Here is a 55,747-nt window from a genome sequence, read left to right as displayed (position 1 = left end):
CATGTTATTCGAAACAGTCAGAAAACTAGCCCCATATTGGCAGATCCCAGACCTCAGACTATATACTTCGGAAGTTTATAAGCCACTCCAGTGTCAGGAATAGATAGTATGAATTTGAATTTACCAAATGGCTGCAATGAAACAAAGAGTGAAAAATTTAAAGGGGTCTGAATACTTTCCATACCCGCTGTATCAGTAAAAATAACTCATCTTTATTAGGTTAAGTATAAAAGAATTGCACCATTTTCCGATACCCGTCGCATCTCCATTTTTCATGATCTTGGGTTGGGTGAAGGCTTATTTTTTGTGTGCCGAGCTGACGTTATTAATGGATACCTTTTTGGTGCTGATATGATCTTTTGGTCGTCCTTTATTGCATTTCAATGCAATGTTGTGGCGACCAAATAAAAGTAATTCTGGCATTTTTTACGTTTTATCTCATTACGCCATTTAGCGATAGGGTTAATTCTTTTTTATATTGATAGATCGGACGATTCTGAACGCCGCTACAACAACTATGTGTATGTTTGATTTTTTTTATTTTATTTTGAAAGGGGGGTAATTTGAACGTTTTTATTTTTTTTAATATTTTTAAAAACATTTCTTTTTTTACTTTTGGCATTATAAAGACATACAGCATTGTATCTTAATTAACCAGATGACTATTTTTTAGCAAACGAAGAATAATAGAATGTTAAATGTATGTTGGCTTTAAATTTAAGTGTTGATTTCTGGTTGGTCAGGAAAGCAAACTTTTGTTTGTGTAAGCCGGTAATATTGACTTTTATTGTGCGCTTATCCTTGATCACTGGTGATATTTGCTGATATGCTAATTATGCATTGTGTTAAGGGCATGTCACACTAAGAGATATCGCTAGTAATGAAATGAAACCCAAAGTTACAAAAAAAAGGTGACATCAAAGTGGCAGAACTAGCTCTATTATTTAAAGCAAATTCGGCCAAGGGCAAAAATGAAACCCAATCATCCTGATCAGCGGAAATAAAACATCTCAAATACGACTCCAAGGTCTGGTTTGTTCTCTCTGTCTGCCCATTGGTCTGAGGGTGAAAAGCAGAGGAGAAGGACAACTGAATTCCCAGCTTGGAACAGAAGGTCCTCCAAAATCTAGACACAAACTGAACTCCTCTGTCAGATACAATGTTCTCAGGAATCCCGTGTAAGCGAACCACCTGTTGCAAAAACAGGGGCACCAACTCAGAGGAAGATGGCAACTTAGGGAGTGGTACAAGATTAACCATCTTAGAGAACCTATCACAAATCACCCAAATAGCAGTCATTCTTTGAGACACCGGCATATCAGAGATGAAATCCATTGAAATATGGGTCCATGGCCTCCTGGGGACCGGCAAAGGCATCAACAACCCACTAGAGCGAGAACAAGATTTAGACCGGGAGCAAGTCCCACATGACTGCATAAAATTCCTGACATCATGAGACAAGGTGGGCCACCAAAAAGAGCGACTCACCATATCTCTAGTACCAAAAATACCTGGATGACCAGCCAATGCAGAGCAATGAACTTCAGACATCACTCTCTTCTTCCACTGGTCAGGAACATACAACTTTCCACTGGGACAGCGCTCAGGTTTGTCCTCCTGGAACTCTTGCAGAGCAAGTCTCAAATCGGGCGAGATGGCAGAAAGAACTACCCCTTCGCCTAAGATGGTAGCAGGCTTGGTCACCACAGGAGAATCAGCAAAGAAACTCCTAGAGAGGACGTCTGCCTTGACATTCTTAGTTCCAGGAAGAAAAGAGACCACAAAATCAAAACGTGTAAAAAACAAGGCCCACCTAGCCTGTCTAGGGTTCAAGCGTTTGGCCGACTCTAGGTAAATCAAATTCTTGTGGTCAGTGAGGACCACAACTTGATGTTTAGCTCCCTCCAACCAATGTCTCCACTCCTCAAATGCCCATTTCATGGCCAACAGTTCCCGATTCCCCACATCATAGTTACGTTCAGATGGAGAGAACTTTTGGGAAAAGAAAGCACAGGGATTCATTTTAGATGTTACATGATCCTTTTGGGACAAAACAGCTCCTGCACCAATCTCAGAAGCATCCACCTCTACCTGGAACGGGAGTGAGACATCAGGTTGCCACAAAACCGGGGTGGAGGTAAATCTTCGCTTCAGCTCCTGAAAGGAAGCAACAGCCTCCGGAGACCAATTCAACACATCAGCACCCTTCTTAGTCAGATCAGTCAATGGCTTGGCAATACTAGAAAATTTTGCTATAAATTTCCTATAAAAATTAGCAAAACCCAAAAACTTCTGGAGGGCCTTCAAAGAAGTGGGCTGAACCCAATCATAAATGGCCTGTACCTTGGCCGGGTCCATTTCAATAGTTGACGGAGACAAAATGAATCCCAAAAATGAAATCCTCTGTACTCCAAAAAGGCATTTCGATCCTTTGACATACAGGGAATTCTCCCTCAAGATCCGGAACACAGTCCGAATATGTTCCACATGAGAATCCCAATCCTTGGAGAAGATCAAAATATCATCCAGATAGATAATCAAAAATTTATCGACAAAGTCTCGGAAAATATCGTTCATGAAGCACTGGAAGACAGAAGGGGCATTAGTGAGCCCAAAAGGCATCACCAGGTACTCAAAGTGTCCCTCCGGAGTATTAAACGCCGTCTTCCATTCATCCCCCTGCTTAATGCAGATAAGATTATACGCCCCCCTGAGGTCAAGCTTGGTAAACCAGCAAGCACCTCTAACTCTAGAGAATAGATCCGAAATCAGGGGTAACGGATACTGATATTTAATAGTAATTTTATTGAGGGCACGATAATCAATACAAGGCCTTAAAGAACCATCCTTTTTGGCCACAAAAAAAAAGCGGCACCTAAGGGTGAAGAGGATGGTCTAATATGACCCTTCTCCAACGCCTCCTTAATATAGGACCGCATAGCCTCGTGCTCGGGTACAGATAAATTGAAGAGCCGACTCTTGGGAAATTTACACCCCGGGCTTAGTTCAATTGCACAGTCATAACTCCTGTGAGGAGGCAAGGACGCAGACTCATTCTCACTAAATACATCATAAAAGTCCGCCAAATAGTCAGGAACATCATGCGACTGAGGAGGTGGAAAAAAATGGAGCCTCACTAAAGGCACACCGACAACCCCAACTCACCACAGACACTAATTTCCAATCCAAAACTGGATTATGAATTTGCAACCAGGGAAACCCCAGAACAACGGCATCATGCAGACCATGCAACACCAAAAATCTGCAATTTTCTTGATGGTCTGGGGCGACCCGCATGACCACCTGGGTCCAAAACTGAGGTTTATTTTTAGCCAAAGGAGTAGCATCGATCCCCCTCAAAGGGATAGGCGTCTGCAGAGGTGTCATCGGAAATCCACAACGTTTAGCAAAATCCAAGTCCATTAGGTTTAGCGCTGCTCCCGAATCCACAATAGCCTTGGCGGAAAATGTGGACAGGGAGCAGATCAAAGTAATTGCCAGAAGAAACTTAGATTGAACACCACCAACAGAAAACGTGTTTGCAAAGCGTTTCTCTCGTTTAGGACAAACAGAAATAATATGCGAGGCATCTCCACAGAAAAAACACAGCTTATTACGCCTTCTGAACTCCAGACATTGCGCCTTAGACAAAACTCTATCACATTGCATAGGTTCAGACGTCTGTTCAACCGTGGCAACACCTCTCGTGCAATCCTGCGTTCACGTAAACGCTGATCAACCTGAATGGCTAATGACATAGAATTGTCCAGACCAGAGGGAACAGGAAATCCCACCATAGTATCTTTTACGGCTTCTGACAAACCCTTCCGAAAGAAAGCAGCCAAGGCATTATCATTCCAGGTAGTAAGGACCGCCCACTTTCGGAACTTTTGACAGTACAACTCTGCAGAATCTCAACCCTGGTTCAATGCCAACAGGGTCTTTTCAGCCTGATCAATAGCATTAGGTTCGTCATACAACAACCCCAAAGCTTGAAAGAATGCGTTCACATTAGTCAGAATAGGATCATCTGGTTTCAAAGAAAACGCCCAATCCTGGGGATCGCCACGCAGCAAAAAGATGACAATTTTAACCTGCTGCGCAGAGCTCCCTGACGAATTAGGCTTCAAGGCAAAAAATAATTTACAATTATTTTTGAAACTCAAAAATTTAGATCGATCCCCAAAAAATACATCAGGTGTAGGGATCTTTGGTTCAACAGCATGCGAACGTGCAAGGTAGGCGGAAATTCCCCGCACTTCTGCAGCGAGCTGCTCCACACGATCAGACAATTGCTTTATCTCCATTGAGAGAAAAAAAAATTCCCCCTACGGCCTCAGAGATATAGAGGAAAGAATATACACACTTTTTTTTTTTAATCACAATTCTTTCCTGCTATTGAGTACCCTAGGATCTGCGGTATGGCGGGTGATTCTGTTATGATTGAGTCACCGTAGGAGGCAAAAACAGAAATGCTAGCTAAGTCCAGAAAACCAGAGAGGTTGGCAGCTATCGGATTGCAGACCCCTGATCCTATCCACACAACTAACAGTAGCCGTGGGGGGTTCCTACGATGCCCTAGACCCCTCGATCACAGCCGGAGAATTAAATAGGCCTAAAGAAAGAAAGGGGAAATCTAAACTGCCCCAGAGCAGACCCCAAAGCAATAGGCAGCCCCCAACATATAATGACGGTGAAGCAAGATGAAAACACTAACACAGACAGAAAGATAGACTGAGCAAAGACGGGGCCCAAGCTAACTAGATAGGAAAGTACAGGAAGGCTGCTGTCTGCAATCCGTGAAAAACCCTATGAAAATAAGAGCCAACAGACTGACAGTGAAAAAGGCCCTGAAGACGCTAGGCTTCAAAAAAGCTATGTCAGTACTCAGGAATATTCTGAAGACAGAGCAACAGGCAAAAGGAGGTTCAGCTCACCCCAGCAGGGAATGGCAGAATCCAGAAAAGCAAGGAAAACAAAAACAAAACACAAATGCTGACAGGCAAAGCAGAAAACTTAGCTTTAGAGGAGCAGGAATCAGACTGGTGTCCTAGAAGTCCACAGAGAAATCACCCGCAGGGCAGAAGGGCGTCGGCAGCCTTATATCCAGTCCGTGACTCCACTCAGCCAGTCATCCTCATTAGGCTCAGGTGCCTGATAATCAGGCTCATTACCTTCCCTTACCAGAATAGGGAGTTCACCAGACCTCAGTGACGAAGGGGAAAATGAACTCACAACAGGGTGCGTTGTAGGAGTTCCTAACAGATTTCTTTACCGCACTAGTCCCTGAGGCGGAGCAGCGAGACCTCATAATAGAGCGCACAGGATCCCCAAACCCAAAAGTGCCCCCGCCTCTGTGCTCAGGGATGTAATTGCAGGCTCTATTTTTATCATTTTAAATAAGCCATTAGCAAAGCTGCAGCGAGTGGACCGGAGCTCCCAGAGGTTCTAGAGCATCATGGTGTTCACCGACCTATCCGCCATGACCCTGAACAGAAGGCGGGAGATTTCCACAGCCACCAAGATCCTACAGGACAACGGGATCACGTACAAGTGGGGCTACACGGTGATCGTCACCAAGAATGGAGCCACGCAGCTCCTGACTTCCCCCCGAGAGGCCATGCCTCTTCTGCAGAAGTGGTCGCTGGCGATGGTGGACGAGGATACCAGCTCCCCGCTGAAGAAGAAGATGCCGCCCACCCTGATGAAGGAGTGGACATGAACAAGAGAAGAGAATACAAGACTATTTTTCACCGTGGTCTGCGGAGGCACGAGAGGAGAGTTTTTTCTTTCTCTTCACCCCCTCACTATATACTGGATAGAGGAGCATATCAGCCCCCAATGCCCCCACTATATACTGGATAGAGGAGCATATCAGCCCCCAATACCCCCCACTATATACTGGATAGAGGAGCATATCAGCCCCAATGCCCCCACTATATACTGGATAGAGGAGCATAGCAGCCCCCAATACCCCCTCTATATACTGGATAGAGGAGCATATCAGCTCCCAATACCCTCCACTATATACTGGATAGAGGAGCATATCAGCCCCCAATGGCCCCCACTATATACTGGACAGAGTAGCATATCAGCCCCCAATGCCCCCACTATATACTGGATAGAGGAGCATAGCAGCCCCCAATACCCCCTCTATATACTGGATAGAGGAGCATATCCAGGAGGTTCACTTAGAACCAAACTCTATTTTTGAAGCTACAGTTTTTTCACAAAATTAAAGTTTGTTTTTTGTTATTCCCCCATTTTTTCTAACTGTGTAGTGGTGATACATAGATTTTATCTGTAATCTGTACATGGTTCTTCACATTTCTAGCATTTATGTAGAGGGACTGAATAGTCCATTGAGAAGATCCCTTCTATGGAAAGAGGCCAAATCCCTAAAATCAGATGTATTGTGTGTTCAGGAAACCCACCTAAATAGCACTGACGCCCCCAGACTGCAGAATAGAAATTTCCCAAATGTCTTTCATTCCCATGCAATTGATAAAAAAAGAGGAGTAGTAATCATGATAAAGAACACCGTCGCCTTCCAGCTAATCACCAGCGTAGTGGACGACGAGGGCAAATACGTCATCCTAGTCTGCACCATAAATAACGAGACCTACACAATTGTCTGTAGTTATGCCCCTAACGCCAAGCAGATTTAATTTCTTAAAGGTACCCTGGTGGTAGTAGCAAAGGTTAAAAAAGGCGCTCTGTTAGTCTGCGGGGACTTTACCATCACCCCTGTCCTAACATTGATAAATCAGTATCCCCTCAAAAGAAAGAAAATCCCCGGTCACTCTCAGACCCTTCTAGCGGAAGAACTCTATGATGTCAGGCGGGTTCTACACGCCTCTGAGCGGGATTACATCTTCTATTCACACTCCCATAGAGGTGACTTACAGGTTATTACAGGACATCCAAAAGGCCACGATAGGGAACATCACCTGGTCGGACCATGCCCCGTTCTCCTGTCAAATTACAGAGGGACACAACTATCCGACATATTCCCCATGGAGAGTAAATAACTACTGAATCACATCCCATAAAATTAGGCCCCAATTGCAGGAATCATTATCAGAATAGTTCACAATTAATAACACACCCGATGTGTCCGTATCTACAGTATGGTGCGCCCACAAGGCCAACATCCAGGGTAAAATAGCGTCCCAGAATAAAAAAAACACTACACCAAATAGAGGAAATTAATCAAAACATAGAGCACTAGAAGAGGCACACAAACGTAGCCCCTCAAACAATCCTCCAAACATTACAGAAACTAAGGTATGAACTATACCAACTGCTCCAACCCAAATATGAGCACAATCTACGGAAAAGTAAAGCCAAATATTACTGTCAAGGAAACAAAGTGGTAAAAATTTTAGCATAAGTGAAGAGTCTACGCGAGCTCAACGATCACTGGATTTTGGCCGTTGCAGCTGAAAAAAGGAAATCAGTAAATTTTGGCTCATTTTTCATCGCTTTGAAATCTCTTTAACAATAACAATATGGAAGAGGCCAGGAGCCATTTGGTGAGCTGCATTTCTTGCTACATGTTCACAGACTTACCAGTGGAAAAACCAAACTTCACATGCCACAAATGCAAGCTTGTGTCTCTGTTGGAGGAAATGTTGCAAAATCTCAAGGAGAGGTTAGCTACATTAAAGATCATTAAGGAAGGTGAAGAGTTCTTAGACAGAGCAGAATTATCTCTTCATGTTACAAAAAGAGAAGAAATTCGAAGTGCACCTGAAGAAACCGAGGAATAGAAACATGTGACCCAGAGAAGCAGGAGGATCAGGAGGCAGTCAGCCCCCATACTGCTCAGGAGCCAGTACCAGGCTCTTACGCAGGAGAATGATGAAGAAATACATCAGGATAAGACTTTGTCCACAAACAGCAACCTTGTACGCCTTCAGAATCCTCCTGGATGGAGAAAGAAAAATGTGAAGAAGAAACGGAGAGTGGTGGTCATGGGGGATTACCTGTTGAGAGTAAGAATACAAGGACTTACTTACTGTTTGGGTAAGAATACAAGGACAGAACAATGGAAAGGGCACCATTGCAGGCATTTACTACAGGCCGCCTGTGCAAGTTGAAGATATGGATGAACTCTTTATGCATCAAATGGCCAAGTTCTCCAAAAATATGACATAGTTTTCATGGGAGATTTCAACTATCCAGACATTTGTTGGCAATCTCTCTCAGGCAAAACTAACAGGTCAAGGAAATTCTTATCCTCTCTTGCTGACAACTTTATCTTCCAAAAGGTAGGGGAGAAAACAAAGGGATCTGCTACCTTGGATCTAATCCTTATAAACAGGGAGGAAATGGTTGAGGAGGTAAAAGTGGCTGGGACCCTAGAAGGTAGCGACCATGCTATTTTAGAATTTTGGATCACTAGAGGAGGAAGACCTGTGAAGACTCAGACGTCAAGGTTAGATTTCAGAAATGCAGATTTTAAGGGATTCAGAAAGAGAATTGGAGGGATCCAATGGCTGGATATACTTAAGGACAAAAATGTCCAGGAAGGATGGGGAATCTTGAAAAATGACATTCTCAAAGCACAATTGTTAACAATTCCAAAAAGAGAGAAGAATAGGAAGCATTTCAGGAAACCAGGATGGATGAACACAGAACTTAAGCACATGCTAAAAAGGAAGAAAAAAATGTTTATAAAATGGAAAGAGGGAGGCATATCTAAAGAATATAATGCTGTCTGCAGAACTTGCAGGGCACAAATCAGATTACTAAAGCTGACAATGAATTGAGGCTTGCAAGAGACGTCAAAAGCAAAAATAAAGGATTTTGGGGATATGTCAAAAGTAAAAGAAAAGTCAAAGATGCTATAGGATTTTTACCGGATGAAAATGATGAAATGGTAAGAAAGGATGTTGAGAAGGCCGAACTTTTAAATTCCTATTTTGCATCTGTTTTCTCTCAGAAAGGAAATGTAACATCAACTGTTCTTCACTGTCCTATTAAGGGAATAGAGGAATCCAGGATATCTATAAACAGAAAGATAGTGAGGAAACACTTAGCTAACCTAAATGAATTCAAGTCTCCAGGTCCAGATGAACTACACCCAAGAGTACTGAAGGAGATAGCAGAAGAAATTTTTGAACCCCTCTCCATAATATTTGAAAATTCTTGGAGTACAGGAGAAGTCCCAGAAGACTGGAGAAGAGCAAATGTTCCTATCTTCAAAAAGGGGAAGAAGGTGGACCCAGGCAACTATAGGCCGGTGAGTCTGACTTCTATACCAGGAAAGATCTTTGAACAAATTATTAAACAACATGTATGTCAGTACCTGGATAAGAATGAAATGATTAAACAGAGTCAGCAAGGGTTTGTTACTAATAAGTCATGTCAGACTAACTTAATTTCCTTCTATGACAGAATCACTGATTGGGTGGATCAGGGAAATGCTGTAGATATAGTATATCTTGACTTCAGCAAAGCATTTGACAAAGTATCTCACACAATCCTTATTGAAAAAATGAATTGGTATGGAATGGACACGGCAACTGTTAGGTGGATTCATAACTGGCTTAGTGATCGGACCCAAAGAGTGGTCATAAATGGCTGCACATCCAGTTGGAAGAATGTTTCAAGTGGAGTACCACAGGGCTCTGTCCTGGGCCCTGTATTGTTCAACATCTTTTTCAACGATTTAGATGAAGGAATTGAGGGTAAACTGATTAAATTTGCTGATGACACAAAGCTAGGAGGGATAGCTAATACTAGAGAAGAGAGAGAGAGGATTCAAAAAGATATAAATAAACTGGCGCAGTGGGCAGCAACTAATGGAATGGTTTTTAACAGGGAAAAATGCCAAGTACTACATAGAAGAGGTCTGGGGACACGAGATGAAAACACAATTCTCCCTCTGTACAAATCACTCATCAGAACACACTTGGAGTATTGTGTGCAATTTTAGACGCCGGTGCTCAAGAAGTTCTGGTGCTAGAACTCTGTGTGGCATTGACCTGGTATCTGCAGAGTTCTGCTGCTAGAACTCTGTGTGGCATTGACCTGGTATCTAATCTGAGCTGCTGTTAACCTGCGATTTCTGAGGCTGGTGACTCGGATGAACTTATCCTCCACAGCAGAGGTGACTCTTGGTCTTCCTTTCCTGGGGCGGTCCTCATGTGAGCCAGTTTCTTTGTAGCGCTTGATGGTTTTTGCCACTGCACTTGGGGACACTTTCAAAGTTTTCCCAATTTTTCAGACTGACTGACCTTCATTTCTTAAAGTAATGATGGTCACACGTTTTTCTTTACTTAGCTGCTTTTTTCTTGCCATAATACAAATTCTAACAGTCTATTCAGTAGGACTATCAGCTGTGTATCCACCAGACTTCTGCACAACACAACTGATGGTCCCAACCCCAATTATAAGGCAAGAAATCCCACTTATTAAACCTGACAGGGCACACCTGTGAAGTGAAGACCATTTCCGGTGACTGCCTCTTGGGGATCATCGGGAGAGTGCCGAGAGTGTGCAGGGCGGTGGTCGGGGCGAGACGTGGCTGCTTTGGAGAACCTAGAATATAGGACACACAGTATTTTCAGTTGTTTCACACTTTTTTGTTGATTGTGTAGTTCCACGTGTGTTGATTCGTAGTTTTGGTGCCTTCGGAGTGAATCTGCGATGTTCATAGTCATGAAGGTGAAGAAAGCTCTTTGAATGAGAAGGTGTGTCCAAACTTTTGGTCTGTACTGTGTATATATATATAGTGCATAATAGAAATGTAATTAAGACATTACTGAACTTGAAAGGGTTCAAAGGCGGGCTACTAAAATGATAAATGGAGTTGGTTCACTACAATACCCAGAAAGGTTATCAAAATTAGGTCTATTTACTCTAGAAAAGAAAAGAGAAAAGAGAAACTTAATATATATGTACAAGCATATCAGAGGGCAATACAGAGATCTCTCCAATGAACTGTTTGTACCAAGGATTGTGACAAGAACAAGGGGGCATTATCTTCGTTTGGAGGAAAGAATTTCTGCACCAGCATAGAAGAGGGTTCTTCACGGTAAGAGCAGTGAGGCTCTGGAATTCTCTTCCTGAGGAAGTGGTGATGGCCAACTCACTGAATGAATGTAGGAAAGGAATGGATGCTTTTCTTGTGAGTAACAGTAGTATAGAAGGTTACGAATAATATAATATTATAGGTAGATGGTTGACCCAGGTTAGGGGAAGGAATTTTTTTCCCTATGGAGAAAATTGGCTTCTACTCTGTGGGTTTTTTGCCTTCCCCAGGATCAACAATGCAGAACAGCTGCACTAAAAATAGGCTGAACTAGATGGACATAAGGTCTTCCTTCAGCCTTCAAAACTATGAAACTATGTTACTTTGTTACATCTGGGCAATAAAAATGAAAAAAGCATATACAGAATGGGAGGAATAGGGTTAAGCAACAGCACATGTGAAACAGACTTGGGTATACTAATAGATCACAGACTGAATATGAGTCAACAGTGTGATGCAGCAGCAAAAAAGGCAAACGCAATTCTGGATGTATTAACAGAAGCATACAGTCTAGATCACATGAAGTCATTGTAAAATAATGCATATCCTGTAAAATACTCAGGACTAGTTACCAGATAAAAATATAGTGGTTTATTTGGATTCTTCCATCAAAGAAAGGTTATTACAGAAAAACAGGTGAATAAAAATAAGTGAAAGAGATATTGTCCATTGTTCATAGCAAAGCAGCATGTATTCTTCTTTCTCTCCGGGATCTCACATGGCAAATGGCGTCTGTCTCTCAGTTCGGCTTCTTCGTACTAAAGTAACATACCAGCTGTTATGTCATGTCATGGCCCAGCACAGAAGACATCTTCGTGTCTGTCTCTCATGATGGTGAGGGAAGAAGAGCGACCTCTACAGTTAGCCATGAATTATATACGTCTCCTAAAGCACGTGGTCTCTACATATATGGAGCTGTCTTTCTACCATGAGCCAAGCTTAAAAATAGCCTATGTCGTGTAAGCTAAAGCAATGTACAGAACTGAGTCTTATAAGAAATTAACGGATTATTAATATTTAACAATTCCCCCTTTTGAGGGAGACAGACATTAATTGGAACCCTCAAAATATAACAAGATCTTCTTTCTTCTTTTCTTCTTCTTTGACAAAATAATTTAATATCAATCATAATAATAATATCAGATTACCGTTATAAGTACTCAATGACACAATTGATGTGAATTCATGTTATGGTAAGCCGTGAACAATATTCATATAAAATATGTATAATTATACTTCCCTAAGTCTAAATTGAAGCATCTCAGGTTCAGTCATCATCATCTGATGTCATCTGGTCTTCATTTTGATGTCTTCTATCTTCTTCTTGGTTCTTTTAAAAACACAGTTTTTCTATAGCATATAGATGTTGTAGAAATCGTGTTGTGTAAAAATTAAAGTCCATAAATTCAAATGTTGATAAGAAACAAAGTCTATAGATGAAATGCAGCTTTAATATCTGTGCAGTGTCACCTTTAAAAACCTGGGCTTACATTGGCTCACCTTGGATATTCTGGAATCCTCCATCGGCACTGGTCTTTGAACAGGTGTGACGTCTTTGGTCAGCAAAGCAAGGGTTAAAATGACTCTTCCTTGCTAAACATAGCACCATAACCAGTCCTTGTCCTAATGCACAGGACATATGTCAGGGTTGTAGCTTCCTGACAATTACCTTATTGTTCACCAGCTTTACATCGAAGCTTTACAGGTGATTGAAAACTTCTGGAACTTGATAAGAACGTGATAACACAGTTCACATCAGCATCGTAGGATCATCGTCCTCTGGTTGTCAGGTTAGACACTTTAATTGTGACTGTCAGTGGTGGATACTGCACTTGTAATTAACACAGTCTTACTGAGAAGTCATAGCTTTGTTACCTTCTGGGACTTCTGGATCGCGGCATTCTTCTTCTTGCAACTGATAAGAATCAATTTTAATATGAAAAGTCTTTATTAACGTAATTTCAGTATCTTGCTTGAAGTCTTCATTCCCTAGTCTATACCAAATCCGGTAATTTTCCTATCCTATAATATCACAGCGTACCATAGCAATCAGTAATATCCATATAATTATTATCAGAATTTGTACTGTATATGGATTTCAATGTTTGAAATAATAAACCAATAATAAGTGATAATACATTATTATCCATATTTTTTCATGTGATAGAACATTTTTATGTCATAGGTGTAATTACCTTTTTCAACCCATAGGTGTCACTGTGTTTTATGTAACCAATGTTTTCATCTTTATTAATACGGAATATATTTATTATACTAATAATATGTAGGAATGTATAGCCATGAACCAAAATAAGAATATATGAGTGAGCGAATGAATGAATAAAAGAATTGTTGCATATAACTCAGAAGTGAAACATTTTCCTTAGTAAAAGAACCATATAATTGCTATATTTAATGAAGCAATATTCTCAATAGATATTACTTTACTAAATATTGGTGAAAGAATTAAAAATAATGAAAAATAAGAATAAAAATAAGAATAAGGCCTTTATGTTGATGCAGAGTAGTTATGTCTTCAGTAACATACACCCTTAATATTTCCATGATCTGGATTATTTCATAATTGTCATAAACTTGTGTTACCAAAATATTCAAATTATGCAACTTTGCATGTAATTCCTCTTAGTGTAAAGAAATGACTCTTTATAATACTTGTTATTATACCCAATACTTATACCATTGTACCTTATTAATATTTTTTCCTATTAAAATGTGTGAAGAAGAGGTATTAATCAAATGTGATGATGTAGTCAGGATAAAAAACATATTTTCCCCCTTAATACCAAAAAATATTGTTTCATGAAATAATTCATTTATCAAAACCAAAATTAAAAATAATTAATTTATAAATTGTGTAAATATTATACTTGCTTATACCATTATTTGTCTGAAGATGTGTAACCATTAAAATTAATTTGAATATCATAAAATTATCCTTTGGAAAAATTAATTTGCATAAACCATTTTGATGTGCGATTGCACTTTGCACTTATCCACTATTAACTAAATCAAGAAATAATAATTACTATAGAAATATATGTTGTATAGATAATATTTCATTATGTATCTTAATATTCTAATAATTTATCTGATCTGCATATTTCTCCTAAAGATAAAAGCTTTTGGGGTTTTTTTCTTTCTCTCATGCATTCAGAATCCTGAGGCCTCTTACAAACGTATCACATCACTCGCTCAGCAGCTGCTCATACACTCAGTCACTGTCACTCAGACTGTGTCACATATTAAGTTTAAACCAAATACCTCACATATGAAGGTGTGATGAATACACATATTTTAACCCAAATTATCCTAATTATCAATGCATTGTAAACTATTTCAATTTAGTCTCTTAATATTTCTTTGAATATTCCCCAAATACTCGTGACATAAATATATTGTATAGCTATACTTGACATTTAGGCCTGGAAAAAAAATTCCATTGCTTTGCAAAAGTTGAGACCCCCTTTAAAATTCTTTTCCTAAGGAACAGGGACATAGTATACTGGTCTGGTATACTTATTATTAGCCTAAGGTACAAATTTCATATGCTGTGGTAGTCATCCGAACCATGCAGTGAAGGCACACATACAGAACATTTTTTTAAAATGCAATTAGTTATTTCCTTTTAAGGGTTAGATATATATATCATGCAATTATTGCAACTTCCTGTGTAAATAAAGGCATAAATCCTTGGAAGAGAATTTTTCCCGATTAAGTCCTGCTTTGAAATGAAAATTCTAAGGAAACATAAAAGATAAGGTTAATATCATATTCATAATTTTAAATATTATTACTGATGTAGATTTTAATTTTCATTAAAAAATACAGTTCTACTATTTCTACTTCTACAAACACTCTATATATACTGTATGACTATGTATATATCCACAAACCATAAAACTACAGGATTATACTCTATAAAATAATTACATATAACTCACTAATTGTATAACACTGTTACACAATATATATTACTTTTTTCCTAGCCAATTCCTACACCCATACTTATTTCTCTGCAAAAAATATCCTGAAAGGTTCTTGCCATTTTAAAGCTGATAGATTCTTGGAGCAGAGTATTCAGTTTACAGGCCATGATGTCACTCACCACCTGTTTCTGTCTGTCAAATTCGGCCATCTTTGTTACAGGAAGAAGATCAAAACTCATCATTTTTCTTAATTCAATTTGTGTCTTTTCGGTGTTCCTTTGCATCATTCCATATGGCTTATAACAAACATGTGATCTCCTTTGTTCTTCATATATTTGGTTTTGGGGAAAACTCATTTTAGAAGGTTTTGCTAATGCAGGCTTCTGATAAGATTTTACTCTGACTGTCTTCACAAAATTAGCACGATTTACTGTCCTTTCACGATTCTCGTGTTTTCTGGCAAAATCAAGGGATTGCGCACATTCAAACAAAGAATCTTTTTGTGACGCAATAACACGAGATGCAGGATTTAAAAACCAAAATTTGCTTACAAAACTCCTTATGAGGGACGGTGTTTTGACATTCTCCATGACCGTTCTATACAAGCGTTCATATATGGACATAAAAGTAAAAATACATTCCTTCCGACCAATCCTTAATTTTTGAAGAATATCAATATCTGGATGATTTTCATTTGATGAACAAAAAATGAGAATTTTTAATCTGTCCTCATCAGTTAAATTCTCATGTGTTTCACCAGATAACTTTAAAGATAACCTCCTGGAAAAGGTTACAGGGATCCACATTTTGAACAACTGATTCTTCTCCTCGTTAGATAAATCAAATTTATCAACACAACTTTCAAAAACCTCAGAGTTTCTACAAACATCTATTTTGTTTTCATAAGCAGGAATTATTTCGCATATTTTTATCAAATTCTTCCTTACGTTACTTCGGATTTGGGCCTGTGAGTCGTCTATTTTTAGTGGTACGTCTTTCCCTTGTACGTCCTCTACGTCAGTTCTGAAGTCTCCTCCTACTTCTCCATCTTGTTCCACGTCTGCAAGGTCACCTTCAATGGCCGCTACAGACACTTGATTACAGCCAATCTCGAGAACATCACAACAATCATTTTTGGATTTCTCTGACACAGATCTATGAAATATATCTACCATCTGTAGAATATTTTTTAATCTCTCTCTTTCTCTATTGAAAAACTTAGAATCTAACCTCTGATTCTCGAGTTCACACTCGGCATATAAACTTAACCATAAAACTTCTGAATTAGAATTGTCTACAGACTTAAATTTCAATTTACTCTGCTTAGCAAGACAATTAATGACATCCATTTTATCTTACCTTGAAATGTCTCAGCTTGTTCCTTTGATGGACAACGCTGGGTTCCTGTCTTTACACGTCTGGCTTACGTCTGGTACTTTTGGCACTTGTAGTACTTCTCAATCTATCTGGTACTTCTTACTTCTAGGTTCTATGTGATTCTTGTAAGTAGTGGAATTCCCGATAACTTGCACATATGATTTGACGTTAGCAAAGTCCAATCCCCCGTGTGGGCAAGTTGAGGGAAATCCGCAAAAAAGTACAAAAATTCAGATCTGGCTGGCTCTCCAATGTAAAATAATGCATATCCTGTAAAATATTCAGGACTAGTTACCAGATAGAAATATAGTGGTTTATTTGGATTCTTCCATCAAAGAAAGGTTATTACAGAAAAACAGGTGAATAAAAATAAGTGAAAGAGATATTGCCCATTGTTCATGCTCTGAGATCCCACATGGCAAATGGCGTCTGTCTCTCAGTTCGGCTTCTTCGTAGTCAAGTAACATACCAGCTGTTGAGTTATGTCATCTTGCGTCTGTGTCTCATGATGGTGAGGGAAGAAGAAGAGCGACCTCTACAGTTAGCCATGAATTATATACGTCTCCTAAAGCACGTGGTCTCTACATATATGGAGCTGTCTTTCTACCATGAGCCAAGCTTAAAAATAGCCTATGTCATGTAAGCTAAAGCATTCTACAGAACTGAGTCTTATAAGAAATTAACGGATTATTAATATTTAACAGACTGGTACTGGGGATGCCTTTGCTTCAACGCCATAATCCTACCATTGATTGGGTAATGGGGGAGCTCACTCAATGGGGATGCAAGGATAAATGTTGTAACCTGAGACCTCTTGTTAACTCTGTTAAATCCGTATCTGTGTCATCTGTCGGTCTGGAAGGTATTATGGAATACCTGAAGGATTTCGAAGATGTGTTTTCCGAAAGCAAGGCTGAGGTGCTGTCACCACATAGACCATACGATTGTGCCATTGATTTACTACCTGGAGCCAAGTTACCTAAGGCTCAGTTGTTCAATTTGTCTGGGCCAGAGTGCCAAGCCGTGAAGGAGTACATAGCTGAGAGTCTCCGCAAAGGGCATATCAGGCCTTCTGTTTCACCCGTGGCAGCAGGGTTCTTCTTCTTTGAAGAAGAAAGATGGTGGTTTGCGGCCGTGCCTTGACTTTCGGGAACTTAACAAGATAACGGTTCGGAACACTTACCCGCTTCCCCTCATCCCTGACTTAAGGCCCCGTCACACACAGCGATCTTGCTAGCGAGATCGCTGATTTTGTGACACATCAGCGATCTCTCCAGCAAGATCGCTGTGTGTGACGGGGATCAGCGACCGACCCCCCTGCTGGTTATCGCTGATCGTCGTTGAATGTCCCGGGCCATTTTTTGAACGCTGGTTTCTAATGTAAACGTCAGGTAACTAGGAGCCCCGCGGCTCTTGGATACCCGCTGTTTACCTTGGAAATGAGCGTGCACGCTGGTTTCCAGGGTAAACAGCGGGTATCTAGGAGCCGTGGGGCTACTAAAAAGAGAAGCAAAATGGATTTTGGATTGTGATGCACAAGTTCCCCTTGGCCTCAATGATAGATTTAATATGTGTGGCTTTGATCTATGTTATATTTCTTTTAATCTTATATATTAATCATCTCACTGTACTCACTTTACATGTTTTGCACTTCTCAGTTAACCATTCCCTAACCCTTGTTAAAACGAAGTGGTGTATCCACCTGACAAGCATGGACCGGCAGAAGTGCTAAGCAAGTGCGAAACGGCCATAGTCCGTCAGGCTCTCTCCTCTGTATAGCTCCCTGCTACCTGCACGCCGCACTCTAATATGGTTTGATGTCACGTTTCACCATTGAATAAAATTGTAAGAAGGATCAGGGTGACAATTCTTTCAATTCCTTATGATTACTCTTATACGTATACACAATGGTGATGAATGGAAGCCCGCATTCAATACACGGGAGGGTCATATTGAAAATTTGGTGATGCCATTCAGATTAAACAATGCTCCGGCAGTCTTTGAAAATTTCATTTTTTTTCTCACCGATGGGTAGATTTGCGGTAGTTTACCTGGATGATATATTGAGTTACTCACGTCCTCTGCAGGAGCATCATGAGCATGTCAGACAGCTGGAATGGGAAAAACATTACCCAGCAATCCCTTTTTGACATTTTGAAGACTTCCATCGTTGAAAAATGTCCTAGCACCAAGAAACATAGAAGAGAAGAAGGAAGATTTGCTAAAAATCGCCTGTACCGAATAAACTCATTACATGCAATCTGAAAACTTGCCTCTGTTGTGACTCGATCTGCCATGGTCTCTCTGAATTCACCATTATTTCTACTGGTGAAATTTTCCCGACCAAAACTCCCATGTCATGTTCCACCAGTTATGTTATATATGTGATTATATGCTCATACCAGAAATTATATGTGGGAAGGACGACCCAACCCCTCCACAAAAGGCTGAACTCACACCGTTCCAATACTCCATAGGGTTTTCTCCAACATGGGCTTTCACGTCACTGCACCATCAAACACAAGAAAGATTCCACACAACTGAGAATATTCCCCACAGAGGAGATTCCCCCACAGGGTCAGAATCGCATTGGACAACTTCATCGGGAAGAAATCTTCTGGATTTATAAACTAAACCCCCTTACTCCAAATGGCCTCAGTGAGATTACAGATGTTACAGAGGCTCCTGCTGCACCAGCCTGGGATAAGTCAGGTCATCGCCGGATCACCGAACACCTCCTGTGACCCGGCTCCACCAGCGCTGCCGATTCCCCCCCTCCCGGGTTTACTGAATTCAGACTGTGGCACAGACCCCCATTTGACACATTAACTTTTGCCTTATTTTCCTCCTGAAACTTTGGGGTGCGTCTTATGGCCCGGTGCGGCTTATAGTCCGAAAGATACAGTATATTTTTATTCATTCTTTTAGGTGACCTCACTTCATTCATAGGCACTTTATAATATAATTATTGTATGGAAGTGTGTTCTGTTTTCTCATGAACTATAATTTATCTTTGTGTGACGGACTTTCTCATGAACTTTGACATTTTGTGATTTGTTGGCGTTTTTTCATTCCAAAGACATACTGATAGGGAATTTAGATTGTGAGCCCCATCGGGGACAGCGAGATAATGTGTTCAAACTGTAAAGTGCTGCGGAATATAAGTAAATAAACGTTTTTAAGGAAAATCTCCATCTCCGATCGTCTCCATCAGCAGCGCAGGTACAGACACATACCCGGATCAGCTCTTCTGCTCGGTCTTTGGCCCCGGGTCCTGCAGCAGCTGATTTATGCATTGAGCATGGTGTAAAGGAGCCGCTCCATCAGGTGAGTGTAATACTCCCCTACTCTCATTACATCTGGTTATCAGGTAAGACCCTATTTTTCACTTGTTTGTTCCTCAGTTTCTCGACTACAAGAAATCTCTGTAACACTTTCAGGTCACTTGGCTAAAACCAATGAAGGGACTGCTGGGACCGTAACGGGGTCCATCTGAAACCCCAATGCAGAAGCCACATGTCCTGAGAACTGGACCTGCTGGACCACAAATTGTCATTTCTCCAGGTTACCAAATAAATAGTTGTCACGTAGAACCTGGAGACCCTGTCTGACAGGCTCAGCATGCTCCTCCAGAGGACGGGAGGAACTCACTATATCATCCAGGAAAATTACCACAAATCTACCAATCAGTGACAAAAATATAATTACTGACATTGTCACAGACTGCCGGAGCATTGGTGACCCCGAATGGCGGCATCAGGTTGGGTTTTCTTACAGCGAATATTGGATTTATGTTGGGGCCCCCTGTCCCTGACAGCCGGTGTCGTTTCCCCTACAGAGGCTAATCCACAAGGACACTGAGGAGCGAGACTCGGGCGAGTTTCTCCCAAGTGTGACCCTGGCCTCAGCCGGACTCTGGAAGGGGGGAAATAACCGAGATTTGGGCATTTTAGCTCCTGGTGTGGAGTCGATAGCACAATCATATGCCGCCATATAGTAGACGGCCGGTAACTGGGGAGAATTCTCTCATGTGTGGGGGTCTATTTCCCTCCAGAGAAATCACACGTTACATTCCACACATAACACTGTGTAGAGAAGGCGGCGCGGGGTAATTGTGCCAGTAGTGAGGGGCAAATAATGGCGGGAATGTCACTAACTGAGGAGAAGGCTCCATGGAGCGTCTTCACTCCGGAGATCATGTGACCCCTGACTCCTCCCCTCCTGTGACCTCATCATAGGTCCTGTGCACAGAGCAGCCATATATGTGGAGTGCGGCTCTGCAGGTTAGTGATGGGCAGTCCGGCTCTTCTGGCTCCTTTCCCCACTTTTCTCCCTCCTGTCCCTTCACTATAAAGCTTGGGCCTCATTATACAGCTGTACAGGGGTCTAGTGAAGGCTTTTTAGCCCTTTCCTCAGACTGTAGCTCCTGAGAACAGGCCCTCACTCCTGTCCCTTCACTATAAAGCCTGGGCCTCATTATACAGCTGTACAGGGGTCTAGTGAAGGCTTTTTAGCCCTTTCCTCAGACTGTAGCTCCTGAGAACAGACCCTCACTCCTGTCCCTTCACTATAAAGCCTGGGCCTCATTATACAGCTGTACAGGGGTCTAGTGAAGGCATTTTAGCCCTTTCCTCAGACTGTAGCTCCTGGGAAGAGGCCCTCACTCCTGTCCCTTCACTATAAAGCCTGGGCCTCATTATACAGCTGTACAGGGGTCTAGTGAAGGCTTTTTAGCCCTTTCCTCAGACTGTAGCTCCTGGACACAGGCCCTCACTCCTGTCCCTTCACTATACAGCCTGGGCCTCATTATACAGCTGTACAGGGGTCTAGTGAAGGCTTTTTAGCCCTTTCCTCAGACTGTAGCTCCTGGGAACAGGCCCTCACTCCTGTCCCTTCACTATAAAGCCTGGGCCTCATTATACAGCTGTACAGGGGTCTAGTGAAGGCTTTTTAACCCTTTCCTCACACTGTAGCTCCTGGGGACCCTCACTCCTGTCCCTTCACTATAAAGCCTGGGCCTCATTATACAGCTGTACAGGGGTCTAGTGAAGGCTTTTTAACCCTTTCCTCACACTGTAGCTCCTGGAAACAGACCCTCACTCCTGTCCCTTCACTATAAAGCCTGGGCCTCATTATACAGCTGAACAGGGGTGTAGTGAAGGCTTTTTAGCCCTTTCCTCAGACTGTAGCTCCTGGAAACACCCTCACTCCTGTCCCTTCACTATAAAGCCTGGGCCTCATTATACAGCTGAACAGGGGTGTAGTGAAGGCTTTTTAGCCCTTTCCTCAGACTGTAGCTCCTGAGAACAGACCCTCACTCCTGTCCCTTCACTATAAAGCCTGGGCCTCATTATACAGCTGTACAGGGATCTAGTGAAGGCTTTTTAGCCCTTTCCTCAGACTGTAGCACCTGGGATCAGGCCCTCACTCTTGTCCCTTCACTATAAAGCCTGGGCCTCATTATACAGCTGTACAGGGGTCTAGTGAAGGCTTTTTAGCCCTTTCCTCAGACTGTAGCTCCTGAGAACAGACCCTCACTCCTGTCCCTTCACTATAAAGCCTGGGCCTCATTATACAGCTGTACAGGGGTCTAGTGAAGGCTTTTTAGCCCTTTCCTCAGACTGTAGCTCCTGGGATCAGGCCCTCACTCTTGTCCCTTCACTATAAAGCCTGGGCCTCATTATACAGCTGTACAGGGGTCTAGTGAAGGCTTTTTAGCCCTTTCCTCAGACTGTAGCTCCTGGACACAGGCCCTCACTCCTGTCCCTTCACTATACAGCCTGGGCCTCATTATACAGCTGTACAGGGGTCTAGTGAAGGCTTTTTAGCCCTTTCCTCAGACTGTAGCTCCTGGGAACAGGCCCTCACTCCTGTCCCTTCACTATAAAGCCTGGGCCTCATTATACAGCTGTACAGGGGTCTAGTGAAGGCTTTTTAACCCTTTCCTCACACTGTAGCTCCTGGGGACCCTCACTCCTGTCCCTTCACTATAAAGCCTGGGCCTCATTATACAGCTGTACAGGGGTCTAGTGAAGGCTTTTTAACCCTTTCCTCACACTGTAGCTCCTGGAAACAGACCCTCACTCCTGTCCCTTCACTATAAAGCCTGGGCCTCATTATACAGCTGAACAGGGGTGTAGTGAAGGCTTTTTAGCCCTTTCCTCAGACTGTAGCTCCTGGAAACACCCTCACTCCTGTCCCTTCACTATAAAGCCTGGGCCTCATTATACAGCTGAACAGGGGTGTAGTGAAGGCTTTTTAGCCCTTTCCTCAGACTGTAGCTCCTGAGAACAGACCCTCACTCCTGTCCCTTCACTATAAAGCCTGGGCCTCATTATACAGCTGTACAGGGATCTAGTGAAGGCTTTTTAGCCCTTTCCTCAGACTGTAGCACCTGGGATCAGGCCCTCACTCTTGTCCCTTCACTATAAAGCCTGGGCCTCATTATACAGCTGTACAGGGGTCTAGTGAAGGCTTTTTAGCCCTTTCCTCAGACTGTAGCTCCTGAGAACAGACCCTCACTCCTGTCCCTTCACTATAAAGCCTGGGCCTCATTATACAGCTGTACAGGGGTCTAGTGAAGGCTTTTTAGCCCTTTCCTCAGACTGTAGCTCCTGGGATCAGGCCCTCACTCTTGTCCCTTCACTATAAAGCCTGGGCCTCATTATACAGCTGTACAGGGGTCTAGTGAAGGCTTTTTAGCCCTTTCCTCAGTCTGTAGCTCCTGGGAACAGGCCCTCACTCCTGTCCCTTCACTATAAAGCCTGGGCCTCATTATACAGCTGTACAGGGGTGTAGTGAAGGCGTTTTAGCCCTTTCCTCAGACTAGCTCCTGGGCACAGGCCCTCACTCCTGTCCTTTCACTATAAAGCCTGGGCCTCATTATACAGCTGTACAGGGGTCTAGTGAAGGCTTTTTAGCCCTTTCCTCAGACTGTAGCTCCTGGAAACAGACCCTCACTCCTGTCCCTTCACTATAAAGCCTGGGCCTCATTATACAGCTGAACAGGGGTGTAGTGAAGGCTTTTTAGCCCTTTCCTCAGACTGTAGCTCCTGGAAACAGACCCTCACTCCTGTCCCTTCACTATAAAGCCTGGGCCTCATTATACAGCTGAACAGGGGTGTAGTGAAGGCTTTTTAGCCCTTTCTTCAGACTGTAGCTCCTGTAAACAGACCCTCACTCCTGTCCCTTCACTATAAAGCCTGGGCCTCATTATACAGCTGAACAGGGGTGTAGTGAAGGCTTTTTAGCCCTTTCCTCAGACTGTAGCTCCTGAGAACAGACCCTCACTCCTGTCCCTTCACTATAAAGCCTGGGCCTCATTATACAGCTGTACAGGGGTCTAGTGAAGGCTTTTTAGCCCTTTCCTCAGTCTGTAGCTCCTGGGAACAGGCCCTCACTCCTGTCCCTTCACTATAAAGCCTGGGCCTCATTATACAGCTGTACAGGGGTCTAGTGAAGGCTTTTTAGGCCTTTCCTCAGACTGTAGCTCCTAGGAACAGGCCCTCACTCCTGTCCCTTCACTATAAAGCCTGGACCTCATTATGCAGCTGTACAGGGGTCTAGTGAAGGCTTTTTAGCCCTTTCCTCAGACTGTAGCTCCTGGGAACAGGCCCTCACTCCTGTCCCTTCACTATAAAGCCTGGGCCTCATTATACAGCTGTACAGGGGTCTAGTGAAGGCTTTTTAGCCCTTTCCTCAGACTGTAGCTCCTGGTCACCATGTGATCTCACCATAACCGTAACAAGCTAATTAAGGTGTGAAATCTTGGTCAAAATTATCTCAGTACACAAATCTCCAAGGGTGCCCAAAGTTTTGCATCGCCTCTTTTTCCAGTTATGAAATTGTAAAAAAGTCTATATATATATTTTATAATTATTACTTTTGCCTAAAATGCAAAGGCCATGTGTCATCTTAGAGGTTCGGCCTTTTAGAGATCATTTCATCTTCATCTTACTACTGCTCACAATAACAGTCATTTTGACCCGGGGCGCCCACACTTTTACATGCCGCTGTCAATGCTTCATCCCACTGGTGCTCAATATTTAATAGGGTCTCACTATTAAACTTAATGAAAAGTTCGGTGAATGTCTTTGAGCTGTTATTACTAGAGATGAGCGAATATCGTCGGAGAAGTTGTTATTGGCTAATATCGCTTACCGAATAGCTGCATCGGGACCCCGGATCCCTGGAGCGCTCCCGATAATCAGCTGCATGTGTCGCCCTCCATGCAGGTGCTGTGACTATCACACAGCGCGACACACGCAGCTGATTATCCGGAGCGCTCCAGCACACTGAGTCCTGCACACACTGAGGCCCCTGATCATGTGACCCCTGACTCCTCCCCTCCTGTGACCTCATCACAGGTCCTGTGTGCACAGAGCAGTCATATATGTGGCAGACACTCCTGGATCTTCTGCTTTCTGGGCCGGTTCCTCCTGTGAGTCCTATTAACCCTTTCACTCGCTGTATTCTTTCTGACAGGACAATATCTGAATTCGGATAGTGTGACAGGAATTTCAGCAATGTGGAAGGAAAAAATGACAATTTTACTTTATTTCCTCACAAAAATGTGACTTTAGCCCCAAAATTGGCAGCGTAACAAATCCTTATTCCCCCACTGTAGTTTGTAGACTCCATATACAGATCCCTTAAGTGTGAAAAGAGATAAATTCCCCACTTAAGTTATTGCATTTTGGAAATTGCCCCCACTGGGAATTTATCTCCAGGTAAAGGCACAATTGTGTCTCCATGGGGGTTGTGCTCACAGCCCAACATCGTGTGGCCTCCAAAGAAATGCCACCCCACACCATTACTGACCACTGCCAAACCGGTCATGCTGAAGGATGTTGCAGGCAGCAGATCGCTCTCCACGGCGTCTCCAGACTCTGTCACGTCTGTCACATGTGCTCAGTGTGAACCTGCTTCCATCTGTGAAGAGCACAGGGCGCCAGTGGCGAATTTGCCAATCCTGGTGTTTTGTGGCAAATGCCAAGTGTCCTGTACGGTGTTGGGCTGTGAGCACAACTCCCATCTGTGGAGGTCGGGCCCTCAGACCATCCTCATGGAGTAGGTTTCTAATGGTTTGTGCAGACACATGAACATTTGTGGCCTGCTGGAGATCATTTTGCAGGTCTCTGGCAGTGCTCCTCCTGTTCCTCCTTGCACAAAGGTGGAAGTAGCGGTCCTGCTGCTGGGTTGTTGCCCTCCTACGACCCCCTCCACATCTCCTGGTGTACTGGCCCGTCTCCTGGTAGCACCTCCAGCCTCTAGACACTACGCTGACAGACACAGTAAACCTTCTTGCCACAGCTCACATTGATGTGCCATCCTGGATGAGCTGCACTACCTGAGCCACTTGTGTTGGTTGTAGAGTCCGTCTAATGCTACCACGAGTGTGAAAGCACAACCAACATTCAAAAGTGACCAAAACATCAGCCAGAAAGCATTGGTACTGAGATGTGGTCTGTGGTCCCCACCTGCAGAACCACTCCTTTATTGAGGGTGTATTGATAATTGCCAATAATTTCCATCTGTTGCCTATTCCATTTGTACAACAGCATGTGAAATTGATGGTCAATCAGTGTTGCTTCCTAAGTGAACAGTTTGATTTCACAGAAGTTTGATTTACTTGGAGTTATATTCTGTTGTTTAAGTGTTTCCTTTATTTTTTTGAACAGTGTATATAGATAGATAGTTTTTCTTTACGTTGGAGGGCCCAATTCCAGCTATTGCTGTGGGACCTGTGATTTCTATCTACTCCACTGTGTACAGGATAATAGAGTATAATAAAGTAGTTATGGACGTGACGTAACTAACATTGTGCAGTGACTCTGCTTTCCATATAGTGATGGATATTTCTTGTTGCTGAAACTGTGATATTTTTTCCACTTTAAACCTTTTTAAACCCCTCTGATCAGTGCGATCATACAACATTCAAGCCTCTGATGGCTCCCGTGATGCCCTGTACTCCTGTAGTGCCGTGTATCATCACTGCCTGTCAGTGTAATACTAACGGCCCCATACACATGAGATCAGAGTTGGCTGAACGGACATTTGGCAGACGGCGATCTCTCCCGACTCCCCCATACACACAAATATTCCAGCTTTCCTGTGGTCTGTATGACAGAGTCGCCTCCAGACTCCTCTAGAGGAGGATTATCTACTGCAGGGGTGGGGGACATCCGGCCTGCGGGCCGTATACGGCCCGCCATATCATTTTGTGCAGCCCAGAGCCGCTTTCCCCACTTTCCCTATTTTTTGGCCGCGGGTCCTTTAAGAATTGCGCGCGGTATCTTGCCATGCTTTTCCCATCAGTGGGGACTCGGGAGACTCCTGCTGTGCGGCTCCAGGAGAGGGAGAGTTATAATCCTGCTGCAGCAATAGACGAGGGGGCTGCATTGTCAGCGAGCCTGCACCAGGGAGACGCCGGACTCCGTGCACAGGCTCCATCCACTGCTGAGCAAGATAGCAGAGCTGAAAGTGTCACGTCCTCCTGTGCGGCTGCAGTGTGCAAGGTAATCACGATACCTCAGGCCCCATGTACCCCCATGTGCTGTATACCTCAGGCTCCATGTACCTCCATGTACTGTATACTTCAGGCCCCATGTACTACCCATGTACTGTATACCTCAGGCTCCATGTACCCCCCCTGTGCTGTATACCTCAGGCTCCATGTACCCCCCATGTGCTGTATACCTCAGGCACCATGTACCCCCCATGTGCTGTATACCTCAGGCTCCATGTACCACCCATGTGCTGTATACCTCAGTCTCCATGTACCTCCCATGTGCTGTATTCCTCAGGCTCCATGTACCCCCCATGTGCTGTATACCTCAGGCTCCATTTACCACCCATGTGCTGTATACCTCAGGCTCCATGTACCCCCCATGTGCTATATACCTCAGGCTCCATGTATCCCCCATGTGCTGTATACCTCAGGCTCCATGTACCACCCATGTGCTGTATACCTCAGGCTCCATGTACCCCCATGTGCTGTATACATCAGGCTCCATGTACTCCCTGTGCTGTATATCTCAGGCTCCATGTACCCCCCATGTGCTGTATACCTCAGGCTCCATGTACCACCCATGTGCTGTATACCTCAGTCTCCATGTACCCCCCATGTGCTGTATACCTCAGGCTCCATGTACCACCCATGTGCTGTATACCTCAGGCTCCATGTACCACCCATGTGCTGTATACCTCAGGCTCCATGTACCACCCATGTGCTGTATACCTCAGGCTCCATGTACCCCCCATGTGCTGTATACCTCAGGCTCCATGTACCCCCCATGTGCTGTATACCTCAGGCTCCATGTACCACCCATGTGCTGTATACCCCAGGCTCCATGTACCCCCCTGTGCTGTATACCTCAGGCTCCATTTACCACCCATGTGCTGTATACCTCAGGCTCCATGTACCCCCCATGTGCTGTATACCTCAGGCTCCATGTACCCCCCTGTGCTGTATACCTCAGGCTCCATGTACCCCCCTGTGCTGTATACCTCAGGCTCCATTTACCACCCATGTGCTGTATACCTCAGGCTCCATGTACCCCCCATGTGCTGTATACCTCAGGCTCCATGTACCCACCTGTGCTGTATACCTCAGGCTCCATTTACCACCCATGTGCTGTATACCTCAGGCTCCATGTACCACCCATGTGCTGTATACCTCAGTCTCCATGTACCCCCCCATGTGCTGTATACCTCAGGCTCCATGTACCCTCCATGTGCTGTATACCTCAGGCTCCATGTACCCCCCATGAGCTGTATACCTCAGGCTCCATGTACCCCCATGTGCTGTATACGTCAGGCTCCATGTACCACCCATGTGCTGTATACCTCAGGCTCCATGTACCACCCATGTGCTGTATACCTCAGGCTCCATGTACCCCCCATGTGCTGTATACCTCAGGCTCCATGTACCCCCCATGTGCTGTATACCTCATGCTCCATGTACCACCCATGTGCTGTATACCCCAGGCTCCATGTACCCCCCTGTGCTGTATACCTCAGGCTCCATTTACCACCCATGTGCTGTATACCTCAGGCTCCATGTACCCCCCATGTGCTGTATACCTCAGGCTCCATGTACCCCCCTGTGCTGTATACCTCAGGCTCCATTTACCACCCATGTGCTGTATACCTCAGGCTCCATGTACCCCCCATGTGCTGTATACCTCAGGCTCCATGTACCCCCCTGTGCTGTATACCTCAGGCTCCATGTACCCCCCTGTGCTGTATACCTCAGGCTCCATTTACCACCCATGTGCTGTATACCTCAGGCTCCATGTTCCCCCCATGTGCTGTATACCTCAGGCTCCATGTACCCCCCTGTGCTGTATACCTCAGGCTCCATTTACCACCCATGTGCTGTATACCTCAGGCTCCATGTACCACCCATGTGCTGTATACCTCAGTCTCCATGTACCCCCCATGTGCTGTATACCTCAGGCTCCATGTACCCTCCATGTGCTGTATACCTCAGGCTCCATGTACCCCCCATGTGCTGTATACCTCAGGCTCCATGTACCCCCATGTGCTGTATACGTCAGGCTCCATGTACCCCCATGTGCTGTATACCTCAGGCTCAATGTACCCCCCATGTGCTGTATACCTCAGGCACCATGTACCCTCCATGTGCTGTATACTTCAGGCTCCATTTACCACCCATGTGCTGTATACCTCAGGCTCCATGTACCCCCCATGTGCTGTATACCCCAGGCCCCATGTACCACCCATGTTCTGTATACCTCAAGCTCCATAAATGGGGTTACCGTAATGAGCAGGTTAGTAGCGCTCTGAACCTGCCTGGCTCCTGCATATAAAACCCCACTGCTGGGAGGAAATGAACTCTAAAGGCCCCGTCACACACAGCGAGATCGCTGATTTTGTGACGCCACAGAGATCTCGCCAGCGACATCGCTGTGTGTGACATGCATCAGCGACCAGCCCCCCCGCCGGGTATCGCTGATTGTGCTCGAATGTCCTGGGCCATTTTTTGATCATTGGTCTCCCACTGGCCAGCGCGCATCGCTGCATGTGACAGCGAGAGACCAACGATCAACGACGCTGGGAGCTGGTATCCAAGATATATAGATACCCGCTGTTTACCTTGGATACCAGCTTACTAATGTTTAAGACAGTTATTAATGAGTGATGAGCGAGTATAGTCGTTGCTCGGGCTTTCCTGAGCATGCTCGGGTGTCCGAGTATTTTGACATGCTCGGAGATTTTAGTTTTCGTCGCCTCAGCTGCATGATTTATGGCTGCTGGACAGCCTGAATACATGTGAGGAATGCCTGTTTGTTAAGGAATCCCCACATGTATTCAGCCTGTCCAGCAGCCGCAAATCATGCAAATGTGTCGACAGAAACTAAATTTCCGAGCACGCCAAAAAACTCAGAGGACACCCGAGCATGCTCGGGAAAACCCAAGCAACAAGTATACTCGCTCATCATTATTAATGAATTTATACGACCCCGAACGCTATTATAAAATTCCAAATGGCCCTTGGCACAAAAAAGGTTCCCCACCCCGATCTACAGGAAGAACAAACGGATTATCCTCTGAAATTCAGGATGCCGGATCCTTCTCTGCCCTGACATCACCTGTCGGGAGGCCCCCAAATACATTTTATTGTCGGTCAAACCCTCCGAAATCAGTGCTTTCATGGAACTTTAGTCTAATGTGTATGTGTCAGGGGTGCTTCAGTGGCACCGCCACCTCAAGTAACAAGGACACAGATAGCGTGCACGTGAAGGACTCTTACCCGCAGCCACAGGAGTCCTGGCGTCTAACGTGGGTAGGAGCAGAGTAGCTTGAGGACCTGTGGGAGGTGGAGCAACGATGAAGAGCTAGGTTGTGACCGCAGGGAGCGGGGCTTAGCGTCCTACTGCTGCAGATGATGTAGTATACTCGCTACAGGAATACTGAAGTAGAGGAGAGGGGAACTCAGGTCAGGCAAGCCAGGAGGTCATACACAGGGCGGGCAGCGAGGTACAGGAGGGATAATCACAGAAAGGTCAATACGTAGCCGGGGTCATACACAGAGCGGGCAGCGAGGTACAGGAGGGATAATCACAGAAAGGTCAATACGTAGCCGGGGTCATACACAGAGCGGGCAGCGAGGTACAGGAGGGATAATCACAGAAAGGTCAATACGTAGCCAGGGGTCATACACAGGGCGGGCATAGAGGTACAGGAGGGATAATCACAGAAAGGTCAATACGTAGCCAGGGGTCATACACAGGGCGGGCAGCGAGGTACAGGAGGGATAATCACAGAAAGGTCAATACGTAGCCAGGGGTCATACACAGAGCGGGCAGCGAGGTACAGGAGGGATAATCACAGAAAGGTCAATACGTAGCCGGGGTCATACACAGGGCGGGCAGCACGGTACAGGAGGGATAATCACAGAAAGTTCAATACGTAGCCGGGGTCATACACAGAGCGGGCAGCGAGGTACAGGAGGGATAATCACAGAAAGGTCAATACGTAGCCGGGGTCATACACAGAGCGGGCAGCGAGGTACAGGAGGGATAATCACAGAAAGGTCAATACGTAGCCGGGGTCATACACAGAGCGGGCAGCGAGGTACAGGAGGGATAATCACAGAAAGGTCAATGCGTAGCCGGGGTCATACACAGAGCGGGCAGCGAGGTACAGGAGGGATAATCACAGAAAGGTCAATACGTAGCCGGGGGTCATACACAGAGCGGGCAGCGAGGTACAGGAGGGATAATCACAGAAAGGTCAATGCGTAGCCAGGGGTCATACACAGAGCGGGCAGCGAGGTACAGGAGGGATAATCACAGAAAGGTCAATACGTAGCCAGGGGTCATACACAGAGCGGGCATAGAGGTACAGGAGGGATAATCACAGAAAGGTCAATGCGTAGCCGGGGTCATACACAGAGCGGGCAGCGAGGTACAGGAGGGATAATCACAGAAAGGTCAATACGTAGCCAGGGGTCATACACAGAGCGGGCAGCGAGGTACAGGAGGGATAATCACAGAAAGGTCAATACGTAGCCAGGGGTCATACACAGAGCGGGCAGCGAGGTACAGGAGGGATAATCACAGAAAGGTCAATACGTAGCCGGGGTCATACACAGAGCGGGCAGCGAGGTACAGGAGGGATAATCACAGAAAGGTCAATACGTAGCCGGGGTCATACACAGAGCGGGCAGCGAGGTACAGGAGGGATAATCACAGAAAGGTCAATACGTAGCCGGGGTCATACACAGGGCGGGCAGCACGGTACAGGAGGGATAATCACAGAAAGTTCAATACGTAGCCGGGGTCATACACAGAGCGGGCAGCGAGGTACAGGAGGGATAATCACAGAAAGGTCAATACGTAGCCGGGGTCATACACAGAGCGGGCAGCGAGGTACAGGAGGGATAATCACAGAAAGGTCAATACGTAGCCAGGGGTCATACACAGAGCGGGCATAGAGGTACAGGAGGGATAATCACAGAAAGGTCAATGCGTAGCCGGGGTCATACACAGAGCGGGCAGCGAGGTACAGGAGGGATAATCACAGAAAGGTCAATACGTAGCCAGGGGTCATACACAGAGTGGGCAGCGAGGTACAGGAGGGATAATCACAGAAAGGTCAATACGTAGCCAGGGGTCATACACAGAGCGGGCAGCGAGGTACAGGAGGGATAATCACAGAAAGGTCAATACGTAGCCAGGGGTCATACACAGAGCGGGCATAGAGGTACAGGAGGGATAATCACAGAAAGGTCAATACGTAGCCGGGGTCATACACAGGGCGTGCAGCGAGGTACAGGAGGGATAATCACAGAAAGGTCAATACGTAGCCAGGGTCATACACAGAGCGGGCATAGAGGTACAGGAGGGATAATCACAGAAAGGTCAATACGTAGCTGGGGTCATACACAGAGCGGGCAGCGAGGTACAGGAGGGATAATCACAGAAAGGTCAATACGTAGCCAGGGGTCATACACAGAGCGGGCAGCGAGGTACAGAGTCAGAATACAAGAGACGTTAACCGTGACAGGACCAAGTCAAACACCAAGCAAGCATACGAAGACAGGCATGAAGCACAGACAGAACAGGGTCAGACACACTCAGCCAGGAGTATAAAGGACAGGGGACGGCTCCTCCATGAGGCTATAAGAACCCTCCCCAGATCCGCAGAGAGGCTTCCCAGATTAACCTCTGCACCGCTTAACCTGGAGCCTCAGTAAACCATGACAGTATGGGGGCGTTATAAGGTAACTAATTGGACGCTGCCTCTGGCCCGGCCTAATAGACCTTCATACATTGCAGCCCAGACCCCATTATTAGGCATGTAAGTATCGCAGTAACTAGGCCGCCCCATACTATCGAGTACTTGGAAGCGGGGGGCATTCAGCCAAACTCTGTCACACATTCTTAGATGCCATGTTTGCTTCTCACAGCAGCAAGTGGTTAAACTGTCAGGGTTTTTGTTGCAGCCTCACCTGTGCCGTCCCTGCGGTGTACATCTATGTTCTGGGGCACAAAAAGATTCATTTCTTTTTAATAAATGTTTAACATGTTAAAAATTATAAAATGTGTCTTCTGCTTTTTTCTTAATTTTTTCTTCTTACAAGAATTGTTGGAGCCAATTTTCTTTAGAAACATTTTAATATCGGCTTTTTCTGGTGTTTTTCTTGTAATATAGGAAAGCCTAAGGCCAGAAATAATCCCCATAAATCACTGTACATGGAGACTTTGGGATCAGATCATTTCTGTCCGTTGTGTTTGTGGAAACAAAAAGTCTTTTCTAAAAGCCTCAAACTTCTGTGTGTGACTCAGAGCTGAGATCTAACGTGAGAGAAGATTCCAGTGCGGGGAAGACGGGAAACCTTCATATAGACGGCCGGTGGGGATGGAGGCAGTGACCGACTCTGGCCAAATCTGTCTCTAGAGCCGCAGTAGAAGATGAAGATGTCGTCCTCATCATGAAGGAGTTATTTCTCATGTCACGTGTAATGAATATCTCCTGCAGTATTGCTAATGCCGATTCCAGTGTCGGTAATGAGACGAGAATTAGCGTTATGGAAGATGAGTCTATGAGGAACGTGTTCAGCTGCCGACTCCGAGGAGGAAACTGCTTGTTGTCTGTGGCCTAAATATATAGGTTTTATTAGTAGATGTCAGGGGAGAAAACTAAACCCTGTAAGATAATAAATCTCCTCATATGTTTCCCTTATTATCTCCAGTAATTGTATTATTACACAGGATTCTTATGATGTTACATCGGATCATCTTCTTCTCATTCAGGTCTCTACAATATCGGATCCTCTCAGTGAAGATCTTCTACAGAAGAGAATTTTCCTGATTTACCCATCAAAGATGGATATGGACAGAGACAAGATGGCGGAGAGGATGTTACACCTCACCCTAGAGATCCTCTTCCGTCTCACTGGAGAGGTGAGAGATTCTGATGACGTCACATTACATCATTCTTATCTATGGGAATAACAGATGGACAGAACTGGAGAGGTGAGGACTCTGGAAATGTCTGTAGTGAGATTTATTAATGTGTCTCTCCATAACCAGGATTACACAGTGGTGAAGAAGACCTCTAGTGATCGCTGTCAGGACCCTGTGTCTGAGGGATGGGGAAGACCCCTGAGCCCAATCACGGGGCCTCCACCTCACCCCCTGATCCATGAGGACATCAATGACCAGAAGATCCTAGAACTCACCTACAAGATGATTGAGCTGCTGACTGGAGAGGTGACACTGCTGGGAATGCTGGGACATTATACAGTAACGCTATGAAGGGATCGGGGGGATGACGGTATCATTGTATGTGTCAGGTTCCTATAAGTTGTCAGGATGTCGCTGTCTATTTCTCCATGGAGGAGTGGGAGTATTTAGAAGGACACAAAGATCTGTACAAGAACGTCATAATGGAGGTTCCCCAGCCCCTCACATCACCAGGTAATAGACAGGACTAAATACACACGGCCTATAATTATCTGTATGTAGAGAATGAATTCAGTCCCTGTATGTGTTTCCTCCAGATCTATCCAGAAAGAGGACAACACTAGAGAGATGTCCCCGTCCTCTTCTTCCACAGGACTGTAACCAAGAAGATCCCAGAGTTCCTCAGGATCCTCAGGTAGATGGAGAGAAGGTGTCAGGAGATCTCCCCTGTGATGTGTAGACGGCTGTGAAGGTCTTGTGCTCAGTCTTGTTTTATCCTCCAGTATTATATGTTTTATACTTGTGTAAGGAGAGCGGTGGAGATGGCAGAATTAGAGCTGACACCAGTTACCGGAGGTAAACTTTTTACCTCCGATCACAAGTGAGTGGTCACGCTATCTTCTGACAGCGCAGGAACCCCGACTCTGTGACCGGCGGGGATGATTTTACCGCCGATCAGAAGCGCTACGTCGGTGTTTACCACACTGTCACACAGCGTGGGAAACCCCAGCTTTTGTGCTGTGCATGGTTGGCTATGTTCTGCGATTAAATCGGTGAATATTGCAAATTCAGCAAACGTGAGCCAAACCCAACATTGAAATATTTGCTCATCTCTCGCCATAGTACTGTGTGAGGAGCTGTGGGGGCGTCATACTGTGTGGGAGACCTCATACTGAGCTACATGGCCACACAGGAGAACAATTTCCTTGTGATGAGTCAGATAGAAAGTGAGAAATCCAGGCCTTTGGTCAATCTGATTGCCGTCCTCCTGAATTGATATGGTGTTGTGTGCCAGGAGGGAGACATCGGATAGTACGTTCTGAGGGAAAGCAAAGATATAATGGCAGTAAAGGTACTGTCACACTTAGCGATGCACCAGCGATCCCAACCAGCGATATGACGCGGTCAGGATCGCTGGTGCATCGCTAAGTGGTCGCTAGTGAGCTGCCACACAGGCAGATCTCACCAGCGACATCGCTAGGGACGGGGGTCGCTACTTACCTGTCAGACGCGGTGGTCCTGCGTCCTCCCGCCCGGCTCCACGCTCGTCGCTCGTCTCTCCACAGGAAGCGCTGCAGGAAGCTGACGACGAGAAACAATCCAGGACGTTCTCGCGCGATCAGCGATAACCAGCGGGGGAGCGGTCGGAGGTAAGTATCAGACACAGTGATATCGCTAGCAATATCGCTATAACGTCACAAGTTATAGCGATATTGCTAGCGATATCGCTTAGTGTGACAGTACCTTAAGAATTCGGATTCCAGGCAGGGAGCATAGCGGAGACACAGAGCAGGAAGAGGTCATTAGCTCAGTTTTGCTGCACTATTGTGGCTTATAACAAAAGTTATGTACTGCCGCATGTAACCGGAAAGTTCCTGACTGCATAATGCAGAAGAAGCATTCATAAAGTGTTGTGCCTGCCATCTGATGTATATACTTCTCATCAAGGTCTTGTTAAGTGAAGGAAAGTCTAGTTTTGAACTTTGGTCTCCCTCATTCGTCTCCATACCATCTGGTCTGGGCCTGCAACGACAGCAGCAATCTGCGGAGTCGGGAGATAGGACTCTGCCAAATATATATATAAGTTGAAGAGCCTGGTGTTGCCCCGCCATAGTAACTAACTATGGTTAGTTATAGCAAATTATAATGATTATCCTCCATCCCATAGTCCAGTGCCCATATACCCATCACACATATCCTCCATCCCATAGTCCAGTGCCCATATACCCATCACACACATCCTCCATCCCATAGTCCAGTTCCCATATACCCATCACACATCCTCCATCCCATAGTCCAGTTCCCATATACCCATCATACATATCCTCCATCCCATAGTCCAGTGCCCATATACCCATCACACATCCTCCATCCCATAGTCCAGTGCCCATATACCCGTCATACATATCCTCCATCCCATAGTCCAGTGCCCATATACCCATCATACATATCCTCCATCCCATAGTCCAGTGCCCATATACCCATCACACATCCTCCATCCCATAGTCCAGTTCCCATATACCCATCATACATATCCTCCATCCCATAGTCCAGTTCCCATATACCCATCACACATCCTCCATCCCATAGTCCAGTGCCCATATACCCATCATACATATCCTCCATCCCATAGTCCAGTGCCCATATACCCATCACACATCCTCCATCCCATAGTCCAGTTCCCATATACCCATCATACATATCCTCCATCCCATAGTCCAGTGCCCATATACCCATCACACATCCTCCATCCCATAGTCCAGTGCCCATATACCCATCACACATCCTCCATCCCATAGTCCAGTGCCCATATACCCATCACACATCCTCCATCCCATAGTCCCGTGTCCATATACCCATTACACATAGACTCCATCTCATAGTCCAGTGCCCCTATACCCATCACACATGCTCCATCTTTTAGTCCTGTGCCCATACACCGATCACACATCCTCCATCCCAGAGTCCAATGTCCATATACCCATCATACATATCATCCATCCTATAGTCCAGTGCCCAAATACCCATCACACATCCTCCATCCCATAGTCCCGTGCCCATATACCCATCATACACATCCTCCATCCCATAGTCCAATGCCCATATACCCATCATACATAGTCCAGTGCCCATATACCCATCATACATTTCCTCCTGCCCATAGCCCCATGCCCATATACCCATCATACATAGTCCAGTGCCCATATGCCCATCATACATATCCTCCATCCAATAGTTCAGTGCCCATATACCCATCACACATCCTCCATCCCATAGGTCCGTGCCCATATACCCATCACACATCCTCCATCCCATAGTCCCAAGCTGGGTGGCGCTGAGCAGGGAGTTCCTGGAGATGTGCTGTTGTGTAACCTGGCAGTGTTGCTCTGTGTGTGGCCGCTGATGAAACGATTTTCTACGCCGCTAACAATAGAGTGTGGCAGGAATAGAGGAGGTGTTGATTCATTTCTGTTATGTGCTCTCTGCTCCTTTCTGGGGCCAGACAATGGCTGGGAGCTCATGTTCCCGGGGATGCTAGATTTCTCCCACCCGGTCAGTGTCTGCTGAGGTGTTGTGGAGTGGGAAAATTGTTGCTCATAGCAACCAATCACAGCTCAGCTTCTTTTAAACAGCTCTGGTGAAATGAAAGATGCTTAGTGATTGGTTGCTATATGGAGTGGGCGTGGCTTGATACACACACATACATACATACATACATACACTCAGCTTTATATATAGATAAAGGTTTTTTTCTTTACGTTGGAGGGTCCAATTCCAGCTATTGCTGTGTGATCTGTGATTTCTATCTACTCCACTGTGTACAGGATAATAGAGTATAATAAAGTAGTTATGGACGTGACGTAACTAACATTGTGCAGTGACTCTGCTTTCCATATAGTGATGGATATTTCTTGTTGCTGAAACTGTGATATTTTTTTCTACTTTAAACCTTTTTTAAACCCCTCTGATCAGTGCGATCATACAACATACAAGCCTCTGATGGCTCCGGTGATGCCCTGTACTACTGTAGTGCCGTGTATCATCACTGCCTGTCAGTGTAATACTAACGGCCCCATACACATGAGATCAGAGTTGGCTGATCGGTCATTTGGCAGATGGCGATCTCTCCCGACTCCCCCATACACACAAATATTCCAGCTTTCCTGTGGTCTGTATGAGAGAGTCGCCTCCAGACTCCTCTAGAGGAGGATTATCTACAGGAAGAACAGACGGATTATCCTCTGAAATTCAGGATGTCAGATCCTTCTCTGCCCTGACATCATCTGTCGGGAGGCCCCCAAATACATTATATGGTCGGCCAAACCCCCCCGAAATCAGTGCTTTCATGGAGCTTTAGTCTAATGTGTATGGGGGCGTTATAAGGTAACTTATTGGACGCTGCCTCTGGCCCGGCCTAATAGACCTTCATACATTGCAGTCCAGACCCCATTATTAGGCATGTAAGTATCGGAGTAACTAGGCTGCCCCATACTATCGAGTACTTGGGGGCGGGGGGCATTCAGCCAAACTCTGTCACACCTTCTTAGATGTCATATTTGCTTTTCACAGCAGCAAGTGGTTAAACTGTCAGGGTTTTTGTTGTAGCCTCATCTGTGCCGTCCCTGCGGTGTACATCTATGTTCTGGGGCCCAAAAAGATTCATTTCTTTTTAATAAATGTTCAGGGTTTTTGTTGAAGCCTCAGGCTATGTGCACACGCTGCGGTTTTTGCTGCGGTTTTTGCTGCGGTTTTGGCCGCTGCGGATCTGCAGCAGTTCTGCAGACAGTGTACAGTAGCATGTTATCCTATGGGATTTACATTCTGCTGTGCAGATGCTACGGATTTTTAACTGCGGAAAAGCTGCGGTTTTGAATCCGCAGAAAGAATTGACATGTCAATGGTTTCTGCGGACTCTGCTGCGGTTTGCCGCCTATTCCATTGTCCAGGTGGCAAACCGCAGGTAAGAATCCGCAGACCAATCCGCAGTGTGTGCACATGTGTCTTCTGCTTTTTGCTTATTTTTTTCTTCTTACAAGAATTGTTGGAGCCAATTTTTCTTTAGAAACATTTTAACCCCTTTCCCCCAAGGGTGTTTTGCACGTTCATGACCGGGCCAATTTTTACAATTCTGACCACTGTCCCTTTATGAGGTAATAACTCTGGAACGCTTCCATGGATCCCGGTGATTCTGACATTTTCTCGTGACATATTGTACTTCATATTTGTGGTAAAATTTTATTCATATAACTTGTGTTTATTTGTGAAAAAAGCGGAAATTTGGCGAAAATTTTGAAAATTTCGCAATTTTCTAACTTTGAATTTTTATGCTCTTAAATCACAGAGATACGGCACACAAAAAACTTGATAAATAACATTTCCCACATGTTTACTTTACATCAGCACAATTTGGGAATCAAAATTTTTTTTAGTTAGGAAGTTATAAGGGTTAAAAGTTGACCAGCGATTTCTCATTTTCTACAACACCATTTTATTTTTACGGACCACATCACATCTGAAGCCACTTTGAGGGGTCTATATGATAGAAAATACCCAAAAGTGACACCATTCTAAAAACTGCACCCCTCAAGGTGCTCAAAACCACATTCAAGAAGTTTATTAACCCTTCAGGTGTTTAACAGGAATTTATTAAATATTTTTTAAAAAAAAAGAACATTTAACTTTTTTTCACAAAAAAATTACTTCAGGTCCATTTTTTTTTATTTTACCAAGGGTAACAGGAGAAATTAGACTGCAAAAGTTATTGTGCAATTTGTCCTGAGTACGCTGATACCTGATATGTGGGGGGTACCACTGTTTCGGCGCATGGCAGAACTCAGAAGGGAAGGAGCGCTGTTTGACTTTTTCAATGCAAAATTGGCTGGAATTCAGATCGGACGCAGTGTCACGTTTGGAGAGCCCCTGATGTACCTAAACAGTGGAAACCCCCCTATTCTAACTTCATCCCTAACCCCAACACACCCCTAACCATAACCCTAGCCCTAATGGGAAAATGGAAATATTTTTTTTTTATTTTATTATTTTTCCCTAAGTAAGGGGGTGATAACGGGGGGTTTGATTTACTATTTATGGCGGTTTTTATATTTGGCAGCTGTCACACGCTAAAAGACGCTTTTTATTGTAAAAATAGTTTTTGCATCACCACATATTGAGAGCTATAATTTTTCCATATTTTGACCCACAGAGTCATGTGAGGTCTTATGTTTTGCGGGACGAGTTGACATTTTTATTGGTACCATTTTCGGGCATGTGACATTTTTTGATCGCTTTTTATTCCGATTTTTGGGACACAGAATGAACAAAAACCAGCGTTTCCTGAATTTCTTTTGGGGGGTGCGTTTGCACCGTTCCGCGTGCGGTAAAATTGATAAAGCAGTTTTATTCTTCGGGTCAGTACGGTTACAGTGATACCTCATTTATCTCTTTTTTTATGTTTTGGCGCTTTTATGCACTGAAAACAATTTTATATAAAAAATAATTATTCTGTGAGCTATAACTTTTATAACTTTTATATTTTTTTGCTGATGATGCTGTATGGCGGCTCGTTTTTTGCGGGACAAGATGATGTTTTCAGCGGTACCATGGTTATTTATATCCGTCTTTTTGATCGCGCGTTATTGCACTTCTTGTTCGGCGGTATGATGATAAAGCATTATTTTTTGCTTCATTTGTTATTTTTATTTAAGAGGTTCAACAAAGGGGTTAATTAGTGGGACAGTTTTATAGGGCGGGTAGTTACGGATGCAGAGCTACCAAATATGTGTACTTTTATTTTTATTTTTTTTCAAAAAATGAATTTATTAGGGAATATATATATATATATTTTTTTTAAATTTATTTAGTGATTTTTTTATAAATTATTTTTAAACTTTTTTTTTAACTTTATTACATTGTCCCAGGGGGGACATAAATGTCATGTGACAGATCGCTGATCTGTCACATCACAGATCGTTGTGAGAGATCAGCGATCTGTCACAGACAGTGCTGCAGTCTTCCTCATGCTGGCGCTTTGCAGGCATGAGAAAGCCGCCTCCCTGCAGGCCCCGAAGGTCCCCGCCGCCATTTTGGATTCGGGGACCTGCAGGGAAGGAGGCCCCCGCAGCAGTGATGCACATCGCGCTGCTGTGGGGGTCTCAGGGAAGCACGGAGGGAGCCTCCTTGCCGATGCATCCCTAAACCCCCGTTACACTGCGAACGTGTTTGATCGCAGTGTGCCAGGAGTTAACGTGTCGGGGCAGTTCGTGACCGCCCCTGATACATAGTGTCGGGTGTCAGCTGTGATAATCAGCTGACACCCGGCCGCGATCAGCTGCGTTCCCCCCGTGAGTGCAGCTGAACACGCTAGTCGTACTATCCCGTCCTTGGGACTTAGGTCCCAGGTCACATGGACGGAATAGTACGTCTAATGTAGGAAAGGTGTTAATATCGGCTTTTTCTGGAGTTTTTCCTGTAATATGGGAAAGCCTAAGGCCAGAAATAAACCCCATAAATCACTGTACATGGAGACTTTGGGATCAGATCATTTCTGTCCGTTGTGTTTGTGGAAACTAAAAATCTTTTCTAAAAGCCTCAAACTTCTGTGTGTGACTCAGAGCTGAGATCTAACGTGAGAGAAGATTCCAGTGCGGGGAAGACGGGAAACCTTCATATAGACGGCCGGTGGGGATGGAGGCAGTGACCGACTCTGGCCAAATCTGTCTCTAGAGCCGCAGTAGAAGATGAAGATGTCGTCCTCATCATGAAGGAGTTATTTCTCATGTCGCGTGTAATGAATCTCTCCTGCAGTATTGCTAATGCCGATTCCAGGGTCGGTAATGAGACGAGAATTAGCGTTATGGAAGATGAGTCTATGAGGAACGTGTTCAGCTGCCGACTCCGAGGAGGAAACTGCTTGTTGTCTGTGGCCTAAATATATAGGTTTTATTAGTAGATGTCAGGGAAGAAAACTAAACCCTGTAAGATAATAAATCTCCTCATATGTTTCCCTTATTATCTCCAGTAATTGTATTATTACACAGGATTCTTATGGTGTTACATCGGCTCATCTTCTTCTCATTCAGGTCTCTACAATATCGGATCCTCTCAGTGAAAATCTTCTACAGAAGAAAATTTTCCTGATTTACCCATCAAGGATGGATATGGACAGAGACAAGATGGCGGAGAGGATGTTACACCTCACCCTAGAGATCCTCTTCCGTCTCACTGGAGAGGTGAGAGATTCTGATGACGTCACATTACATCATTCTTATCTATGGGAATAACAGATGGACAGAACTGGAGAGGTGAGGACTCTGGGAATGTCTGGAGTGAGATTTATTAATGTGTCTCTCCATAACCAGGATTACACAGTGGTGAAGAAGACCTCTAGTGATCGCTGTCAGGACCCTGTGTCTGAGGAATGGGGAAGACTCCTGAGCCCAATCACGGGGCCTCCACCTCACCCCCTGATCCATGAGGACATCAATGACCAGAAGATCCTAGAACTCCTCTACAAGATGATTGAGCTGCTGACTGGAGAGGTGACACTGCTGAGAATGCTGGGACATTATACAGTAACACTATGAAGGGATCGGGGGATGACGGTATCATTGTATGTGTCAGGTTCCTATAAGGTGTCAGGATGTCGCTGTCTATTTCTCCATGGAGGAGTGGGAGTATTTAGAAGGACACAGAGATCTGTACAAGGACGTCATAATGGAGGTTCCCCAGCCCCTCACATCACCAGGTAACAGACAGGACTAAATACACACGGCCTATAATTATCTGTATGTAGAGAATGAATTCAGTCCCTGTATGTGTTTTCTCCAGATCTATCCAGTAAGAGGACAACACCAGAGAGATGTCCCCGTCCTCTTCTTCCACAGGACTGTAACCAAGAAGATCCCAGTGCTCCTCAGGATCATCAGGTAGATGGAGAGAAGGTGTCAGGAGATCTCCCCTATGATGTGTAGACGGCTGTGAAGGTCTTGTGCTCAGTCTTGTTTTATCCACCAGTATTATATGTTTTATACTTGTGTAATGAGAGCGGTGGAGATGGCAGGATTAGAGCTGATCATAGATGGGACTTCTCCATCTGTCTGTGACTTTTACAATATTTGTTTCAGGGTGAAGATCTGACCCATATTAATACTACAGAGACAGATGTGAGAGATGATGAGTGGTGTAAAGAGGAGATTCCCACATATGACTACCCAGGTGAGTAGTAACCATTGAATGCAGAGAAGTCACAGATTCCTCTCAGTCACCGGCTGTGGCTGCTTTATCGGTGGTGTAGTCCGGCCGTATTACCATGATCACCATTTTGCCTCTAGACCACAACATTCTCCTCCACCCAAAACTGTTCAAATGACTTTGGGCATTGAAAGCCCTTTTCTATAGAACTTACAACCAATTACATTGTTTTTGGTCCTAAGGAATTCAGATTACTGCACAATCTCTCCTGAAATGGGGAGCAATATTATTTCCTCTAATCTTCTGCTCAGGATCCATAGTAGCTCCAATGGTCCACCATAAATGAGGGCAACTCTGGTTTACTGTTGTGTAATCTGTATTTGTAGTTTTCAGTTAATGAGATTCTCATTCTCTGGGGCGGGGCTGTGGGCGGGGCTGTGGGCGGGGCTTTATGTGGTGCTCTGATTACATACTCATCTGTATTGGCTTATGACAGGTCGCTGACCCCTCACTGACCTGCCCCCATTATTACATAATGCATATAATAGCATTGATATTATTGGTGATAATGCCTATAATATTGTGGCTATTGTGAGGCTTAGAAAAAAATTACATCCAGCAAAATGTCACCGGCGATGGCGGCACCTGCGCAGTAGCATCTATATCAACTATATCAATTTTTATTGTTAGGAAGTTATAAGGGTTAAAAGTTGACCAGCGATTTCTCATTTTTACAACAAAATTTACAAAACCATTTTTTAGGGACCACCTCACATTTGATGTGAGTTTGGGGGGTCAATATGACAGAAAATACCTAAAAGTGACACCATTCTAAAGAGTGCACCCCTCAAGGGGCTCAAAACCACATTCAAGAAGTTTATTAACCCTTCAGGTGCTTCACAGGAATGAATGGAATGTGGAAGGAAAAAATAAACATTTACTTTTCTTTCACACAAATTTTCCTTTACACCTATTTTTTTTTACTTTCACAAGGGTAACAGGAGAAAATGGACTATACATTTTGTTTTGCAATTTCTCCTGAGCATGCCGATACCCCATATGTGGGGGAAATCTACTGTTTGGGCGCACGGCAGGGCTCGGAAGGGAAGGCGCAGCATTTGACTTTTTGAATGTAAAATATGCTGTAATAATTAGCAGTTGCCATGTCGTGTTTGGAGAGCCCCTGATGTGCCTAAACAGTGGAAACTCCCAAAAAGGGACCCCATTTTTTAAACTAGACCCCTTAGGGAACTTATCCAGATGTGTATTGAGCACCTTGAACCCACAGGTGCTTCACAGACGTTTATAACATGGCGCCATGCAAATAAAAGAAAAAAAAAAAAAGATTTTTCACAAATCTTTTTGGCTCCATATTTTGCATTTTCATAAGGGTAACAGGAGAAATTGCTCCATACAGTTTGTTGTGCAATTTCTCCTGAGCACGCCGATACCCCATATGTGGGGGTAAACCACTGCTTGGGCGCATGGCAGAGCTTGGAAGGGAAGGAGCGCCATATTGGAGAGCAGATTTTGCTGGAATTGTTTGTGGGTGACATGTCACATTGTCAGAGCCCCTGAGGTGCCAGAACAGCATAAGCCCCAAAAGTGACTGCATTTTACCAAATACTACCCTGAATGAATTCTTCTAGTGGTGCAGTGAGCATACTGACACCACCGCTGTTCCATAGAAAATTATACCATTGGGCAGTGAAGAAGAAATAATTACATTTTTACCACTAAAATGTTGTTTTAACCCCAGATTTTACATTGGAAAATAGGTAGATAGGTAAAGGGTCACTCCACCCATAGATGAATTCCCCCCTGAAGTGACCCCATTTTGGAAATGACACCCCTCTGGGAATTCATCTATGGATATAGTGACCATTTTCACTACATGGATGATTTCCAGAAACTCGTAGAAGTTTCAGAGCAAAAATTGCCAAAATGTCATTGTAGTGCCCAATATATTGTGCCCAGCTTGTGTCTCTGGAGACCTCCCCCCACCTACCCCCGGAAATTGTTAGATCAGCTCTACTCAAATGTGTCTGTCACTAAATAAACCAAATGCTTGAATGTCAAAACAGTTCAAAAACGTGGTTCTGTGTGGAAGGTTGTAAAGCCGTCATGGAGGCATAAGGCTGGCAGTGATGGGCATTGTGGGTAATAATAGCGGGGATCATGCCTCATTCCTCTCTAGGAACATACACGACATCTTCTCTGGGGGTTCTTTCTTGTTTCAGTTACTGGGATGAGTGCAATAAAATGTCGCTCAGTGAGTCTTCTAACATCTTCACATTCTAAAGGATTGGCGGGGACAAAATTATCAAAAACAAGATTTTCAGTGACCTTTTCCTGATAATGAAGGAAAGTATCTGCATTTCCGGCTTTTTTGTATAACACAAAAGAATTATATGTGGTCACCTGAAACAAATACATGACTAACTTTTTATACCAGATATATGATTTTCTTGATACCTGGTATGGCTGTAGAACCTGATCTGCAAGGTCCACACCCCCATATATTTGTTGTAGTCAATGACAGACACAGGTTTTGGAGTAGTGGATCCCTGTTGGTCTGCAGTGGCCCTTGTGGCATCTGTGTGGATCGAGCGCAGGATAAAAATATCTTTATCCTTATACTTAAGGACAAGCAGCTCTCCATTGTGTAAAGCCCCTGACTGCCCCTTTCAGAACTTTTTGCTGACCAATGATTGTGGAAACCCCTGACGGTTTTTGCGAATGGTCCCACAAGCCCCTATGTTATGTTCAACCAGACTTTTAAATAGGGGTATGCTGGTGTAGTAGTTGTCAACATACAGATTGTAGCCTTTTTGTAAAAATGGAGTTATCAGCTCCCAAACCATTTTTCCAGATGTCCCCAGATAAGTAGGGCCTCCTGGTGGGTTTACTTGGCTATCTTTCCCCTCATAAATGTGAAAAGCTGATGTGTATCCGGTTGAACTCTCGCACATTTTATAGAGCTTTATTCCGAACCTTGCCCTCTTAGAAGGAATAAATTGCTTGAGGTGCAGTCTTCCTTTCAATTTTACAAGGGGCTCATCAATGGAAATGTTTTCTGTTGGGGTGTAGAGCTTTAAGAACTTTTCTGTCAAGTCTTTGATGATGGGTCTGATTTTGAATAGTCTGTCATGTTCTGGGGCATCTCTGGGCAGGCATTGACTATTGTCATTAAAATGCCAAAATCTCATGAGCATTTCATAATGGGTCCTAGGAGAACGGCAGGAAACATAGGGGTGGCTTGAACAGGGCGGTTGGACCAATAGGACCGAATGCTCGTTTTTTTAACAAGCCTCATAATGAATGTAAGTCCTAAAAATTTTTTCATTTCTAGGACATTAGTTGGTGTCCATAAATTTGACCTAGCATAATCGGATCGTGGATTCTGGCTGATGAATTGGGACACATATAAATTTGTAGGACAATATGCTCTAGCAAGCTATCTGTCAGAAACAAATTTAAAAAAATAATTGGTCCAAAATTTTCCACCTCCACATTTATACCAAGAATGGCATTAAAATTAGGGATGAATGGAGTAGCCGAATCCGAAGCCTCCCATCTGGGAAATGCTACATCAAGAGGCAAAGCCCCTTGGACATTGGTGTGCGCCAATTCCCGAGCACTAGGGACAGCGCTAGTACTGGGCATTGTTCCCTGAGTTGGAGACATTTCTCCAGAAGCGCTATTTGTCCTTCTTGTTGTACTGGTCCTTGTGTGTGAGGATGGACCAGAATCACTGCTCATTTCTGAGCTATCACTGTCGCTGCTACTAAAGCCCTCGAAATCCACATCGCCATCTGACACTGCACTTTCTTCACTGTCAGAACATAAAAGTGTATAAGCCTCCTCTGTACTATAATACTGACGGACCATTTTATTCATTTTTATTTTTTTACCGAAAATTGAAAACTACGACGTGACCAAATAATTGGGGAAGCATTTGAGTAAAGCCTAATTCTTTAGCCTAACCCTAACTTTAGAAGAAACCCTAGCTTTAGTCCCAACACTAACCCTAACTATAGCACTAACCCTAACCTGCCTTATCTGTATTGTTACTTTATACCACAATCGCTGACTGACACAGCTGTTGGCAGCAGCACTTGTAACACTGCTTCTCCTCTAATCTCTCACTGACAGGAGATCTGAGGAGAAACAGCGTTTTTATGGGGCAGATCGCCCGGGAAAGTTGATTGCTGCAGCAAACTTTCCTAGTGATTTGACTCATTGGCTGGTGTGACGCTGATGTCATCAGGACCTGAACAAATCAGGTCTCGATGAGGTCATGGATCACAAGAAGCGTTGTGCGGTGAAATCCCCTAGTTATAAGGTACGTGGGGTCCCGATGAGCACAAAACTGCCGACCGTAGACAAACGTCCACGCTGCACAAAGTCCTGCTAGCGCCGATGTTTATCTAACGTTGGTGGTCATGAAGCGGTTAAGTTAAGGGTACCATCATTTCTGTCCAGGCCTATTTCATGATTTTTATTTTTTTTTTAATTCTGTGGAAGCATGGTTGAAAAGCAATGTCTGACTTTCATTTGCTCATTTTCATTTTTATTTATTATTACTTTTGTCAGATTCAAGTTATTTCTGTGACCATTGTGGGTTTTTCTGTCATTAAACGAGGGGTACCAACAATTTTGACCACGTGTGTAGGAGGATTGAATATTTTGACTCCACAGCCACTTTCTGGAAATTAACACACAGTGGATGTTGGAGAGTGAAAATTACACATTTGCCATTTTATTACCCAGCACATAGTGCCCAGATTGTGCTCCAGGAGACACACACCACAAATTAAGTGGATTCTTCTCACTATAATATTGCTAAATACAGGAATCCTAAATGTTGTTTGCGCACACTGCAAGACTCCGAAGTGAGAGCGGATTTTGCCGGATTGGTTTATAGAAACCTTGCTGCTTTTCAACAGCCTTTGAGCCACTAATAGTGCGGGAACCTCTGTTTTTCCATTGACAGATGATGGACCTGAGTGGGGACTTGTTTTTTGTGAGATGAGAATTGGTATTATTTTCACCTACATAACATTGATTGGTTTCTTTATATTTGATATTTGGGAGGCAGAATGAACAAACAGTTGAACACCACACACTACTGGCTCATCCAGCAAGGTTTTCTATTAGACTGTGAACTGTCATTGTCTTGGTAAATAATTAAAGTTTTTACATAGCTTGCCATTTTTATGTACAGTTTAAGTAGAAATGTTCAAAAATATTAAACTCAAGGATATTTTATTAAAAATAATTGATTTTTTTATCTTAGCAGATGACTGTACCAGGAGATCAGAGGGACAGCTGACATCTTCAAGTTTTAAATCTGATGATCTTGAGATCCTACAAGATACAACTGAAGTGAATGCCATTACTCCAGATATACCATCATCCATTCACAGCAAAGATCTGTCATCTGATCCTATGAAACAGGTCCCATCTTCTGATTCATTACTGACTACTAAGGAGAATCAAAGTCACAAAAGAGGCAATGAAAAACAAACTGCTCCTAAGGCAAAGAAGCTTTTTTCATGTTCAGAATGTGGGAAATGTTTTGCACGTAAATCACTGCTTGTTGCTCACCATAGAACTCACACAGGGGAGAAGCCTTTTTCATGTTCAGAATGTGGGAAGTATTTTGCACGTAAATCACTGCTTGTTACTCACCATAGAACTCACACAGGTGAGAAGCCTTTTTCATGTTCAGAATGTGGGAAATGTTTTGCACGTAAATCAAATTTTGTTATTCACCATAGAACGCACACAGGGGAGAAGCCTTTTTCCTGTTCAGAATGTGGGAAATGTTTTAATGAGAAATCTAATTTTGTTACACACCACAGAATGCACACAGGGGAGAAGCCTTTTTCCTGTTCAGAATGTGGGAAATGTTTTGCACGTAAATCACTGCTTGTTGCTCACCATAGAACTCACACAGGGGAGAAGCCTTTTTCCTGTTCAGAATGTGGGAAATGTTTTAATCAGAAATCGGTTCTTGATAGACACCGGAGAGCTCACACAGGAAAGAAGCCTTTTTCCTGTTCAGAATGTGGGAAATGTTTTACACATAAATCAGATTTTGTTACACACCATAGAACGCACACAGGAGAGAAGCCTTTTTCATGTTCAGAATGTGGGAAATGTTTTCACAAAAAATCACTTTTTCTTATTCACCATAGAACTCACACAGGAGAGAAGCCTTTTTCCTGTTCAGAATGTGGGAAATGTTTTAACAAGAAATGGCATCTTGTTAGTCACCAGAGAACTCACACGGGGGAGAAGCCATTTTCCTGTTCAGAATGTGGGAAATGTTTTAACCAGAAAAGGAATCTTAATGAACACCAAAGAACTCACACAGGAGAGAAGCCTTTTTCCTGTTCAGAATGTGGGAAATGTTTTAACCAGAAATGGCATCTTGTTAGTCACCATAGAACTCACACGGGGGAGAAGCCATTTTCCTGTTCAGAATGTGAGAAATGTTTTAACCAGAAATGGCATCTTGATCGCCATCAGAGCAGTCACACAGGGGAGAAACCTTTTTCCTGTTCAAAATGTGGGAAATGTTTTAACCAGAAAGGTAATCTTAATGAACACCAAAGAACTCACACAGGAGAGAAGACTTTTTCATGTTCAGAATGTGGGAAATGTTTTAACCAGAAAGGGAATCTTGATATACACCAAAGAACTCACACAGGGGAGAAGCCTTTTTCCTGTTCAAAATGTGGGAAATGTTTTAACCAGAAAGGGAATCTTAATGAACACCAAAGAACTCACACAGGAGAGAAACCTTTTTCCTGTTCAGAATGTGGGAAATGTTTTAACAAGAAATGGCATCTTGTTAGTCACCAGAGAACTCACACGGGGGAGAAGCCATTTTCCTGTTCAGAATGTGGGAAATGTTTTAACCAGAAAAGGAATCTTAATGAACACCAAAGAACTCACACAGGAGAGAAGCCTTTTTCCTGTTCAGAATGTGGGAAATGTTTTAACCAGAAATGGCATCTTGTTAGTCACCAAAGAACTCACACGGGGGAGAAGCCATTTTCCTGTTCAGAATGTGGGAAATGTTTTAACCAGAAATGGCATCTTGATCGCCATCAGAGCAGTCACACAGGGGAGAAACCTTTTTCCTGTTCAAAATGTGGGAAATGTTTTAACCAGAAAGGGAACCTTAATGAACACCAAAGAAGTCACACAGGAGAGAAGACTTTTTCATGTTCAGAATGTGGGAAATGTTTTGCACATAAATCACTGCTTGTTACTCACCATAGAACTCACACAGGAGAGAAGCCTTTTTCCTGTTCAGATTGAGGGAAATATTTTATCCGGAAAGAGAATCTTGTTAGACATCAGAGCAGTCACACAGGGGAGAAGCCTTTTTCCTGTTCAGAATGTGGGAAATGTTTTGCACGTAAATCACTGCTTGTTACTCACCATAGAACTCACACAGGGGAGAAGCCTTTTTCCTGTTCAGATTGTGGGAAATATTTTAACCGGAAAGGGAATCTTGTTAGACATCAGAGCAGTCACACAGAGAAGCCTTTTTCATTTTCTTATTGTGGGAAATATTTTACTTGGAAATCAACTGTTAATAAACATCAGAGATGTCACATAAGGGAGAAGCCTTTTTTATGTTCATAATGGTGAAATAGTTTTAACGGCGAGTACTCCAGCAGCTGTGCTCTGCTTGTGAGCAACGCATTATGTCCCTGCCATGTGCTGCTTCCAAGCATAAAGCAGTTGCTGGTATCAGAGCAGGATTCAGCAAGGGAGCGCCGGGTAGGTAAGTGTAATGCTTTTTTCTTAATGTTTTGTGATGGGGCCATGGATACCAGGATGGGGGCCAATTATAAGGATTGGGCTATGCATAGCAGGACTGGAATGGGGTGCCAGTCATACCCCAAATAGTGATGGTGCCCTGCATACTAGGAAGAGATGGGGGCCCTGCATACCAGGATAAGGATGGGGGCCATGCATACTACGATGAGATGGGGCACTGCATACCAGGAGCGGGATGGGGCCAATCATGCCACAATAGGATGGGACCCTGCATACTAGGATAAGGATGGGGCCATGCATACTACGATGAGATGGGGCACTGCATACCATGAGTGGGATGGGGCCAATCATGCCACAATAGGATGGGACCCTGCATACTAGGATAAGGATGGGCCCATGCATACTAGGATAGGGATGAGGGATCTATGTATACCAGGGTAGGGATGAGGGGGCCATGTGTATCAGAATAGGGATGAGGGGACCATATATACCAGGATAAGGGATATTAAGTACAGAATTAACCACATTTTTTGCATCAATTTTTTTTTTCCTAATTTCCTCAAAACCTAGGTGTGTCTTATAGTCCAAAAAACACGGTATATATATATTTTTTTCTCAGTGAACTCATTCCTTATGTTTGGCCTCATTAAAATAAAAACACTCATACTCCGCTGGCGTGCCGGCTCCACTTCAGCGGTGTTGAGACTCACTGTCCCGGGGCTTATGTGAGGTTCTCACATCACACGAGCCCTGCACCCAATCAGCGGCAGCTTCACTGCTCCTTCCTTCGGACATATTGAACATCAACATGAAGCCAGGGCTGCGGCTGCTCTCTGACGGCTTCATGATGCTTGATTTGTCCGAAGGTGGGGACAGTGACATCAGCGCTGATTGGGCACAGGGCTCACATGATGTAAAAATCTCAAGAGACCCAAGAAAGCAGGTACCGACAACCTTTTTAAACATCAAAAATCCCACACAGGGAAAAGTCATTATTATACCTAGAGTGTGAGAAATGAATTACAGGAAAATCGTATTTTGTTGACCTTCAAAAATAACTCAGACGAGGAGAACCTATATATATTATTCACAAATTGTACAAAAACATGATGCACGCGGCGTGCGTTCAAGATGGAATATTATATGGGAGTTTTATAGAATAAATTCAAGGTGAGATCATTATATGGGAGTTTTATAGAATAAATTCAAGGTGAGAATATTATATGGGAGTTTTATAGAATAAATTCAAGGTGAGAATATTATATGGGAGTTTTATAGGATAAATTCAAGGTGAGAATATTATATGGGAGTTTTATAGGATAAATTCAAGGTGAGAATATTATATGGGAGTTTTATAGGATAAATTCAAGGTGAGAATATTATATGGGAGTTTTATAGGATAAATTCAAGGTGAGAATATTATATGGGAGTTTTATAGGATAAATTCAAGGTGAGAATATTATATGGGAGTTTTATAGGATAAACCAAATACCAACAGAAAATAAACGACCCAAAACAAATATCAGTAAAAATAACTCCTCTTCATTAGGTAAAGTATGAAAGAATTGCTCCATATTCCGATACCCGTCGCATCTTCATTTTTCATGATCTTGGGTTGGGTGAAGGCTTATTTTTTTGTGGGCCGAGCTGACGTTTTTAATGATACCATTTTGGTGCAGATACGATCTTCTGATCGCCTGTTATTGTATTTTAATGCAATAGTGTGGCAACCAAAAAAACTTAATTCTGGCATTTTTTTACGTTTTTTCTCATTACGTCGTTTAGTGATCGGGTTAATTCATTTTTTATGTTGATAGATCGGGTGATTCTGAATGCAGCAATACCAAATATGTATATTTTTTTATTGTTTTATTTTAAATGGGGCAAAAGGGTGAATTTGAACTTTTATATTTTTTTTACATTTTTTAATATTTTTAAAAACATTTTTTTTTTACTTTTGGCATGCAGCATTGTTCCTTAATTAACCAGACAACTATTTTTTAGCAAACGAAGAATAATAGAATGTTATCTGTATATTGGCTTTAAATTTAAGTGTTGATTTCTGGTTGGTCAAGAAAACAGACTTTTGTGTGTGTAAGCCGGTGATATTGACTTTTATTGTGCGCTTATCCTTGATCACTAGTGATGTTTGCTGATATGCTAATTATGCCTTGTGTTATGGAGCCAGTTTGTTGACTTCTGTAGCAGAGAGGGAAAACTGATGCAAATAGTTTAAGTAATTAAGTAATCCTACTTGTTCTCATCTCCATTCTTACCCTTTATGTAAATACTGAATGAGGGACACTTGTTAAGTGTGCAAATAGGTTACAGGCCTCTGTATAAAGAGACAAAGAGAGAAACAGCCAGAGAGATTCTGCCAAGACATCCATACATCCCAAAAGGACCAGAGACAGGACAGCAGCCATTTACATCATGGCTCCATCACGAAGGTCACGGATCTATCATTCCATAGGAAACAACCTAGGGGTTTTCAGCCTTGGTTGGAAGAATACAGATCTGCTCCATTGACCATCGCTGAACCATGGATATGTTTGGAGAAGCCAGGTTGTGTTCCTCAGATCAACTGGCCTTGCACCTTGTATGGACTCAATGGACTGTCATCTTCCTACACTTGTTGTTACCCCGTCTCTGTGTTCGTGCCACAGGTGGAGTAGTTGACAGCTGACATGTGCCGAAAAAGATGTGGGCTCAGCGACGGAGCCCACATCAATGGAAGGGAGTCCGACATTGGCGTACATTTATGCCCAATGTCGGAAAGGGATTAAAGGGGATTGTTTTTACAGAGACAGAAGTGGTAATCAATCATGTATACATACAGATAATTACAAAACTACACAGCTTCTAATGGTAAATAGTATAGAGTTAAGACAAGAAAATATCATTTGTGTAAACCATGTGTAGATATAAAAATTCAGGCAAATGTCAAATGTTGTAGCTCCACAAATAATTAAGAGTGGTGTAAGGTATGAAAGTGTGGTGTACTTAATTATTTGTACCAACTGGGGGTCTGTATGTGGGAGAGACAGGGCTAAAACTTAGAACAAGGATGAATTCTCACAACTACACAATAAGAGAAAAAAGAATAGATCTACCTGTGGCAAAATATTTTTGTAGCCCTGATCACAGCACCATGGACATGAAATTACTTGTATTAAAAAGGTAACTTCAATTCTCAGAGAAACAGAAGGATCTGGGAGTATAAACTCATGACAGCCTTTGACACTCTCAATGCAGGAATGAATGTGTCGCATGGATTCATGTCTTTTTATATCAATTAAGGAATTTTCTCCTCAGACCTTGTTGGGTATCACAACACAGAACCAGACCCCTATCAGGGGACAATAAAACTTTCACACTCCTAATATATGAACTGTTCAAATATTTATGGCCACCACTGTTTATCCCTCTCCCATAATGATAGTTCTACTTCACGTCATTTGTCTTACCTATTGCATTATGTCTGTGCTATGTGATTCTTCAGATTTTGTATTATTCTATGCCTGAAGAGACCTGAGTAGTCTGGAAAGCTTGCAATGTGTTACCATCTTTTCAGTTAGCCATTAACCCCTTTACCCCCAAGGGTGGTTTGCACGTTAATGCCCGGGCCAATTTTTACAATTCTGACCACTGTCCCTTTATGGGGTAATAACTCTGGAACGCTTCCATGGATCCCGGTGATTCTGACATTGTTTTCTCATTATATATTTTACTTCATGTTAGTGGTAAAATTTCTTTGACATGACTTGCATTTATTTGTGAAAAAAATGGAAATTTGGTGGAAAATTTTAGCGTTTTCCAATTTTGAATTTTCATGCCCATTAACCCCTTCACGACCAATGATGCCACATAGGCGTCATGAAACCTGGTTCAAATCTGACCAGTGATGCCTATGTGGCGTCATGACTTCAAAGCCCCCCTGCGGGTCGGGTGACCGGGGTCACTGAAAGGTCACCCGACCCGCAGATACAGGGGGCTTTGTAATTCACCACAGGGGGCGTGGCTTCGCCCCCACGTGGCTACGATCGCTCTGATTGGCTGTTAAAAGTGAAACAGCCAATCAGAGCGATAGTAATATTTCATCAATGAAAATTGATGAAATATTACAATCCAGCCATGTCCGACGCTGCTGTAGCATCGGACATGGCTGGAGACACCGATTCCACCCCCCCACTGGCGATCGCCCCCCCGCAACTGAATGACTGCGGCGATCTGCCGCCGCTGTCATCATCTGCCCCCCTCCCATTCCCTCTGCTCCCCGCCAGCCTCTGATCCCTCCTCACCCCCCCGGTACCTCCTGAGTCCCCCCGTCCCTCCCGGTGTCCCTCGGGTCCGGATGATTGGCGCCGCCATCTTTGAAAATGGCGGGCGCATGCGCTGTGAGCCCGCCCGAATCTGCCGGCTGCAGATTCCATTCTTTCATTTTGATCACTCTCACAGTGATCAAAATGAAAGAAAAAGTAAATAAACCCCCTGATTATCACCCCCATAGGTAGGCAGAACTAATAAAATAAAGAAAATATTTTTATTTTTATTTTTCCATTAGGGTTAGGGTTAGGGTTGAAAAGAGGGTTAGGGTTAGGGTTGAAAAGAGGGTTAGGGTTAGGGTTAAAAAGAGGGTTAGGGTTAGGGTTGGAAAGAGGGCTGGGTTGGAAAGAGGGTTAGGGTTGGAAAGAGGGTTAGGGTTAGGATTGGAAAGAGGGTTAGGGTTGGAAAGAGGGTTAGGGTTGGAAAGAGGGTTAGGGTTGGAAAGGGTTAGGGTTGGAATTAGGGTTAGGGTTGTGGTTAGGGTTATGGTTAGGGTTGGGATTAGGGTTCGGGGTCTGTTGGGGTTAGGGTTATGGTTAGGGTTGGAATTAGGGTTAGGGATGTGTTGGGGTTAGGGCTGTGTTTAGGGGTGTGTTGGGGTTAGGGCTGGAGTTAGAATTGAGGGG

At 43.9% G+C, this 55,747-nt stretch overlaps 1 pseudogene; it reads left to right on the top strand.

Annotated features, from left to right (window-relative positions):
- The first annotated feature begins 6,527 nt into the window (after nucleotides 1-6,527).
- LOC141047194 (uncharacterized) lies at nucleotides 6,528-51,303 on the top strand (annotated as a pseudogene).
- The last annotated feature ends 4,444 nt before the right edge of the window (nucleotides 51,304-55,747 follow it).

Source organism: Dendrobates tinctorius, unplaced genomic scaffold, assembly GCF_039654945.1.
Source record: "Dendrobates tinctorius isolate UK_male_01 unplaced genomic scaffold, ASM3965494v1 ptg000126l, whole genome shotgun sequence".
Lineage (NCBI taxonomy): Eukaryota > Metazoa > Chordata > Amphibia > Anura > Dendrobatidae > Dendrobates > Dendrobates tinctorius.
The sequence above is the reverse complement of the archived record's forward strand: the minus strand, read 5'-3'. Positions and strand labels throughout refer to the sequence as shown.